At 38.1% G+C, this 72089-nt stretch overlaps 1 protein-coding gene across 4 annotated transcripts; it reads left to right on the top strand.

Moving 5' to 3' along the window:
- Nucleotides 1-27795: 27795 nt before the first annotated feature.
- On the top strand, nucleotides 27796-71859 carry SFSWAP (splicing factor SWAP). Of its 4 annotated transcripts, none has more exons than XM_068412764.1 (19): nucleotides 27796-28230; nucleotides 30700-30869; nucleotides 31398-31535; nucleotides 34172-34257; nucleotides 36897-37122; nucleotides 37584-37699; nucleotides 38562-38697; nucleotides 40198-40435; nucleotides 40764-40895; nucleotides 41255-41348; nucleotides 43662-43839; nucleotides 46411-46644; nucleotides 48135-48325; nucleotides 58466-58731; nucleotides 64760-64902; nucleotides 66240-66365; nucleotides 68313-68483; nucleotides 69077-69149; nucleotides 71443-71859. In XM_068412764.1, exons 1-19 carry the CDS (start codon nucleotides 27965-27967, stop codon nucleotides 71459-71461), a joined length of 3003 nt encoding a protein of 1000 aa, XP_068268865.1. In that variant the 5' UTR covers nucleotides 27796-27964; the 3' UTR covers nucleotides 71462-71859. The 4 variants fall into 4 exon arrangements, with proteins under 4 accessions (XP_068268865.1, XP_068268864.1, XP_068268866.1 ...); XM_068412763.1 differs by having other exon boundaries at nucleotides 64760-64915; XM_068412765.1 differs by lacking the exon at nucleotides 64760-64902 and having other exon boundaries at nucleotides 27800-28230.
- Nucleotides 71860-72089: the final 230 nt, after the last annotated feature.

The following is a 72089-nucleotide window of genomic DNA, read 5'->3' as shown; positions in this document are numbered from 1 at the left end:
ACCAGCCTGCGCAACCCAGAACAGCAGCATGCAGAAATACCAGCCTGGCACCCGAAAGCATCGCAGCGGTGTTAGCAGCCAGAAGCAGCAGCTGTTGTGCTACTGCTCTGAGCTAAGTCCTTCAGCATCTCTGTACCAGACCACACATCCTTCAGACAGGCAAGCACTAGGCTAGGAGGTAAGACTGAGTAAGGAGTGTTATGGGGTGGAAGCATCCCTGGACCTTCCCAGAGAAGAGTCATCAACCTGCTCAAACACCATCGTGGAGGGTGCAACTGCTGTCTAGATATTCCAGATAAATGTCACAGCAAATGCAGACAGCACACACATCAGTGTGAGCTAGTGTCTGGAGTTATTCCTACAAAATCTTAACTTTATATTGCCTAAACTAGCTAAAGTCTAGTTGGACCAGGTACATACATTACAGATGTTGCTGCAGTTTGATCAGTGCTCTGTAAGGTCAGAGCTGTGATGATTCAGATCAAAATAAGGACTAAGCGTTTCTAGTTTGGCTCTTAACTTACTCGGTTTAACAAAAGTCCTTAAGCTATTAAGCACGTGCTTGCAAGCCTAGTTTTGTAAGGGATTACAATTAGCTGATGGCATGTTTTTGTTCAGATGTGCTGCCATCTAAGAATAAATAGGGCAGAAGTGTAAAATAACTACTCATAAAAAAAAAAAATCCAGCCTAAACTTACTATTGGTGCTGTGCTGTCTCCAGTTACACAAGAGACTGCAGCATACCTTCAGCCCAAGGAATCCTTTGCTTTTTAAGTAGCATCTCATCTCATGATTTGAATGCAAGTTCGATGCCTTACAATATGCTCTTCACATGTCAGCAAGCAGCTGCTCTGCTGCTGTGACTCTAGAGACAGGGGAGGGAAGATTACTGATGGGTATGGTTATGAGATGAAAAGCATATTGTTTGGGTTCAGCAATAGTGAAAGACACATAGTGCTGTCATTTGTATACAACACTTTTTTCCATTTAACCATAATGGCAAAATGATAATTGCCTGGCTACAAATGTGTCCATTTAAAAAGGTATATACTGACAACCAGGGAGGAAAAAAAAATATTCCTCTCTGAAAATCAGAGACCAATTTGTCTAAATCGTACAGCCTTACTGAGGGTAACAAATCACTCTGCCCTCCCACAGAATCACAGAATCACACAGAATCACAGAATCACAGAATGTTAGGGATTGGAAGGGACCTCGAAAGATCATCTAGTCCAATCCCCCTGCCGGGGCAGGATTGCCTAGACCATATCACACAGGAACGCGTCCAGGCGGGTTTTGAATGTCTCCAGAGAAGGAGACTCCACAACCTCTCTGGGCAGCCTGTTCCAGTGTTCAGTCACCCTTACAGTAAAGAAGTTTTTCCTCAAATTTAAGTGGAACCTCCTGTGCTCCAGCTTGCACCCATTGCCCCTTGTCCTGTCAAGGGATGTCACTGAGAAGAGCCTGGCTCCATCCTCTTGACACTTGCCCTTTACATATTTATAAACATTAATGAGGTCACCCCTCAGTCTCCTCTTCTCTAAGCTAAAGACACCCAGCTCCCTCAGCCTCTCCTCATAAGGGAGATGTTCCACCCCCTTAATCATCTTCGTGGCTCTGCGCTGGACTCTCTCTAGCAGTTCCCTGTCCTTCTTGAACTGAGGGGCCCAGAACTGGACACAATACTCCAGATGCGGCCTCACCAGGGCAGAGTAGAGGGGGAGGAGAACCTCTCTCGACCTGCTAACCACACCCCTTCTAATACACCCCAGGATGCCATTGGCCTTCTTGGCCACAAGGGCACACTGCTGGCTCATGGTCATCCTGTTGTCCACTAGGACCCCCAGGTCCCTTTCCCCTACGCTGCTCTCCAACAGCTCTGTCCCCAACTTGTACTGGTACATGGGGTTGTTCTTGCCCAGATGCAGGACTCTACACTTGCCCTTGTTATATTTCATTAAATTTCTCCCCGCCCAACTCTCCAGCCTGTCCAGGTCTCTCTGAATGGCTGCGCAGCCTTCCGGCATCTCAGCCACTCCTCCCAGTTTTGTGTCATCAGCGAACTTGCTGACAGCGCACTCTAATCCCTCATCCAAGTCATTAATGAATATATTGAATAGAACTGGTCCCAGAACCGACCCTTGCGGAACTCCGCTAGACACAGACCTCCAACTGGACTCTGTCCCGCTGACCACTACTCTCTGGCTTCTTTCCTTCAGCCAGTTCACAATCCACCTCACTACCCGATCATCCAGACCACACTTCCTCAGTTTAGCTGCGAGGATGCTGTGGGAGACCGTGTCAAACGCTTTACTGAAATCGAGATAGACCACATCCACAGCTTTACCATCATCTATCCACCGGGTAACATCCTCATAAAAGGCTATCAAGTTGGTTGAGCAAGACTTCCCGTTGGTGAAGCCATGTTGACTGCCCCTAATGATCCCCCTATCCTTGATGTGCCTAGAGACAGCACCAAGAACAAGTTGCTCCATCACCTTTCCGGGGATGGAGGTGAGGCTGACCGGTCTATAGTTACCCGGGTCCTCCTTCCTGCCCTTTTTGAAGACTGGAGTGACATTCGCTTTCCTCCAGTCCTCAGGCACCTCTCCTGTTGCCCATGACTTAGCAAAGATGATGGAGAGTGGCCTAGCAATGACTTCCGCCAGCTCCCTCAGCACCCGCGGGTGCATCCCATCAGGGCCCATGGATTTATGGACATCCAGGTTGCTTAATTGGTCCCTGACCCAGCCCTCATCAACCAAGACAGATTCCTCCTCTATCCTGACTTCTTCTGAGGCCGCAGGGGTCCAGGGATCCTCAGGACAGCCTCCAACAGTATAGACAGAGGCAAAGAAGGCATTCAGTAACTCCGCCTTCTTTTTATCCTCTGTCTCCAGGACCCCCACCTCATTCATCAGTGGGCCTACATTGCCTCTAGTGTTGGCTTTACCTGCAATGTATTTGAAGAAGCCCTTTCTGTTGTCCTTGACCTCTCTTGCAAGGTTTAATTCCAAGGAGGCCTTAGCTTTCCTAGTTGCCTCCCTACATCCTCTGACAACAGACTTATATTCCTCCCAAGTGGTCAGCCCCTCCTTCCACGATCTGTACACCTTCTTCTTCCACTTGAGTTTGCCCAGCAGTTCCCTGTTCAACCATGCAGGTCTCCTGGTACCCTTCCTTGACTTCCTACCTGTTGGGATGCTCTGATCTTGAGCTCGGAAGAAGCAGTCCTTGAACGCTAACCAACTATCTTGGGCCCCCTTACCTTCTAGTACCCTGTCCCATGGGATTTCCCCTAGCAATTGCCTGAAAAGGCCAAAGTTGGCCCTCCTGAAGTTCAGGGTTGCGATTCTGCTAGCTATTCTGTTCCTGCCACATGAGATCCTGAACTCTACCATCTCATGGTCGCTACAACCAAGGCTGCCCTCAACCTTCACCTCTTCCACCAGACCCTCCTTGTTAGTGAGGATCAGATCCAGCAGCGCTCCTCGCCTAGTTGGCTCATCCACCATTTGCATCAGAAAGTTATCATCAATGCACTGGAGGAACCTCCTGGACTGAGGATGGCTGGCTGAGTAGGCCTCCCAGCAAATATCAGGGTAGTTGAAATCCCCCACAACCACCAGGCCCTGTAATTGAGAGACTGCTCTCAGCTGCCTGTAGAAGGCCTCATCACCCTCCTCATCCTGATCCGGTGGCCTGTAATAGACACCCACAACAGTATCACCCCTGCCAGCCTGCCCCTTAATTCGCACCCACAAACTCTCAACTCGCTCCTGATCTGTCTCTGGACAGAACTCAATACATTCTAGCTGCTCACTCACATAAAGAGCAACTCCACAACCTCTCCTTAGTGGCCTGTCTTTCCTGAACAGGACATAGCCATCCATGACCACATTCCAGTCATGTGAGGCGTCCCACCAAGTCTCTGTAATTGCCACTAGATCATAGCCCCCCGACCGAACACGGATTTCTAACTCCTCCTGCTTATTCCCCATGCTGCGTGCATTGGTGTACAGGCATTTCAGGGAGCGAGCTGGGCACACCGATTTCATCCCAGATTCACCCCCTGATTTCACCCCAGGGGGATGGGGGGCCTCCTGGTCTACCTCAACACTAGAGCATTGCCCCAGTGGTGCAAGCCCAGCTACCACCCCATCCCCCTTCGAATCTAGTTTAAAGCTCTCCGAATGAGCCCTGCTAATTCCTGTCCCAGAACCCTTTTGCCCCTACGACATAAACCTTTCCCATGTATCCCATGTACCTCCCCACTAAGCAGAGTTAGACAATACCGCTGTATAGGTAGGAGACTCCTACAATACAACTAAAGCACTTTCTGGAACTGATAACTCATGATAGCTGGTAAAATTACTTGCCATCCAAGTCTGGTTATTCTGTATGTTGTGCTAATGATGCTGTTTCCCATTGAATGGGATACTTGCGATGCACGTTAAGGATCTCAGATTACTTTTACCGATACTAGATCCATCAAGCCAAGTACTCCATGAAGAGATTTGTATAGAGGTATTCAACAGCTCATACAGTGACATTTAAGTTCATCATAATGTACAACTTCCTTCTAGCACAATCTATTTACTGACACTTTTAGCCGAGCTCAGACAAAACACTTGTAAAATAGCCCTTTGTTTGCCCCTCAAACTGCAGGGCAAAATGTTACTGCGGGTCTGCAATGTCATCTACAAACATCTAATGAGCATCTGAAGGGACAGGCATGGTCCTGATTCTGCTGCTTCTACGACTAGGCACTCCGCAACTTCAACTAGCTCTCGTGTTTTCTCGACTGCTCTTACTTTTTAAACTGCGGCTTTTAAAGTTACAGTCCTAGGAGGATACAGAAAGTAAGTCAACACTGCTGAGCTACAGCAGAGCAATATGAGCAGTTTATTATAATAGAAAACAGGCAAGTGAGAAGGAGTGTAGAGATATCACCTAATTAACAGCAGATGAAGGTATAAATCCAACTCACCTCTTTCGTATGCACAGGATGCAAGAAACAAACAGGTTTTTTGGGGGGAAAAAGGACTCCAGCTATAGGCATCATAATATTTATTTATTGATCTTGTCTTGCTATTTCTGTTCAGCTATTCTAAGAACAGCTATTCCAAGGATGTCATTCAAGTGGGTTGTTTTTCTTTTTTGACTCAGAGAAATTTATTTATGCTGCACTCAAATATTATGTCCTTCCTTTTGCTGTTGAAAATCACTCCATGTTTTGCCCAAGAGCAAGCTACAAAACCAAAGGGTAGCAAGAGAGGAAATTCACTTTACAGAAACAAAGAGGCAGAAGTTAATGCTACAGAACTTATGTGATTTTTTTTATGCCACTTTTCTGCATCTTTTTCATTTGAATACTATATATGGATGTGAACAGCTCAGCTGGAAATTACTCTGTGCATAATACAGGCACCGAAAAGTAAAGCAGATCTACCACTGACTCTGGGGGAGCTGTGAAGTTTAAGTGCCTTAATGAAATTTCAGTTTTGCTATATTTGTGTTAGTCTGTGGCACTCTATGTGCCTGTTCAATAGCTCTCCCCTCTGCAGCTAGTAATAGGCTTGGTACAAATCTAGCTAAATTGAGTTACTATAAGACAGGGAAATTAATAGTTTTAAAATTCAATTCATTTCTGTCGATATTTTAAGATTTAGCTGCCAAGTCTTAACATACTTGTTTCCTGAAAGCTTACAAGCAGAACAACCTGTATTGATTTGCAGTATTCACCCTCCATGTGACATCACTGACAGCTTCATTACATGGTATGTTAATTTTTTTTTCCATGTGGTCACCCTTAATGAAATTAAATGTACTTTGTATTTTCAAGCCATTTATTTGGAAGGAATTGTGACTGGATTGTCATCACATCAAGGTTACTTAACCTGTTATACAGTAGAAAGAAAAAAAACCTCAAGCACGTCTGAAAGAGAGGTCATCAACCGATGTTATTTAGAAAGCATATTACTCAAGCAATTTTTGTGAGATATTAAAGCGGTATTTTATTTGCAGTTCTATGCCATTCGAGTTATCCAGAGGTGCTTTGCATATCTATAGTCCACACACTCAGGACAACTCATTTCCTATTTGGAATCAGAATTCAGGTCCCACTTAAGTCAATGGGAATTTTGCCATCAAGTTTAATGAAATCAGCATTTGGTTCTTACTGGATATGACTCAGACAGCTTCGAACTACTCCAAAATACTGGCATGAATTGTCACCGACTTCAGCCCCTGTTGTAGAATTGCTAACACAATAATCAGGCTGGAGGTGTAAAAGCAGCAACAGAGAGACTACAATTGTGAAAGAGGGTCATAGTAGCACCGCACCATATAAATACTGTCATTCATGTTATGGTGTTAATCTGCATGAGTTTCCGGATTAATCCATCTTCTCTAGTTTAAGTCATTTAATGTGTAACCCACAGGCATAGAATAATATTTTGTTGCAGATAAACATGCTGCTATAATCAGCACATTTTCAGGCAATTCATACATAAGAAATGTCACTGTTATATGAATGTATAATGCATACAAAGAAACAGATTACACCTATCGCAAAGGCTTTTCTTTAAGATTACATAAAATTCTGTACCTCAACTGGTACTTCAAATAACGAAATCTTTTCCTGATCCACTGCATAAAACAATTATGCTAATTTCTACCAGTCCTCCGTTTCTCTGATGCTTATGACTGAGAGTTCAACATGATGATAATTTGGCTGATTGCGAGATTGTAAAAAGGGCACAAATAAAGCATCATGCCAAACAAAAAAATCTATAGCTAGTAAGTGATACAATGTTCATTAATAGCTGCTTCTTCCCAAAGGACCCCCACCAGCCAGCAGAAAATCTCTCGCTCTCGTTTCCAAGGAGTTGTGTGTGGTTGATTCAGACTCAAACTAACTTCCTCAGTTAATTATGTTTCACATAACTCAAGCATTTCAATGGTGATTATTTGCTAGCTAACCTCCTTCAGCTCATCCTCTTACAGGCATGGAATATTGACCAAACAAGCATTTATCATGTGTCTCCAACAAACATTATGCAAGGAAACCTAATAGATGTGTTGGCCTAAGCAGGAAGGCACACTGCAGTCCATGTGCAGTAATTTCCACCCACATACATCACATCTGTAAATGGGACTGAACTCAGTCCTCTGAAAAATTCATAGTGTTACTGTGAAAATTTCTTTAAACAAGTGTCTAGTGAAATTAGGACTTTGCATTGTTAAGGAGACTCTATCCTAACATGAATGTGTTTTTTACTGTCCAGCTGCCAATATTTCTAAATAAGCATCTCCTTTCCAGTCTCTTCTAGTACTGTTGGCATGAAGGCTTGTGTCTCATTTTCCATCTGATGGTTACTGAGGAGAAGAGGTTATAAAGGATGCTAAACTCCTCCTTCAAAGGGCTTCCAGAAATGGGAAGATACTGGTTTCTACAACGACCCTTTCTGAACTTCTGTTCATGCTGTTTGCATCTCTCTCCACTTCCTAGAAAAGCGCTGCTGTTACATGGCAGAGAGACATTAAAGTTGTCTCCAACACCAGCCAATTCTGTCATACAAGAAAAGCAGGAGAGAGAACGATCACATCACTAATAAAGAAAGCCATAGCAATGGTGGGATCTGTCAGAGTGCACTTGAGTATCAAGGAACTACAGGCACTTCCAGGGACCTAAGGCCCCTCCTCTTCCTTGCACAGACCAGACCCACCGGTCAGTGCAGATATGAATTTGGCCAAAGAGCTTTGCATGCTACAAGCAGTGCTCAGTAGCTTCCATTATTTTACTTATCTTGTAATCTGCACAATCTGCAATCTCCAGTTAGCACGGATACTTTTTTTTAAAAAAAATGCACAGGGCAGAAGTCCGTTACCTATGTTATAGAGTGTTCAGGATATAAATAATGACATCGATAACTGGCTCTGTTTAAGCCCTTAGCTTATCTAAGAGCAAAACTTCTGAATCAACCACAAAGATCAGCTCTCCTACACAACAAGCAGAAGACCAATGCAAAGCCTTTGATAGACAGCAGTCCTCACTTTGATGTGAATGGATGCAACTGATTCTCTCTTTTAATGATCACCGACATTCACAGAAAATCTGCTAATGACTTTTCACCTTGTCTACAAAAAACAACCATCCCTCCTAATTCCCCCTTCAGTTACCCAAGCAATTAGAATCTGCCTCTGCCAAAACCAGCCAAGTGGCATGTCCCCCAGCCTCCTCTCTAGTTACAAAGCCTCGTTAGCAATTACACCCGCAGCAGTTGGGGAATGGGAGAGAGGGAAGCAACACACATCAGTGACAACAAAAAAAATTATTCTGTCAGATGCCCACTATTTTTGTACACTGGCACCTTATAATAATAGCTGTATAATGAGGACACTAGTGGTTCTACCGTGCTGTTATTGAAACAGAACCAACTGTACTGTGAGTTCTCTAAGTAGTTTGAACAGATTATCAATGTCAAAATTGTTATCAACAGTCCCTCCTTTTTTTTCCCTTGCGTTTCCCAGCTTCCCCTGACAGGTCTCTTCTTGGCATGTAAGGTCTCTGGGACAATTTTCTTTCTTTGTTCTCTGCCCCTTCACACACATACTGTCAATTAAAGCAGTACAATTACAGAAAATCAATGGCATCTTTTCCACTCTATTCTATTTAGCAAAATAGAATAGAATTCCAAACTATTACTGGGGGAAGTCTCAAAAACTGCATATGAACTCCGGGTTGTTTAGATATTAGGACTGAATTAAAAGAAGAAGAGGGAGGGGGAAAAAAAGGATGTCACTGGTGATGTGCTGAAACTCCAAAACTGTTTAGAAAACATTTCAGATGGTAAATAAATAAAAATACAGATGTGAGTGCACTGCAAAAAAAGTCTCTGCTGAAACCCTGCAAAGCCGGAGGTATAAACTGAGAGAGCCTATAAAGCCAGTCTCATTCAGCCTCTTTATATATGTCCAGAAGCCACCATGCTGCACTGAGTGATAGAGGTAAAGCAAGACACGGTTACAAATAGCAGTGATGACACAAGTAGGTGAAGTCACCAGACTTATGACCTCCCAGTCCTTTGATTTAGTCACAGATTGTTACGCTTTTAGCTGCAATATGCAAGCATCTATACAGTTCCTTAGCAGTACAGACTAATGGAAGTGGGTATCTGTGCCTGTGTTCACGGCTAGAGAGATTGTGTATTATTCTGTCCCTCAGAAGAGCCTTGTAAACTCAGTCCTACAAATCACTGAGTTCAACGTGTGCCTCATTTTAAGTAAACTCGCAATAATGGCAAGCATGTCTGATGCTCACCCGTGTGTGTTGCAGGATGAAGGAGGAGAGTAAGGTGAGTAACTAGCTTTTAGATTTATTTGGTTTGGGAGTGTCTCAAAACTAGATAATTTAAAGAGAAAATAAGTAGGTTCTCAATAGATTTGCAAGGTTCACACCTGTTATTAGAAGCAGCATTTCCTTACTCAGCAGAGAACTCGTCTGCCCTTTGAAGATCAAGCAAAAAAATCTCTTCAGGCTCTGGTGTGTCTGTTCCTCCACTTGTGCGTTAAAAACAAAGCACAAAAATGAACTGATGGTTTTTCATTTCTTTCCCTAATTACCAATCACAGCAGCTGCTTGGTGGAAGAATAATGAGCTTCCTTTTTTTTTTTTTCTTTTTCCTCATTCGAGCAAAACCCTAGGCTTGTTTGGTGCATACTTTTCTGCTTTTTTCTTACAACATTACTACTTGCTGCTATCAAGAGCTGGTTTTGTTTTATTGTTTTAGCTAAGGACTCTAAGGCAATACAATAAATAGGAAATAATTGGATACATCTGTCCTGCATTTATTAGTTACTGCTGGCATACCTTAGAACAGGCCTTATGTCCTGGACCTCAGCGCTGTTAGGCTGGAAGTCGTACAGCATCTAGCTCTTTTGACCTGAAGACCTGCAGAGATGCTATTGCTCAGTACTGCAGTATATACTGCCTAAGGAACAGGAAGCCTCTAAGGCAGAAAACTATCCCATTAGACCTATCCCTGACTTACTGTCTAAGCAAAATAATGACTAGAATAATTAATGACTACTGGCGCAAGACTCAAGTGAATATGGCAATCTGTTGTTCACAACTAGCCGTCACTTACGTAGTATAAGTAATCTGCCTCTCAGCAAACGAGCTGGAGACCTCTTGACTCATAGGTGTTCCTAACAAGGAATTCGACTGGCACACAAAAAATCCAAGATACCACGGTTTGAAATAGGAATGATAACTAAGCCCAAGATTTATGTGAGAGAAGACACCCAGGTTCAGCCCTGCAGTCCAGCTTCTGACTAACCTTTCACTGCTTTAAAGGATCAGGCCAAAAGGATTGCAAAACACTTTTGGGTATAATTTAGCTTTGACTATGATCCAAGTTTTATTGCTCAGCTTCAGCTCACAGTTACATTAATACTTCCCATGGGCTTTCTTCAGAAAATTAGGTGTTTGACAGATTCTTAAACTTGGTAGCAACAGTGTAGCTCAGTTTCTTTTCCTGCTTGATGTGGAAGAAAATCTTAATGTTTTCTGTGCTTCTGACCCCAATTCAGTGTAACACACATGTTATATGTTAAAGTTTAGAAAAAGATTTTTTAAAATTCCTTTATAAAAAAAAAACCTTTATGCAAACTCCACTGAAGAACAGCTAGCTTTAAGCAGTCAAAAAATTTGATCCTGTGCTCAAAATACTGGACTAAGACTGAAAACCTGGAGCTGGCCCTCGGTTTTGCTGTACTCTTTGTGCATTGCAAAACACCATCTTCTGAACAAGGAAAATAAGAAAAGTCTCCTTTCTCCTGGCTAGGTCTTGCCCTGTTTCTGCAGAAAAATAACACTTTTCAGTTGGTGCATCACTAATAGTAAGTAGCTGGGAGTTACCCAAGATAATATCTTTGCCTTTTCGTATTTTCAGGGTACAATCAGATTTCTCTGTACAAAGCATCAGTACATTTTTTACAAGGACTTAATCCCCACAAGTTGTGCAGTATCAATGAAAAAAAACTTAAAAGAAATTATATGCTTCAGCTATTGGGAAATTAGGTTTTTACAGCAGACTACAGCACATTCGTACGTGGCTCAAACCAGACATTATTCCTACATGAAGAACAAAACAGTACATGACCAAAGATGCATCTGGTCATGCAGTAAGGCTGCTACTATCTATCACTTAAATAGATGAGAAAAGTTGCCAGTAAGCGCTGCCAACTGCTGCTTTAATAAACAATATTTCTCTCAACAGAAACCCAGCACCATGTGCTGATTTATAGTAAATGTGCCATTCTTTCTCTATGCTGTCAGCACTGAAGGCAATAACAAGCAGCTCAGACCACAAGAATACATTTTTATAAAAACAAAACAAAACAATGGGCGTTGGCACAGCACCTTATCTGCTATATATGAGCACAGAAGCATTTGGATTGCCCCAGTGGACACACTAAGATCCTTTGTTACAATTATGCTGTTGGTTTCTTGAGCACAGCTTTGAGAATGAAGATCAATAAATTGTCAGTGAATAGTGTTCAGTGATATATTTGACACCTTTGGATCTATGGACACGAAAGTCAAATGGAAGGCTGTGAAGAGGTAGCAGAAGTTGCACCCTGTTACAGAGGTGAGTCATACGAATACTCTGAATCAGCCTGAACATATACCCAGCAGAAGTTAAGGGTCGAGCAAATGCTCTAGTTCACAGATAAATCTGTAAAAATTCCTTATGTGTCTTCCCAATGCCTGCCATTCAATTACCACCACTCGTAAAGGGAAAAGGAGTCTCTAGAACAGTACGATCCCTCTTTGTCATTAACAGCTGATGCGGAAACATCCTGTTTTGGAGACTGAGTTAGCTTACACAAGTGTGAAGCTGCAATGTTCCTGGCTCCCATCATGTTCAAGATGTTTTCACAGTAGGTTTTAGCCTGGTAGCTGTACTAACACTATTTATGCATGGTGTGCAATATATACATTGCTCAGCCTCCCCAAAATGCTCTTCGATTACCTATTTCCACATACACATTGCTGTCCTGGGGCTCATCACAATTTTCTGTTCACATTTTACTCAAATTTAATGAAACATGCTCTTCATGCTGAATCGTGCATCTGCCTAATGCCACAACTCCTTAACTGCGTGCCCGGCCCCTCGGAGGCAGTCACGCTCCATCCTGAGCCAGCTACCCAGGTCTAATCAAATGGCTTTATGGAAAAGTATCACTCTTAGACCCAGTGCAATTATTTACATTTGACTAAAGCTTAACGCATATTTTGCTGAAGTTAATCTTCCAAAAAGATACTTAAGCTTAGTTCAAAGACATTTCAGGGCACAGAACTACGGATTTATTGCAGCAGTTGTGATGTATGTCTAATCTTTTTTAATTGGCGTATGTCTGGCTTCAGTTTCCATCTGCTGATTTTTACAAAAACAGTATTTAGGACCCAACACTTCTTTTCCCACAAAAATACTACTTCATTGTAATTGAACCCTCTCTCAATCTCTTTAATAAACACGTACGCTAAAAATTGAAAAGCTCAGCCCATTTCCAGTTACGCTTACAATCTTGGCTGTGCACATTTCCAAACCGTCCTCCTGCCCCAAATTGGAATTAAACAAAAACATTTTGTTTTGCTTTAATTTCCCTAAACAACAAGGTTTCAACTGGTGCTCAGAAGCATCCACTGCAATCTTCCAAAAGTTAACCTTGTGATTGGAGATGAAAGGGCACTAACTGGGAAGTGTCTCATTGATGAGATCCTGCCTAGAGCTGATGATAGTTATCTTTACAGATCATGACAGGGATGGTGCTGCTTGGCAGCATTTACTGCTCTGGCAGAACTGGTAGAAATTTCAGGGAAACCTTCAATTCTTTTGTATGCTTAAAACTGCCCAGAGACAAAAAGTAATTTCAAAATAACTACTGATTAGCCCACCCTTTTTCATTGACAAACAAGAGCACTTAAATCTATTTTGAAGAGAGATATTTCGTCCCCCAAATTCCCATGTAGAAAAGGGGGCAGAAGCCTACAGACCACCTGCCAGCCAGGGCCACTTTCAGCAATCTGGTATGCACCGAACACAAGCGCGTGTGAAGTCAGGTCTCAAGTCATAAGCAGCAGCTCTCAGCGGTGGGGCATGTAAACCCGCTTATGGCTTGAAGGTCTGTATTGTGGTCTTGTGATGAATCTCTGCGCAATGGCCAGTGCTTCCATAGCTAGCTGAGAGTAAAAAGGAGGCTTTTAGAAAGACAAGGAAGAATAATTTTCACATATTGCATTTAAAAGGAAGTATTCCTCAACAATAGAAGCTTTTCTCATCACATTGTCAAGAGAGAGGTTCTGCCTTTTTAGTTAAAGCTTTTATATTGCTCAAACACGAACAAGCATTTAATTACAGGACGTTTCTAAAATAACACGTTAAGGAGAAACTTAGATGAAATTCAGTTCTATTCATCCAAGATCAGAAGACACCACGACTGGCTAATAAACTACTACTTCTTCCTAGTTGGGAACTTTTATGTGGTGTTTTAAGATTTTTAAGCAGAAAATTGACTCTACAATATGCATACATTAAAGTACAATCATGAAAATATTTGCTATACAAATGTTAATTTGTTTGAAAACACAGTTGGTTCTGTCCTTAAATTTATATTTAACGGAAAGCACATCAAAGAATGAAGTAACTAATTACAGGGACACATGTTTGTTTGGGACCTACCCAAATAGCTAACACATCTGGGCAGAGAAACACAGGATCCTGTAAGTGAACAGTTAAATGCTATAAAGTTACTTTCCTGGTATTTTCTGTGCATTTCTTGGGTTGGTTTTTGTTTATTTGTTTGGGGCTTTTTGTCTGGTTTGGGGTTTTTTGTTTTCTTTTTTTTTTTTTTTAACTTTTGGTGCAATCCAAACCAATGTTTTCCATTACCTTAGAGAGCTGACCGATTGCACACAAGGTTTTTAAAACAGCTGCATGCTCCAGGGACAGAGAAGTTGGATCAAACTAGTGTTTTTTCTGCCCTCTTAAGCATCAATGATCAGCCAACAGTCAAGGCAGACTAATTTAACCCTCTAAGTTAGCAGCTTTCTCCACATCTGAAAAAGAAGCTGGTGATTTCAGAAGAAAAAGGTCTCTTAAATTTCTAGATATGTAAGGGCTGAAGAAGAGGATATAAAGAGCCTGCATAGCCCAGAAATCAAGCAGACTGCTCAAAACTCCACCACAAAAGAAAAACAATGGCAAGCTCTTACATACTTAACCTTCTGACACAGAGAATATGTTTCTTTAATAGCTTTCCTCCTTCTGCAGTAAAAGTTATGATCACGTCCTAGAAAGGTGAATGGGTGCTACTTAAAAGCTTTATTTTTTTAAACAGTTAAAAAGAAATCTAAGTAGTAACTGGTTCTTTGATACAGGGAAAACACTCCGCTAGCAGTATTTCCTTTATACTGAAGACTATAGTAACATTACCCTTTGTTACAGAAACTGCGGCTCTTACAAGAGTTTAATAACTTTCCCCTGGGAAACAAAGAAAGAAAGAAAGAGGAGGGGGGAAAAACCCTAATCTTCAATTTTGTCTAGGCCTTTCTTCTGAGACTATATGAGAAAAAAAAACATCTGGAGTCTTCTCTTATTGAAATTGACAGAATACTTTTCAGACCTAGGCTTTTGGCAAAGGCAGCTGAGGAGAAGGACTTATGCAACCAGATGTAATGTGGAAAGTTCTCAAAAAAGGACAACGGGTTGAATATTCCTTTTAAATGGTAGACTTCAGTAAACAAATTTGGCCCATTTTTTTGGCTTTCTGCGCTTAAATCGAAAGCAAAGCATATCTTTTCAATGGCCTTTTTGACCAAGGCTAAAATGAAGAAATACTGATGACTTCTGTAAATAATGCCACATAAAGTACTACTAAATTACAGCAGCATTTCTCGACATAGTGGTTTGAGGAAAAAAAAATTCTGTTAAAAGTTGGCAGCTACTATACACGGCTTCCCATTTTTCTCAAAATCCAGCCAAGTTTTCCTCCTCCCCATGCAGCGGATTAAAGCCATCATGCTAGAGAGCATGTGTTACCAAACACTTAGGAAGAAACAAACATTCTTAGGATTTCTATGCTAAACACCGAATAAAAACAGAGTATTTGTTTCACATGGGAAATGTAGCTAATCAATAGGAAAGTTTAAACTTTTTTTGTTTAGCTAATTACTGAGCAGTTTCCCAGTGAACTTTAAAAAGGACGAGGCATTGCATCCTGCTAAATACAGTGAAATTTTGAGAAGCTTCTTAAAGATTCAACCTTACAGGTCAGTTTTCAAATTCCGTATGCTTTTTCCTCTTCCCAAATAACTAACTTCTGCCCTTCTTTACTCAGGAAAGAGGAGTGAAAATCCCACAGTCCAAAGTGCGATGTATATATTAATTCAGTTTGGCTGCTAACAGGCCATTTGCCAAGAAGGCATAAATAAAGTCTCAGGAATATTGCAGCCTGCTGTCCAGACCAGCAGAACTTTCTGGGCACACAGCATGTGAAAAATAACATAGGACTAAATTATACTTTTGAACACATAGGAAACGATGATAGAGGATAATCCCTTTTCCTTAGTCTTAGAAGACAGATTTTTCCTTCTACCATCACCGCATTGAACATGAAAGCATCGGTGCCATTGATCTCATTAGGTTGTGCTGTTAGCTCTGAATGCTGTCCAGCATCAAATTATTCTGCAACAGATCTAAATGTGCAATATATTCCAATTACAAAACTTCAGTGAGCAGTTCAGTCCTTCTGACATCACTGAGCTCCACTGCCCTTTTCTTAAAGTCAGCCAAAAGGAGTATCATGGGGTTTATTTTCCCTTTAACCTGGAGCAGGGCATTGGCACATGGTAGAGGCTCACAGGATATTCAGGCAATTTTGCCAGTGGGTGCTTTTCAAAGATGTCTAACAGCAAGAATGGATGACTCCCACAGCAAAACATTTTACCATTTTCAAACACCACTGCCAAATTCTAGAAGTTGTGCTTCTTCTAAAACCTAAGGGTATTACTACCCAAGAAAAATTTTTAATACAAAAAAAAAAAAAACACATTGCCAAAACATGCCCCATGTCCCTATCTAAACTACTTTTCTGGTAACAAAGGTTTGGGCTGAAAATTTATGCAGGAGAGGAAAATTTCATCCCCAACATTTAAAGCTTGATAGCGTTAGAGTTTTCAAAGCTGAAAATTATTTTTCAGGAGAAATTTTTAATCAGCCTTAAAAGAAGAGCTATGAGGCCAATTTAAAACTTTTTTATTGTTTTGGAATTTTGGTCAGATCTTAAGTTATTTACACTCATATTGTACTCAGGCTTCTTTCAGCAATACCTCAATAACATCAGAGATTTTTGCCTAAGGAAGGAGCCAGGTAAAAATGCCAGAATAATGGCATAGAAAATAATTAAACCCCACGCTGAAGTCTCACACTAAGTAGTCACACTTTGCTGGTTCAATACACTGAATCATTTGGGAATTTTATTTTTATTTATTGTGAGTGGGCCTCATTACATCTGAGTGAGGTATGGGAGCAAGTGGGTTGTACTGGATTTCTAGAAGAACAACACAAAGACCAGCAAAGGAAAGATGTATTTTAAGACTTTTTTTTTTTTTTTGGTCAATAAACTGCTTATAAAGAAAGACTAAGATCAGATGCAATGTGGAACTGATGTTGGAGGGGGAATGAAAAGATTATAATTTTCAGTGTCTTGTGAGATGATCAGGTCTCAAAGAAAGAATAAACTCACCAGACTTCAAAAGGGGTTAGAGCAGATTATCACACATGAGAAAGGCACAGAGCAGAGTCATTTCTGGCATTACATTTCTGGCAGCCTGAATTTTAAGACTCATAATAGAAAAAAGTCTTCCTTTGGGATAACAAATCCTATTTTTTTGCTGAGCATAAACCTTTGAAAAACACTAATAAAATTACCAATAAAAACAACAAAAAAGTGAACTTTGGGGAAGTTACATCAAGAACAGGTTGTTGTGGGCAAAAAGGAAAGTGCTTCTTCACTAGCCTGCCATGACAGAAGTGTCCCAGGAGAAAGTCAGACTTAAACAATCCTGCTCAGAGTATGCATGTGGGAAAGGTTTGTGTGGTCAGATCCTGTCTAATGGCAAAACTCTGTGCAGTGGTTTCTTAGATAAAGTATTTCTGCAGAAAACTACCCATTTGAGGATACAACAGTATTTGCTTCTTGCATTTCTGAAACACTGTGTTAGACTTTCTTAAGCTTCTTATTGCAGTAACAGTGCCCATGGAAAACAACAAGGAAAACAACTCCAAGTGAGTATTTCTGACATGGTTGAAAGTCTGAGTTTCTTTTAATAAGCACTGTTTCTTTTTCCAAACAAACCAGCAGTAACTAGGTAGGAACAAGACAGTCACCTATAGATTTTTTGTAGTTGTGAGGACTAACACTGCAAACAAAGCACTCCATTCCTACAACACATTCCAAAATCACACTCATATTTTGCAGATACAATTAGGTCGATAATTAATTAATGTAACATGATCCAGAAACAAGTCTTATAAAGACAGCAGGTTGTCAGGAGTCACCCAGATAATAAACAACCAAGAAAGCAACAAGTGACTGTGCTCTGCTGCAGTGCAAAGATGATCCCATTCTGTCTCTGTTAAATCATGTAGCTTTTTCAAGCACAGTAAATTTGGGTTCCTTCAGCTTTGCTAAGAAAACGCTAGGTGTGACAGCATTAAGGTCTTTTTCCTGTGTAAGTTCACCAGTGTCTGAGCTCAAAATGCAGATTTTACCTTTGGAGCAGTTCTAGGATTTCTCTAATCCTGACATCCTGTTTACACAAATTAACATAAACTTACATTTGAGACATCTACTCCACTGTCAAAGTTCTTCCACAAAGGCTTTCAAACCATTTTAGTCAGCCCCTGTGTTTTAAAAGAAAATATTTTCTAAGTCTTCAGCTTTATGTTTGCATCTTGCTTAAAGTTTGCATCTAGTAGTTCTGTGCTGTGCCTGGTTCATGCCTCTAACCCTCAGTTCGATGATCAAGACCATCAGATGTTCATTTAGCTCAAACTCGGTCTGTTCCCTAGTCTCCACACTCAAACAGAAGTTCAGAGATCAATTTTCACAAGTCAAACACAGGCGATTATTAATACAGTGTAATCCCTGAGAGCCTTCCTCTAGCATCCCTTGTCAAGGCCCTTTAAATCTGCTCTGAGATAATGAGACAAGACCAGAAATTCAAGGAAGTAAGTGTTCTTTATTCTCCGGTTGCTAGCAAGGCAGTCACACACCCTCATATATATGCAGGTACACACCCATACATGCTATTTAAAATTAAAAGCTTTTCATTGATCCACTTCTTGGCAGAAGAGTACAAATGTGATTCACATAGCTGTATTATTGTCTGTCTTGCTCAATGAAATACCACTAGTCTTTTGAAGATTGTTATCTCGTCTGCTAGCAAGCGTGAGTTCCCAGGAAATGCAACAGGGAAAGACTGACAAACTGCACTGAAAAGATGGAAAAAAATGAGGACCCTTCAGCAGTGGCAGCTTCTTGTATGACATGTAATTTAAGAAGCCTTGATAATAAAGAGCAATGCAACCCAAGCCAAAATGCTGGAGAACACGTGGAACGGTGCTACAGAGGAAAACTTAAAAATGAACAAAATCCACATTTTGATTTTATAGCAGCACAGTCCCCACTATCTATCCATCACTGCCTGCATCCTTAAAGGAGAGACAGACTCTCTTGAAATTATTGGGATCATGTATTCCTCACACTGAGTACATGTCAGTGGAAGAGATGCGTGGATTCACAGTATCATTCAGATTAGAAGGGACCTCAGGAGGTCAATAGTCCAACCTCCTGTTCGAAGCAGGGTTGCTATGAAGTCAGACCAGGTTACTCAAGGCTTAAGCCAAGTCCTTGGTCTGGGTATTGTATGCCTTTCAGATTTTTTCATCCGAAGATACTTCCCCTTCCAGAAACTGAATTTATGGAAACTGCAGGAAGTGAAGCTTGAAGAAATCAACTTGTTTGTAAAGTGCCCTGGAAAATAAGAAGCTTGCTATGAAAATCAACCCTGAGCCTCAGGGGGGAGTTCATTACTCCAGATTTTAGGGATCATTGTGTGTGGCTGATTTTGTTTTTCCTTGCTTTTATCATTAGGACAAAGATATAAAGTAGTTTCACAATATTGTTAATTACGCACATAATACACTTTCTCATTTCTGTTTGCATGTTATTGTTGTCCATCCTAACTTGAGTTCCCATCACCAAAATATTGCTGCTTATGCCACAAATTAGATCACTAAGACATTAATTCTATTTCCCAAGACATATCAAACATCTATACGATGTTATTGCTTTCTTTTCCAGCTGTCTGGTCCAATATTTCAAATCCTTAAGTTCTTAAACGGAAGCCACCAAGGTATTGAACATAAATTACTTCTACTGGAAGGAACTTCAGGAATGACTGACTGCTGAGCAGCACTTATTTCCTTTCCATGTTAACACATTTCGATGTGCACTCCTTCAGCCTGACACCTATTAACAGGAGAATATACAACAGAGATTGTGCAGATCAGAACAGAAGCAATACAATGATAATTATAGAGTCTTTCTGCCTCAGGTCCATAGCAGTAGAAATCCTTGGGTCTACTAAAGAAGTTAACACAAAGCAATCTTTAACACACATACTGCTTGTAAAGTTTTTCTTTGACCCATTAGATTATTCAACAACCACAATGCCAGTATAATCGAGTTATTCTGAGATATGATTTAATGTCTTCAGCACAAGTGTACTCCCATACAAAATGTGAATGAATAAAGATTTAGGATTGCAAACAGCAGCAAGCCAAGAAGAAAACATTACTAATAGTCTCATCCTACAACTGGATCAAGCGCGGGCACACAGACATGTCTGAGCAGCTGTACTGATACACAGATCACTTTGGCTGTGTAGAAGGCAGATACTGGACTGAGATCTTTGTCTTTAAAGTTTTCCTATATTATAAAGCCTAGCCTACAAAAATAAGAAAAACATCACAAGGCTTGGATTGCTTGTATGCTGAGACTTCAGCTTATCATACTGATCAATATTGTCTCCTTACTGTGTGTGCTTTCCTTTTATGTCAAAACTGCACACAGTATGGCGATGGCAAATATGCCTTGTCTGTGTGTCTTTATTAATCACAGCAGATTTTATTAATTTACCCAGCACTATGAAGCATTTGTTTTGGCTTCTCCTTGTACAGGCAAGTTGTATTAACTGAAATGTCTTATGCAGTTCAGACTTCCAAGCTAAGAAAACCCTAGCTATTGCATTAGACAGAAAGGCATCTTTATGAAGCATCAAGAGATCTTGAAGCAGTTTGCTTCCAGATTTGGTAGCTCAGGTTTTTCCCCTCAGACCAATAATGTTCTGAGCCTTGCACATAGAGTATGTATTGTGAAAAGCAGCATCAAAACAGAAAGAAGCTGTGAAATTGGCATCAATGGAGGAAGACAGCACAACAGGCACAGCTCTGAACAAAAGTCAATGAATTTTAGAATAATAAATTCTAATATAGGATGTCTCTTTCATCACTTAATTAGCATTTTCTACTCAAATGTGTCTCAGATTGAAGTGTTTGGAATAAATCATTAGATCCAAGTACACGCCTTTAAGTACAGGTATCTTTTCCAACTTCATCCACCTTCAGAAATGGATGTTACCTCAATCATATACAGCAGAAGCTAAAGTATTTAAGCACACTTCAATGAACAGTGGCAGTGAGCTTTTTTTTTCTGTTTTGGATTTGAGCCTTAGTTATTGCCATTATGGAAACACTAACAATTTATACCCAGCACATCCACCATGAAGGGACAACAGCTCCACTGGCTTCCCATGTCCCTCACTTGATCCCAGCCAATGTCCGAATTGGAAACATGAGAGTTTTGCAAGGGATGATGGCAAATTGAACCAGAGAAAAAACATATGAAGAAAGTGGCAAATTACATATGGCTTTACACTGACTGATTTGAAGGCGCAGTGTGTAACACACTCCTAAAGCATCAGCTGTTGAGTATAAAACACTTGACACTGCTGAGACATTTGGAAGCCAAACATCGAGCACTAAAAGAGAAACTTAAGGGGTTTTCATCCCAGAAAATTGGAAGCCTTAGAGGGAATAATTAATTGGATTTGATTACTCAAACTGGCAATATCAATATGAAGGCACTTCAGCCTTCTTATTTGGCATCTCTATGAATCATGTAGCCTTACAGAAGATAGTGTTGCTGGAGGTCTTTGCACAATTGTCAACTTCAAGATGCAGAGAGCCATAAGCAACAGCATGCAGTCTGTTGTTCCACTGTGCCATCTGGCACTGGGTTAATGTGTCTATCAGTGACTGCTTTCACACTCCTGACAAGCTATTCCTCAGCTCTATAACTGATAGGTCAATTGTAGTTTGCTTTGATTTGTAAGCTGTCTACCCAAAAGTTACCATTTTTAAAAAACTGACTCAAAGAAAAGCTTATTTCAGAAGCGTTTTTCAAATGTTTTAGACAAATTTCGCTGCTGTAATATCTACTTTAAAAGCATGTATGAAATATCATGGTTACAGCAGTTGCTTATCGAGGACCTCACACAAACAAACTTTTACTCCTAAGTCTATATGATTAAATCTTTTCATGCACACTATCAAGGGCTTGATAGCAATATTTCTGCCTACAGGCTTGTTACGCAAACTGTCCGTGTACCAGTTGTTCTTGCCATCCAGGCAGACTCCAGCAGCAATTCTGAATGTAAACCTTTCAGAAGACAACTTCTCTCCTCTTCACTCACACACAAAGGTGCAGAGATGTTGATTTCCATTTGACAACATTACATCAACATTACAGCTCAACCTAGTCAAACTTCAATTTTCCATCAAACCTAAGCAAATCGTAATTGTATTCACAGCTCACATCCTACAATATAGACTGAATGTTCTGCTTTCCGTTATGGATCAACAAAACCCTTAGTGACGTGAATGGCAGTCTAGCAAGCAGATGACTCGCTGCACAGATGGATTAATAGACTTAAGAAATTGCTATTTGTGAACATTCACAGGAATTAGAAAGTAATTGTGAGGCAAACAACAACTAAAAAAAAATCAAACTAAAAGATAGTAAAGCATACTCCAATCTGTTCACAAACAGTATCACAGAATCACAGAATCACAGAATCACAGAATGTTAGGGATTGGAAGGGACCTCGAAAGATCGTCTAGTCCAATCCCCCTGCCGGAGCAGGATTGCCTAGACCATATCACACAGGAACGCGTCCAGGCGGGTTTTGAATGTCTCCAGAGAAGGAGACTCCACAACCTCTCTGGGCAGCCTGTTCCAGTGTTCGGTCACCCTCACCGTAAAGAAGTTTTTCCTCATATTTATGTGGAACCTCCTGTGTTCCAGCTTGCACCCATTGCCCCTTGTCCTGTCAAGGGATGTCACTGAGAAGAGCCTGGCTCCATCCTCATGACACTTGCCCTTTACATATTTATAAACATTAATGAGGTCACTCCTCAGTCTCCTCTTCTCTAAGCTAAAGAGACCCAGCTCCCTCAGCCTCTCCTCATAAGGGAGATGTTCCACCCCCTTAATCATCTTCGTGGCTCTGCGCTGGACTCTCTCTAGCAGTTCCCTGTCCTTCTTGAACTGTATGCCAACAAAGCAAGGAAGAATAATTTTTGGTGGTTTATTTTATCTTTTTACACATTCCCGTGTCTCTTCTTATGGATTAAAGGAACAAAGGAACGAAGTTATTGACATTCAAATACCAGCATTGAAAACAAAACAAGATCACCACCCAGAATAGCCCCTGCCATGGGAGACTTAAGAGCTCCTTTGATGTCTCCTACCTATGAAACTGTTCAACATGTTATCTTGAATGACTAATCTTTGGTAAAACATTTAAAAATTAAATGCAAATAAAATTAAAATCTTCAAAAAATACTCTGTAGAACGAAAGATCACAGAACATTAAAGAAGCTAATAAACAATACAAACTGCTGCTGCTTCACCTTTTTCTCTAGGAATGAGTAGTAGGCCACCTAGCCCAAATCTTTAGTAATTATTTCCATACAGGAGTGCAGTGCTGATTTCTCTAAAGCATATAGGAGGGCCAGGAGTGCTTTAGTATCATTTGAGAGAGAAGCCTTAAAAAAGCAGTGGTTGCTGAAGAACAACATTTACTTCATTTTCAAAAAAAAATGAATTGTCAGAGCCATGAAGTTTGCAAGTAAGCCTTTCCCAAGCTTCTGTGTTCATGTTATCATATAAAATGACAGCCATTAATAATCTGTATTTCCTTGTTGTTATTAGTAATAAATATGCCCTCATAATCCATTAAAGTTAATGAATCTGTCTTAGGTTCTTTAAGCATGCTACTATTATAAATAAATAACAGTGGCTCTAATACAGGGTTACACAAGGGCAGACTTTGACCTTTTGATATCTGTATATTCCCAGTGATGGAACATGCCAAAAAAAAAAAAAAAGGCAGAAAGCATTTATTTATTTGTGTATCTTCAGGCAGCAGATCAATGATCATCAAGGCTTAGTTAGGAATGCTATCACGCTGTTAGACAAATGGTACTGCTCATAGAAAGAATAAGTTTATTTTCTGTATGCAGTAAACCTGCTCAGATATGACCTTCTCTTTCTTTTGCAGAGAGGCTTCCTCTTAATAGCTAAGAGGAGATCAAATACAATTGGCCAGACTGTAACACAGGGTGGGTTGCTTAGTTGCATGAAGAATTTAATGTAAAACCTCCCTGCCATAAGACAGATACACTACCAACTTTGAAGGTTGCTCTTAAACACATCAGTGCTGTCTACAAAGTAGCAGTTCATTTTTATTACAAGACAGAACATTATTTAAAAAACAAAACCAAAACAATGTAAGTTACTATCCAGTGATGCTATGCTTTGCAAACAAAACCACAACACGTTCCTTATGGAACTTATGTCATGGGTTTCCACAGTAACAACAAAAGCACATCTATGATGAAAGCTGAATTTAAAGAATTTGGTTAGTTATAAACTGATTATATTTTAAGACTATTTCATTTTCCCTACAAATCTTTTGTTCAGTAACAGAAATTCCTTGTTGCACACTTTAAGTCAAAATGTATCATACACAAGCACTTTTTGGGGGAAAAATTGTAAGAAAACAAAGCTACTGCTACAAGAGAATTCAGGAGCAAACCCAACATTGATAGTTAGTGCTACTCATAAGCTTTAATTTACCTTTTCCAAGCACACAGTAATAAAACACCTTATAAAATACAACAGTAAAGATGGTTTTGAATAAAGAAAAGAGAAAGCAAAGGGAAGGAAAAAGGGACAAGCTTTGTGTACTGTTTTCTGTTTATGTTTAAGTGTATCTTTGCTTCTTACAACCACCCTCAAGAAAGGAATCCTCTAGCCTGAAGACAGTAACCAAATACATTAGTCACAGAAATTGGCAGGCTGTGAAATACACACACGCACAAAACCCCAACACAAAGGAAAAAAACCCTACCGAGGGATACATGGCATATCTGTGTAACATGCCAGAATAAGAAAGGCGGTCAATAGACAAAACCACTGTGCTAAAAAGAAGAGAGGGGGTTTCACATCAGTTTTTTAAGAGAGAGGTAAATAGAATCTTTATACAACTCATACAAGAGGTAAGTAACTCTCTGGATATAAAGTGAGCAACTATGCTATGAATTACAGCAAGCTTATAATTAAAAAGAGCTGGAAATCCTTAAGCACTGCTCTGCACCCAGTCATTAATGCAGCCAGTTACATATCGCAGTCATTAACATACCCATAAATTGTTTACCTAGCTGCTGTTATACAGCAATTCTGTATTTAAAATGTGATTCCAATTCAATTTGATTGGAATTACCTCATGTTTTACATGTGGATGCTACAGTAATGGCACAAGTAACAAAATCTGCCCAAAAAGTCATGATAATTTAGGGAATATCTTCTTTAAGAGAATAATTATGTACAATTTCAGCGTTCAAGGAAACCTCCCATGTTCTGTGCATCCTTCCCTAAAGAATACGGCAGCTTTTTTGTTACAAGACACCACTGAGATAGAATGAAGAAGTCTGACGGCAGCACGGGTTCATGTCAAGTTCCATAATGAACAAATGATGACCAAGAAAAAAAAAAGCTTAGATCTTGGCTCCAGCCTGACTAAGCAGAGCATTTTCTACAAAAATAGCAAACCTACTTGAATAGTTCAAGAGTGCCGATGTCAATATTAATACAGCGATATGCAAGCTTTCTATTTTTACTATAAAAAACATTGTGCTCGTGTTGATCAACAAAATCCTTTAAGGTAGCTCTCTCATATACAGTTTTGTCTCCTTATAACCAATATAGAAGACTACAAGCCTGTTCTTTGAACTTATACCAAATCCCATTCCCAAATTATAGCTTCTTAGTTACTGAAAAATTGCATGTGTTTCTGTATGGAACTGCTTACCCATCTTATGCTTTGCTTTCTGCAGGGTCTCTAATTCCCAAGCTTCAGGTTTCATATCTCCTGTGTGCTTGGAATAACATTTGGGTTTCATTTTGTCCCCTTTCTCAGAAATATACATGTGGTTCCCCTTTTTCATTTCTTTACATTATTTTCAAACCACCAAACTAACACAAATTAGTTTTTGAAGTCTTACCCCCTCCTGTTCTTAATAATTCAGTGGGAACATTATCAACACCTGGTGCTTTATTGTTCCTGGGTGTTCTGGTCACCTCTTAGTTCTGCTGCAAATGGCTCAGCTGGCTGGAAAATTGCTGTTTTTTCGCTTTTATTCATTTCACCATTAAAGAGATCATTAAAATACTCCCTCCATCTTTCTGTAATTGCATTCTTTGTAACTAAGATTTCCATTTTTGTCCTTTATCTGACTCATGCACAGTTCATGTCCTTATCTCAAATACTGCTATCCCAGTAAAATGATCTGAAGTTCTCTTATCACACTGCCACTTCAACTGCACAGAGCCATTTTTGTGCCATAATATCTTTTTGCTGAATTATTTGCATTACCACAAGATTTACGGAAGTCACAAAATCCTCGCCAAGTATCAATGTTCAATTGCTTTCTTATACTCCCCAACAAAAACTGTTCATTTTTTTTTTGGAGTTCTTTCTATTGTTTTCTCTGCTCTTTTCTTTACTCCAGATGTTTCCTAGATGGTATAAAATTGTTGCACAACGTTCAAGTGTGTTCCCACCTGTCTCCTTGGTGTTCAGGTCTGTATTTTGTTTCTCAAAGGTGAGTGTTACACTTAGAAGTTCTCTCTTCATTAAAACAACTCAGTCATTATTTTTATAAAACGGTAAGATATGTCTGAAGCATCTACCTTTAGCAGATCTGTTCACTGGTAGCTTTGAAGTATCAGATAATTACTGGTAACTTCCACATATTCATTGTGAGGGATACAAATGTTAACTTTAGTAGATTTTTAACCGTCTTTTCTAGGACATGGAATGGCAGGTGGAACTGTATATGCATCACAATTACCTAAAAGCATCATTATAATGTTTACTCAGATTCTGTAGTTCACTTTGAGGTACTGTGGAAACCCCATGTATTATTTTCAATTTAATGATTCCAGATGAATAGAGATGCATCCAAGGACGTTTCTAGATTCCTCCTTCAGTAAGTTTACATGGCAGCAGGTATTTCTAAATGCTGACAGAAGCTATCCATCTCTTTTCCAGTGCTTGTGCATTGCTTTTCTCACACTGTTTTACGTGTTTCATTCCTTTGTGTACAATGATGCCAGTAGGTTGGTCACACAGGAAAACCCCAGCAGCTCTGCCTGTATTCACGGGCATCCAGAATCTCTCAGAACAAAGGCTATGGATTAACTCCTACTGTGAACTGCAAAACATGGCATGCTTCATTACAAAGTTTTATTGTAACATATGCAAAACAACACGTTCCTTCATACTTCTTGAAGAGTGACAAAAATAATAATCCTGAGGCAATCAATGTTGAAAATTTTGGCGTAGATTACATAATTTTAGCAAAAATAGTCTAACTTCTCAATTTTTTTGAAAAATCTTCCTCAGCGCCACAGCCTTTCCCCTTCCTGCTTTGACTCCCAGGCCCACCTTCCCCTTGAACTTCCCATTCGCGGCCTGAGGTGACTCCCCGCTTTCTGCTACACCTCAGCGGTATGCCAGACACCGCACACGCGGCTCCCTGCCCCACGTAGAGCCTCCGCGACCTCCCTTCTTCTCTTTTTAAACTTTGTGTGCGCATTTCAGCTGAGATGTACCACAAAACCGTCCAAACTCCCCGCCCCAGCCAGCCGCAGGGTCGCGGCAGGACCCGAACAGCTCCCCTCAGGCACGCGCCGTGCCTCAGACGAGCCGCGCGCCCTTCCCGCCCAGCGCCTCAGACAAGCCGCGCGCCCCTCCCGCCCAGCGCGCGCCTCAGCGGAGCCGCCCGCCCCTCCCCTCCCCGCCCCGCCCCTCCCGCCCTGGCGCCCCCCCCGCTCCTCCCCCTCCCTCTGTTCGCACTTTCGTCACGGCCGCGGCATCACAGTCCTCGTCTGGCAGCCTGCCACTGTCGCCGGACTCCGCGCTGCCCCGACGGTGGCGCGGAGTCTCGCCGCGTTGCTCCGCGTTTTCCTTCTTTTTCACACTCGGGCTGCCAAAACCAGCGCGAATCGGCGTCTTGCCGGAAGCCCGCTGAGCCGCCGCTCCGCCAGCGGAAGCGGAATAGTCACCATTTTGTTTCGGGTGATGGCGACTGTGGTGCTCTGGAGCTGGGGAGTTTAGTGCGGGCCCGGCCTTCTGGGGGACTCGCTTCTCGGACAGTCGTTGTTACTGCGAGTTTCCTCCTCCTCGCTGCATCCCCTGGTGATGTACGGAGGGGTCGGAGGTTCTCGACGGACTGCAGAAGAAGCAGGCCCGCCGCCCCTAATGTTGTTGTCAGGAGGGGGAGCGGTCCCCGGGCCCCCCGGAGGAGGTGGAGGAGGAGGAGGAGGTGGAGGTGGGAGTAGCCGTGTGGAGCTGCTGGTGTTCGGCTATGCCTGCAAGCTGTTTCGAGATGATGAGAAGGCTCAGTACCAGGAGCAGGGGCGACACCTTATTCCTTGGATGGGAGACCCCAAGATCATGATCGATAGGTCGGTGTAACACAACCCCCAGACTCTGCTGTGACATCTCCTGTTATAGCCTCTTTCTGTTTCCCCCCCCTCCTTATGCTGTGGGCAACTGAGGGTGGGGGATGAGCAAAGGGCTCACACTGGCAGACGTGTGGGGATCTTCTTCACTGGCAGAGTGGGAGGGCAGCTCCTCCTGGTAGAGTGCTTTGAGTGCTGGTTTTGTAACGCTTCAGGTCCGTCCCCCCAGCAGCGGGAACTTGGGGTTCCCCACTCCAGCAGTGCTGGGAGGTTCCCCTCCTTCTGGCAGTCTGTGCGTTGGATCTTTCTGCTCCACTTATTAGGGTAGGATTTACAGAATGGAGCAGAGAGTGAGTATATTCAGTTCCTTTTCAATGCAAACCACAAACATCATCTTTTCTCACTTGGAAACCAAGGGAGCCTTATTGCATGGGAATACTTACTAGGCACTTTATATATTCTCTAAGCGTGAAGGGTGCAGTGTGGGGAGCGGAAAGGTATTTATCCACCTTAGGGAAAATGGGGTTTTCTTACTTCTCCTACGTAATCGGGCTGCAGGCTGTTGCTGGCATACCCCAAAAGCAATTCTTGGCCTATTTACATTTTCCTAGTGCCATGATTCACTGTATTAGGTAGAATGGCTTTGGTTTTGGATGCTTGCTTTTCAAATTTTATGTCAGACGTGGCTTTTTTTGGTTGTTTTGCAGTAGGCACAGGTTGATGGGCAGAGAGAATGATAGAATCTGTTTTCTGGTCTCTTAAGTTGTTTCAGAAGTGCAGGGTGGGATTTAGAAATAAATTTGTTCAGAATGAATTTTCTGAATATTTTCTTGGAGAGAGGGAAAATGGGAGGTCAGGTTGTGTATATTTGAGTGGAGCACTGGAAGTACAATTTAAGAGTTGTGGCTGACCCTGAAAACCTCAGTTGGAAAGATGGAAGGATTTTGGTTTGAAAAGGATCACATGACATACTATAGATATTTGTTCCCTCAATTTCATCATTATTTTGCTGCTATACATGATTTTTCTTGTTTTGATTTAGCAACTGTATTTGGCTTGGGAAAAAAGCAGTAAGGGAAGGTCTTTTCATTTCCTTCCATAAGACTGGAATAAAAAGAAATGCCCTTGTACTATTTTGGGGTTTATGCCATCAATGATTTTTATGATTGAAATTAATTTGTTAAATTGGAAAAAACATGAAGGCATGAAAAAACAACCATAAATGTTTATAGCCATGTTTAATTTCTGACATGTGTGAGAATGGAAGTGTTATGATGCACACTTCTAACCCAGATCACTTTTGTGACAGATTTCGTTAGTAGGTAGGGGCCATTTTTGTGGTCCTGTGCAACAGTAACCCAATTTACAGTCATTACAGAAATTGTTGGGAGCGAAAGCTAAGTATGTGCATGTATGTACGTATGATACTGAAAAATCCAAATAACTTACATTTGTAAGTTAAGGTAGCTTGCACTTACTAATCTTATAAACTCCTTTGGAAGCTTAGATTCTTTTTATCTCCAGCAGCAGGAAGTCTTCATTTTCTCCTTTTTGAGAAAAGCACATTGCTATGAGAAGACATGGGTTGAAGTTTGCCTGTGGACAGAGCTTGATTAACCAGACCTACATGTTTCATTAACTTTTTGCTATAAGAGTATTTACTTTCTTTGTTTTTGGTCTAGCAAGTTGGCACAAGTCAAGAGTTGTGTGTGGGAAGACACCTCAGCGGAGTCGAGTTTACTGTCGTTTTACTTTTCAATCAGTTTCTCTTACTGATGCATAAACGTTATCCCAATGCAGTGCTTTTCCTGCAAATAAAATTGTTTCTGCTTAGTAAAAAGGAACTGTACGCCATTGATCTTTGCCATTTTTACGGTGAACCTCCTTAAATTGCATGTATATGTTACTGTTCCTATGTATGTGTGTCTCTCTATCACATAACCCAGAACTTATTTCCTCAGCCAAATGGCTAGGGGCCGAGCCTAGCCATGATTTTACCTCCAATGGACGCAAGTTTCTATGATGAAGATATCTCCTGAGAGTTCGGGACTAGCAGAAAGAAGCGAGGAAATTTCGACCGTTTGGTTCTTACGGATAGGTATTTATGTATTCGGGTTTGTGTGAATGTAAACTATTTGACTTTCCAGAAAAACGTATTATGCAAGTGACATTGATTGGTTGGTTGAAGCACGTACGGTAAGAGCTGTTAAGGAAATGGATCCCACTTAAACTATTAAAAGGGTACCTTTGCCTTTAATTGTAATAATTTATTAGTTTCTATGAGAGGAATTTAGACTATTAAACAAATTTTCGATAGTTGGTGACAAATGATTAGCAAAATTAAACGTAACTTCTAAAAGGAAATATGCTTTAACATATAAGTATCTTTTTTTCATTTTTAATGGGTAAGTATTTAGTCGCATAAACCTAAGCCCTAAGTTTTTTGCATTGACCAGCTGTTTCATCTTGCAGGTACGATGGGCGTGGTCACCTGCATGACCTTTCTGAATATGATGCTGAATATTCCACGTGGAACAGAGATTATCAATTGTCTGAAGAAGAAGCTAGAATAGAAGCCCTCTGTGATGAAGAGAGGTATTTAGCCTTGCATACGGACTTGCTTGAGGAGGAGGCGAGGCAAGGTATTGCTCAAGGAAACTTCCTGAGTTTAGCACATGTTTAAATAAATAATGATGAAATTAAATTTACTCCTAATTTTATACTCTTTTTCTGATGTTATCTTGACAGTACCCAGTGGATTCGAAAAACGGGAGTCTTTGCGTATGTGAGAGGACCTCAGGATAGTTTAAATATAGATCCACACAGAAATTGCCCAGATTCTGAGGGCAGCCTGGGATTTCAGACCCAAACAAACCCAAAATAAACACATTCTGCTTCTTTTTTAGTGTTGTATAAATGACATTCTGTGCTCTGGTATGCATAATTACATTAGAATGTTTTAATCCGCAGCCTTTATCTCTTCAGGAAGAAATAAATGGTTAGCATATGTACATGCTGTGTTTTTCTATTCAGTTTTTAATAACAGTTCAAATGATTAGGTGAAAACTTCTCATTTAAAAACTAAAGTAAGAAATATTACTTTTTCTTTTTTTTTAACAAATTAGCTTTTAAATATGTTCTAATGGTTGTTAATTGCATTTTTGTTCAAGAGGAGGAATATAAAAGACTGAGTGAAGCTTTGGCAGAGGATGGTACCTATCATGCAGTGGGATTCCGTTATGGCAGTGATTATTATGACCCTTCAGAACCCACTGAGGAGGAGGAGCATCAGCCTGCAAAACAAAGAGGTAAGGGGTGAAAAAAGCAAGGGTTAATTTAGAGGAAGAACATAGCACCTCTGTGTCTCTCACTTCCAGTTGAAGGTTGAAAATATGTGTTTCATTAAAATGCAAGTAAAAAATCTCAAAGCATTTCAGCAAAGTCTTTATCGAACTGTGTTACTGAGTTTTTGCAAACTTAGCTCTTGATGTGCTTAAATGTTTTCCTGCCATGGCACAGTCAATACTACAGTAGTCAGGATAGGAAATTTAATTTTGCTGTCTTGCAGATTCCTGTTCAGAGAAAACTAGTAGTTCATCACATAGCTGTCTGTTAACATTATGTTTCTTGGTCAAGAAGGAAAAGATCATTACGAACAAAGAATAGTAATTGACAAGAATTTATATTTTTTAAGTTTAGATTTTGTCATCTTAATAAATGAGTCTGTCTTCAATGTAGCATGCCCCTCTCTGTGATCTTAAAAAATGCAGAATTCAGGTTCTCATGTTCCCCCCTTCAATTGTGATAACTTTGCATTTTAACATGAAGTCTTAAGGAAGCTTTCAAGTGTTACTGAACTATGTCTTAGTAAAGTTAGGATTGTTTACAGTTGAGTTGTCTAACTACATACTAGTGATTACCGTGGTATGAGATCTGCTTTTTTTTACCAAGGTGTGTGCTACCATGCAGGATCATTTTAGGTGCTAAGGCTTATTACGTGTTTTTTGCGGCTGTGTGTGAGAGGTGGTGTCAGGGCAGTGTCCATGCTGCTTGCATTCTACCAAGGGTTTCTTCTGTAATCTTCAGTACTTATGCTGAATTGCATTGTCTTTTCTGGCGTTTATTTAATTTGTTTTATTCCCATTTGTCTGGTAGATTCCATAACGAAATAGTTTCTAAGTTCTCTTTACATACAGTTTTTGAGTGTTTCTTGTCATAGGGGTGTTTTTTATGTCATGTGGATCTGTGTATATATAGGGATAAGCCTACTTAAAAGTTGGGGATGATAGAGAGGAACATGTTTGTAGTTTGGCTCCCCCATCTTTACTGTATAGAGATTAAAAAGGTGAATGCCCCCTCTCTATTGGGCACTAAAAAGGGAATCTGCTGAACCTTATAGGGTGTCTGTATTGTAAGGAGACCTTTGCAAAACTGTGCGAAATGTGCCATAATGTTACAGAATCTACCTTTGATCAGATGTGTAAGGAATAAATAAAAATTCCAGTTTCATTTGGTGAGAAAGCTGTTTTGAGTTCAAGTTGTATCTGGGGTGCTCCACATTATTTTTCTTTCCTAGAATGATGAGATATCTAGAATAATGTATTTCAGCCTTAGTGAAGTCATTTTTAGGAATAATGCTAAAATGTGACGATTTAGTCATTGGCAAAGAGAGACATAACTACCCAGTCTTCCAAAAAGTTACTATTTAGTTAATTTGATGCAGCATAGAAGTGTCATGCTAAGCTATTACAAAATCTTGTGGTGTAATGTGAGAATTCTCAGTGCTGCTGATGAGAAGTAGAGATCCTTACAGCAGGTCACTGGAACATTATCTCAGTTATGAGCTTTCTTACCAAACTCTTCTCTTCTAGAAAATTTTTAGTAATGATGGATAACAAAGGGGCGTTTTCTGGTAGTACTTGGGGAAAAAGTACTTGGGGCAAAAGTGAGATAGAAACGTTGGCATTGTGTTTTGCTGTAGTTGAATTGTACAGACTTTTAATAGAATTCTATATGGTAACAATTTCCAATAATACAGGACTATAAATTCATTTTTTATAAGTCACAGTACAGTAAAATCCAGTATTGGAAGATGCAGATAACAGTAATGTGAATTACAGGCTGTAGTTCTGTGAACACTTCAAGTGTTAGCTGGAGCTGCTGCCAGAAGAACCAGTCCTATTCTGCTTTGTCCGGTGCTTTGTCCTCCTTTCCTTGATGCTAAAATTTCGGTGTGCCTTTGTGGAGTTAAACTATTTGAGTTCATTTTTTTGAAAAAAAAAAACCTGCCAAACAGCAGCAAAAAAATTAACACTCGCATGGGTAAGAGCTTGTATGCAGTAATTGCTGTGACATCTCATGCATGATTAGGCTGTTTTGCTGTCTGTGTCCGTAGTTCCCATAGTCAGGTTTTCATGCAGTTTGTGCTATCTGATTTGTTAGGATGAAACTGGAATACGTTTTCTCTTAAAGCTAGTGGAATAGATAATACTAAAAGTTACTTTAAAAACTAAACTTTCCATTTCAATTATTGTAAAATTTGTAAAGCAAAATATTTTCAGAGGAACGTTTCTGGTTCCCCTTAATTTTGCGTGGGTTTTCATGTAAAAACAAAAGGTAATATTTATGAAAATGAATGTTTTCTATTTGATTTGACACTTGTTTGTCTTCAGCACTGTATTCAGGGCTAAGGTTTATAGGGTTTTGTTCTTCCTAATACCTCTATTAAGACATAATTTATACAATCTTAAATAAACTGCGCATAACATCAGGGAGAGGAACCGTTTTTAAATGTCTTCAGTGCAAATGCTGGTTATGGCTTCATTTGAGAAATTCCTTGATTGCACATCCTTTTAGATATACCTTATTTTAATAATTTTTTGTTAACATTTGGGTACTTTGACATGTTTTATCCTATAGTATTTTATTCTGTCATTTCTTGTAGAAACAGCTCAGACAGAAAACATAGAAGAAAATGAAGAACCTTTTGTTGCCCCTCCGGGACTGAACGTACCTTCTGATGTGGAACTGGTATGTGTGTACATTTAACGCAGCCTACATTTCTGTCAATTTTCAAGGAGTTTATCATGATTTACTGATTTCCCCCCCCCCCCCCCATTAACTTTAGTGTGGTACATTTTAAATGATTCTAAAATAATAGCTTAATTTCAAATGTTCTTTCTTGAATTCTTGTGTTTTATCAACTCTCTTGAATCTTCCTTTTCACACTGAAATTATTGCAGTGCTTACGCTAAGTGCATTTAGTATCACTTGTGATATTATTTTAGATAATGTAGAAAAAAGGAGTTGTCTTGGAATGGATACTTGCTGAGATGTCAAGGTTGACATTCCAAATGGAAAGGACCATTAAACCAACATATTGCTGCTGTTCAAGATTTTTTTCTGGATTCTTTTTAATTGAGTCCCAGTCTGAAGGGGGGAGGAAGTGATCAAATATAAAGGCTGTGTTTAAGACTAGCCTATTCAAGGAGAAAAGCAAGAGTTTATTTTTAGCAATTTCTGGAGTAACTTGAAAGTATTAGCATATAGGAGTGCTTTCCTTCATGTGGTGTTACCAGAATTTGCTACATAGTAAACTGTAAACTTAATTGCAGCTTATGTATTTTTCCTGAAGGGAGCTGAACAGTCGCCTGCTTGAGTACAGTTGTAACCATGAGGATATTCAATTTATTTCAAGTTTCATAAAAGATCCTGGGAAGTCAGATAATATTCTTTCTCCATGATCATACCATGGTCATGAAAGTGTTAATTTATATTTGATCTGCCTTCTCAACCTGACAACCTTGGCCAGTAAAGATTCAAAGCACTCTATTAGAATAACTAATAGTGAACACAGTATTTCTGTAGGAGCGTTTTTCTACTTCATTAGCTTTTAATTGAAAATTTTTATCCTGTTCTGTATTTTGTGTGATATAAGAGCTATTTAACAAATCTAATGTGCAACTTTACTTGTTCTAATTTTACTTCCTCTACTTTTCTTTACAATCTTATAATACATTTTGTTAGTGAGTATTTACAAACACAGACAGCACTTAAGTCATTGGAGTATTTTTCAGAAGGGTTTTTTCTCTGCTCTGGCAAGTACTTTTTCAGAAGTTTTAGCAGTTCTCAGTTTAGTGTTTTTATTAAATGTAATAACAAACTAGAATATGTCTATGATATCTGCATCTCTGCCATTTGTTTTTCACTTTGTAAAGTGTTGTAGATCAGTGGTATTAGTAATTGTAGAAGCCAATTAAAAGCACATTAATACTCATAGTGCCTGTTTTCCAGAGCTTATAGTGGTGTCAGTTTCAAATACAAGACCAGACAGTAATTTCAGATACGTTCTTTTTTGAACTTCCTTGCTAATTTGCAGCTTTGTTTATGAATCTCTGGGCCTTAAGTGTTTTGTATTTCTGTGTAAGAACCACAGAAGTAGAGAATCTTGATGTATGATTAAATCATGAAACTGGCTACGCACAGTATCAGTTTGTTGAGAACTTCATGGCATCTAATTAAAATAATCTTTGGTAGTGTTTTAGAGGGACAAGTAAAACGTGGAATAAATTATTATTTTCCATATTGAATGTGTTCTAGTAAAGGATCCAGTCAGCCAAAAACTGTGCTGTTTGATCGCGTTCAGACTTTTTTCCCTAAATAGAGCACCACTGTCTTGTGTGCTTCCAATCTTCTGAAAAAGATTTTCTGAGGTTTGCAACATACTTCTGTATCTGGACCAATAAAAATGCAAAGCTAAAACAAACCGTTAATGTGACATTTCAGTCTTTATAGGCACATGAAGTATGTGTTTCTGCAGTTCATTGAGCACAAGACAAAACCGAGCTATCTGCATATGAAATTAAAGACAGTGAATGGTGAAGTTCGTTCATTCTTTAGCTGTATTTTTGTTCTTTTTCACTTCTTGGGATTGATACGGCAGTGCTCGTTACGTGGGATTTCAGCAGTGGAAATAGATGGATGCTGCTTAACTTTATTAATTTTCTTTTTTCTTTTATTGCTGAGGTGTTTAATGACTCTTTAAGGGAATGTGACAGCACATAGGAATTGCAATTCATATGTTGATCTTAAGATACAACACATTACTTCCAAGCAAATGCATAGTAACAAGCTTTTCTAGTTAGGGAAGAATAGTTGCGCATTCAGTGATAACAGAATAAAGAACAGCTGTTGGGAAGTAGATCATACAAGTTGAGTCTTCAGAGCACCGTGAGTTATTGTAAGTTAGGGCCACTTTAAGTTGTCACTGCTGTGTCAAGGAACACATCTGTCTTCTGTCCTGTGCCAGCAGAAGTGTCTGTATGGCTGTGGAATGTACCTAGCTTAAAAGAATTTTTTCACTACATCAGACTCAACCAGGACTTGTTCCCCTCTTCAGTTTGGCGTGCAATGGCAAAAACAGTTGTGCTGATAGAAGGCGGGAATCTTGCAAAAGGAAATGAATGAGCAGCTAGGGGAGATTGGGACTGTTTTTGTCTTTTTAGTGCTGATATGCTTTCACTAGTTGGAAGTAGTTATGAAACTGAGTGGCTAGAGAAAGCTGAGAAGAGGGGCAGGGAACTACTGGTCTTTCTAACTCCTTTTGGAGTTCTAACACACTTTAAAAGCTGCTTATGAAAATACAAATATATGTCGTTTTACTCCCACAGCCACCAACAGCAAAAATGCATGCTATTATAGAACGAACTGCAAACTTTGTCTGCAAGCAGGGAGCACAGTTTGAGATTATGCTAAAAGCCAAGCAAGCACGCAACTCCCAGTTTGACTTCTTGCGATTTGATCACTACCTCAATCCCTACTACAAATTCATTCAGAAGGCTATGAAAGAGGGACGATACGCTGCTCCTTCTGAAAATAAAGCGGATGAGAAAAAACGTAAGTTGTTGCTTGTCAAATGGATGGCCTCAGGATGTGAATCATTGAAATATCTCCTAGTCTCTTTTGGTGAAATAGCCACATCTTTTTGGTGTATTGCAATGGCAATGCTTTTATCCTGCAGCCGAGATTGATGTGATGATTCAAAATTTTGCATAAATTGGAGGAGGTTTTTAAAAGAAAAGATTGTTTTGGGAAACTTTCAGATACAAGAGCTTCTGTGATCTTCAAGCTTTTAGAAACACTTGTATAGCTCTAGTCCAATGGAAAGTTGGTCTGTGCACTTAGGTTTTAGTTTTATTGATGGCTAGCAATATCTTCTTGTATTTATGTTTTTGTGAATAAGCAGACTTATGAAAACAGTAATTTCTTAAGAATGCGTGCTTGGCCTATACCATCTTTCTTTCCCAATACAAATCCATAGCAAACCTAAATAAAATTCAGACATTGCTTTTATTTAGACTCGAGAGTCAAATCTGAAGAAGAAGACGATGATGACGATGATGATGATGGAAATTATCTGCATCCGAGTCTGTTTGCATCTAAAAAATGCAATAGGCTTGAAGAGCTCGTGAAGGTACTTGACCTTATTAAAATTACTTTCTACCTTGCAAAACATCTGATTCATGGGAACAAAAATTCTAATATGCAGGTGTTAAGATCTTTTATTAACAAAGATTTTTTTTTTTTTTTCCCCAGACTCTGTCTTAGCAATTTAAGTCTGTTTTGGTAAACTTTCAAGTTACCTTTTTTCTAGTACATAAATTGTTATTTTTCCATTTGTAAGGAATTCTATTTCTATTTTTGGTGCCCTCTGGTATTGAGGGCATCAATCAAGGATTTGTCCCACAGAACCTGTATTGAAGCTGAGAAGATTAAGATACTTAATGCCTTCTGTATATAAGCTGAGAGAGTGTGTTTTCTTTTTAGATTTTAGTAGGTAAAATGTTGACGTGAAATAATAGCTTCAGTGAATAATATTTAAGCAGAATGTACTACACGTAAATTTTGCTTGATGTGTTAGTTATTTTCTGTGTTTGATCAGTGATGGAATAATGGGAATGACAGATGATTGTATACATTTGAGGCTTTCAGAGGAATGACAGTGGTGCTGTCTGATATTTGGACAAGTCAGGTTCTGTGTCTTATCCCTGCCGTGGCAGTAAAGGAGTAAGAGTAATAAAAAAAGTGGGTATGTCATGGATTTCTGTTCACATTAAATTAAAGTATTTTTTGTTTTGTTCTGTTTTCCACTAATTTTCAGAAAAAAAGTTGATTCTGAATTGAGAGGTACAAAGCAGTAAACTTCAGTGTTTTGACAACATTATTGATGTCTGTTAACTTAGATAAATTTGCTTTTCAAATTAGGTTGATGCTACCATACTTTAAATATGTACTTCAAACTTTAATCTTTTTTTCTATTCTCAAAATTTTTTCAGCCTTTGAAGGTAGTAGACCCTGATCATCCACTTGCAGCACTGGTGCGCAAAGCGCAATCAGATAATAACTCGTCTACACCACAGTCAACAGATGGGGCAGCTGTACAGACATCACAAGCAGAATATTCTTCTGATTGTAAGTGCATTGTGATTAGGCAGCTGCTGGTGTGTCTTGATGAATTGTATCTTGATGAATTGATGCTGGTGGGAAGAAAATACTTTAGCTTCATACTTGATAATTTGTAACTGATATTTATTCTTTTTCGGTCTTCTGAATCTTTGAAGGTACAGTCTTCCACTGAGTATCTGTCGAAGTGTTAGCTGTTTAGGAAAAACAGAAGAGGTGTGGAGGGGGTGGGCAGGTGGGAGGCCAAGTCTTCAGTCTTTGAGTATGGTTAGCACAATACTCTTAAGGTTTTTTGATAACTTCCATCAATTTCTATTAATGAAGCATAATGAATGCCTTCACTGTTAAGTATAAAACTGTCCTATAAAGTAATTCATGAGATTCCCATTTAAGAAAGCTTACTATATTGAGCAAAATGCAGATGGTAAATCTACCTTGAACAGTTTTGTTGGAGTGACTAACACTAAGAAAAATATGCAAAAATAAAATCATGTAAATTGAAGGATCCCACTGATCCCACTTGTTTTACAGTCAATTCCTATAATTTTTCATTATTTTACCTTTTATTCTGTGCACTGGTGCAATGTTATATGTAGAAAATAAAATTCAGGATTATGCAAGATTCAAAGTTAAAAATTGATCTTTTAAATTATATTTCTCATTACAATATCTGAGAGGGAGTACTAACTTTTTAAGTTCCATAGCTGCAGAGGGCATTCTTTAATAAAGGAGTAGATATTCTATTTTATTTTTTTCTCAAAAGAACAACAAAAGCAATGATATGCTTAAATTATAAGCAAGCAATATGGAAAGCTGTGTGCTCAACTGCTTTTTCTGTGCCTGATATTGAAATACCAAGACTTTATCCTATCTCCAATGTATTATTAAATCTTTAATCTTAGATTTTTCTTGAACCATTTCAGATAAAAGTATACACTGTCCTGTCTATAACCTCTTTTAAGAATCAATTTTGCTATGGAATTTTTAGCAGCATTATCTTAACTTCTCTGGATGTGTCTGGTTTCCATTATCTTTGAAGCTGCTTAATGCAGTCCTTGTATAAAGCTCCTGCAAATTTTATAAATCCTGATACTTGAAAAGGTGAATTCAAACTTTATTGGGTTTATGTGTCTCTAATTCTTTTCAAATTTCAGAATTCTGAAAGTCCTTAATTCCTTAAATATAGAAATGGAACTTACCCTTTCATTTATGGGACTTACCATTTGACACTACTAAAATTTATATTGCAGCCTTCATTACAGTAGGGTTTCATGATATTATAAATTTGTAGGTAATGAGTGGTACTTCCCGTACATTCTGATACCCTGATACATATGTCCCCTTTTTCCTTTGTGTTTTTTTTTATTTTAACACAAGAAATTAGGTACCATTTATTAGTTTGTTGTGTGAATCTGGGTTTTCAGTGTGTTTATATTGATGCAATAATTTTTTTTAATTGGGTGTTTTTCTTCTAATTAGAACATTGTTCTTAAATATGTCTTTTTATAGCAACTGTGGCAGCCATGTATTATAGTTACTATATGCTACCTGATGGCACCTATTGCCTCGCGCCTCCACCTCCAGGAATAGATGTTGCCACCTACTACAATGCGTTGCCTGCAGGGGTGACTGTATCAAGCACTACAGGGGTAGCAACAGTACCTCCACCCCCTGGTACTACACCTCCACCTCCCCCAGACACAACCGATAGCAACAGTGGGTTGACTTCTACCACAACATCTACAAGGTACCACATATAGATTTGGTTGTTGGTTGGAGGGGTCTCTTTCCTGCACTTCAATATGAAGTATTTAGTAAGAGTTCTATTACTGGTGATTCCTCTGTAACATTCGCCAGCGTTTATACAGCTTTGAGTACCTCCACTTTGGTCTTGATATTGTACATGGTTATTGTTGCTCAGTTACTATGGAGTTTTTGCATGATGAAAAAAGTTATTTTAACTGCATAATGAACCCAGAGAGCAAACCTCTATGTAGTGTTGTTTTTGTTAAAGCAAAAGGCTGAAAGATATTTCTGTTCTATTTATAAAAATGATGTACTTTTGATGTTTTCAGCACAATTGCTCCAGTGGTTGCCATTATACCTCCACCCCCAGATATTCAACCTGTTATTGATAAGCTAGCTGAGTATGTTGCTAGGAATGGCATAAAATTTGAAACCAGTGTTCGTGCCAAGAATGATCTCAGGTAAGAGAAAACATTTTTTTTAAATTCTATTTTAAAAGTTGAGGTTTTCATTTTTAAATATATTGCCAGGACATGTGGGTCTCAAGAAGAGAAGTACTATCATTTTTTTCAATTGAAATTCAGGAACCTACTTAAAGGTAATGCCAAAGTATTATTGCCTAAATCCTCAGAACAACCAACCTAACAAAAATGTCTCTAGACATGCTCTGAATATGTATCCTCTGGAAACTTAAGCATAAGTTACAGTGCTTCCAAACATCAAATAGTGTTCCATTTGCTAGAGAAAATTAGATGGGAAAGGATTGTTGACATTTACTATGTTCATGTGCTTTTTCACATATTCAGTTTTCTTTTAACAGGTTTGAGTTCCTGCAACCGTGGCACCAGTATAATGCTTATTATGAATTTAAAAAACAGTATTTCCTTCAAAAAGAGAGCAGTGACAACTGTCAGGTACAGATGTGTTTGTATGTACATATATTAAAAATGCAAGTGAGAAAAGGACTTACTTATCTGTTGTGTTACCATGAGACATTTTAAAAATGGAAGACTAAATTATGGAGAAATTGTTCAGCAAAGGATGTGAATGCGGTTTTTTTGGTTGCTTTTTAGTTTTGTGTAGCATTTAAATAAGGATATGTGAGGTGGTGTGATATTTAGTTCTTGCTTCTTAGTATGAGCAGCCACTCAGTGTGGTTGTAATACAAAATGGCAAGCTAAAAATCTTTCAGCTTTCTGTACAAGGGAATATATGTCTTTTGGAGGTTTAGAGCTTTGTAGGGTTGGGATTAGTGTTCTGTTGTCAGGAAGGTTCGGTATAGCTTTTTAACAACCTTCTTGTATGCCTCATGGTTCTTTCTAGAACAGTAGCACAGTAGCTAGACTGCTTTTCTGACGTGCTTTTTTCTGAGGGAGGTTTTGTTAAAGAGAGTCCTGTCATGATTGACTGAAACAGTGTTGGAGCTTCAAAATCTCACATCAGTTTCCTGCTTGCTTTGCTGCTTCTAGTCCGTGTTATTAGAAGATGATACCCAGACTTGGCATCCTTGTTTTTAAGTATTCTCATGTTAGCTAATCTCATTAGATTGTTCTATTACTGAAAAGAAAATCGCAAAAGTATCAGAAATACATTATCTGATGTTAACTTTTCATGGGAAAGAGCTATTTTTTTTTTAGGCCCTATGTCATTTGTCATCTCAAGGCTTAGATTGGGGAGCCTTAAACTGAAGAAGGTAGGCCTGTGGGTAAACTCCTCAAAATCACTTTGTGGAAAATGAAGAAATTCAATACTAGTTGCTGTTTGAAACAGTTGTGTCTAATATTTTGTTTTAATAGTGAAAAATGTTTTGAAAACACTGTTTTTAAAGATAAGCTGTCGTAAATATGATCTTATTCAGTTGATAAATTACATGCAAAATTGTCCTGTACCACAATGCTGATTGTTATTCTAGAATTTCTTATTTGCAAACCACTGGGTTGAATTCATAGTTACATAATTAATAAGAATTTGTTAACATTTATTTTGGGGGGAAATTGTACACTAGCCAAAGTGTAATAATAAAGGATTAATTTTAAGTGTTCAAAGGAGTGCGGCTAAGAAGCAAGCAGAAACTTGTTTAAGTCCCTTGAGGTCATGTGTAGCAATGCATATTTTCTTACTGCATGGTTTTGTAGATAGTGCCATTCTCTTTAATTTTTTAGAATAATGATTTCAATATTGTCTTTATGTTTTAGTAATGTACATATAGGGAACTAATGCAACTGATTGTTCTCCTTTTGGCCATTAAAGTTAATAAGAAATTCTACTGCGGGCTTCAGTAAACACAGGATGAAGTCCTTGATTTCCTTGTGTTTTTCCCCTTCGAGGATTTTCAGAAATTAGTTCTGTTGGTCAGGGAATGGCTGCAGGGAGCAATGAAAGGATCTCTTCAATACCTAGTATTTCAACATTAAGTATACTTAACAGCAGCTGGTGGAAAGCAACCAATTTATTGAGAGGCTCATTTAAATGTTAAATTACTTAATGCCTTAGCCTGACTCACCATGTAAATATTTTTAATGTTCTACAAAATCCTTCTTAAAATTTTTATACTGTGAGTTTAGAGGTTGTCTTGAATGATTCAGTCATGTAATAGTAGAACCAGTAATCCCTTATTCTTTTGGAAATCTCAGCACATCTGTACTGTATCAGTTTAATGCTACCAAAAACATTGATAGGCCCAGTGTTCTTCAGCAAAATGTTGGAACAAATCAAACATGTTAACCTGTGTCGATCCCTGTAAAACTTGATTTTGTAAAGAAGGTATCATGCAATTGTACATTAGGAAAAAATATCATAAACTTTCATTCTGTCACTGTGAGTTAACTTTAATGGATTTTGTCATGGACCCTGGAGATCAGGACCTAAAAGAATATACTTTGGAAAAAAAGTATATGCTTTTAGGGTTTAATTTTAAAAGCATAATTTTTAAAACAGTTGATGGCAAAAGTGTACCAGCTGAAGAACATTTTCTTCAATGTAAAAGAACAACACATTTTTACTGTAGGTCTGTAGTTTTTGCAGCCTGTGGGTTTACATGAAGCAGTGCATTATTTATAAGAAGCAGACTTTTGGTCATGAGTGCTTATTGATGTAAGATTAGCTGTTATGTGATTAGATGATAGTGTGATTTTTGAAAAGGCTGGCAAAATTGCAGCTCCACAGACACTGCATTAGTTCTTTAATGAACTACCCAGTTAGTAAACTTGCACATTTCTTTTGAAAAGGGAGTATCTTCATCTGAAGATGGTCCAAGAGATACTGCTGGTGATACACCAAGTGAGACTCAGTTTGCAGATGAACATGCACCTGAAGATACATCTGAGCCAAGTGCTAAGGGAGTTCCAGGAACTAAAAAGGATGTTCCTCCTTCTAAAACTGTCAGTGACGGTAAATTGGTGAAAGGTATGTTAGCATGATTTGTTGGGCATGAAAATATTTGTTAGCATATACTTGAGAAAAAAAAAAAAGGTGAGGGGGCAGGCAGGGGGAAGTAGGGAAAATAATGTCATCATGCAGAAAATATTTTCACTGGAAGCATCACAAAGGACTGAAATAAGTAATTTGCTTTCATATTTCTTTCTTATCAGACTGTCAGGTATTTATGGTCTGACAGAATAAATCGTTTTATTTCAGTTTTGTGCAAACTCGAAGGCTTTCATCAGTGACCCCAGTAGAATCTTATTTTTGTTGTTTTAAACTTGACAGTTACAAGCTCTGCAAGAAAGATGTTATTCCTTCTGAATAAAAGCAGTATTCTTATTTGAAACCATACATATGGAGGAAGTACGCTAGGCTTATTACTCAGTTGCTCAGTCTTCTTATGTTGGATGTTAGTCATACTGGAAAAAAAAAAAAAGACCCTTTTCATGTATAAGTGGAATCTTTTTCCTCTTGCAGTCATAGCAGCAGAGGGACAAAATGGGAGGATCTCTTGGAAGCCAGTCAAAGTCAGCTAACACACTATTAGTGTCCTGAGTTTGAGAAGCGATTCTTTATACCTGCCAACTGATTTCCTGGCCTATAGGGAAAAGATATCTTAAAATTTCTTCTTTTCAGTAAAAACTAGAAACTTAAATCTTTTAGCTAGAACTGAAAGCCACTGAAAAAATTGAAACAGGAAGAACACTCTTGACCTGTGTTCCTGTGGATGGGTACTGCCTTCCTGCCACTTCAGTGGCTTTCTTAATTGGTGATAAGTTTATCTACTCCCCGTGGTCCCTTGGAATTCTTCTCTCTTCCTACTCCTCACTGGCATTTCTTTCCCTTCATGGAGTGCAAGCTCCAAGCTCTTTGTCATGGTTGTCTGGCTGTTCATACTTTGCAGTTTCTTCTCTGGGCAGGTTGAGTAGCTTCCCCAGAGAAGGAGCAATCTTCCCTTAATAAGGATTAAAACAATGTAATATACAACAGAAAGTGATATCATTTTTTGTTGTTGTGTTATTAATAAATAGCAAACTGGAGCCTGTGCTTTAATAATAATAATCTGCTCAAGTTTGGGTGATGGAATGTAACCAGTGAGTCGTTTCATGACAATCCTATTCCTATAAACTTATTTTCATTTCCTCTAATATGGTACAAATCCCACTTTTTTGTAACCTAAATACAGTACTTGGCTGCAAGACAGACATAACATCCGTACTAGATTTTTCTTCTGCCTCTGAGGGAGTAAAATCCCATTTTAGGATTTGTTTTGTTGTATGAAAATGTTGGAAAATCACTATTATAATCTCTTCTCTTGAATTTCTTGATTTCTTTATTTCTGAGCCTGTTTCCTTACCCCAGAATTACAAGATGCAAAGCTGATATTTTATAAACCTTAGTATGTAATTTAATTATCATATTTAAATTTCCCTAATTGAAATCTTACAGGATATATATGCAAAAGGCGTCTTGAGAAAGATAAATATTGCAGCAGACCGTATGGTAGTAAGTTGTTTTGCTTGAGATGTGTGAGAAATTCCATTCTTTATTCCTAGAAGTTGCATTTTGAATAAATGGTCTGGAGATTAATTCTGTATTTTTTTCAGAAAATGGTTCTCAAAAAACTTTCCAAGGAAAATTCTGTGAGGCAAAAGGATTAGTTCAGACTTAAATATAGTTATATATTAGCTATGCTTAATATTTTTTGAAGATCCATTAATACAACCTAGCTTGAAATGATCCACAATTTCCTTTTTATTGTGGTATTCCATGTTTTTTACAGGCATTCTTTTTCGGTTGAATGTGCTGGCATGAATGTGTTGTGCTGTCCTTTTGTGTTGGAGTAGTAGGTGCTACTTGAATAGTTGACCACCAGTCTTGCTCCAGCAAGACATACGAAGACATTTGGGGAGAAGTACTTAGCTTTTGCATTATCTCCTGTAATGAAATGTTGTTAACTCCCCAAAGTAATTAATTTTCCTGTAAATGGAAATAAGTCTTTAAATACTGTTCTGTGAGCCTGCCAAATACTACTGTTGTACAAACCATCGATTTAGTGTGAAGGAAACATAAGGGACCACATGATAATGTAGTGTGTCAGATAGGAGCCTGAGTACAGAGCGTTTTCATTTTAAGCCTGGAAGAGTAGATTGTCCATTTAGGAAAAGAAGAAGTACTGAAACAAAAATTTATTTGGACAGAATGTGAAATTATTTATCTTGTCTCAGGAAACGTAATACCTGGGATGGTTTAGAGTACCTTTCTTTCCCTGCTGCTAATGAAGTATTAGAAAAAGACTTTGAGATAGATCTTTACAGGGCAAATGAAGTTTCCAACGTTTGTTTAAAAAAAAAAAAAAAAAAAAAGAAAAAAAAAAAAGAAAAAAAAAAGATTGTGTTGTCCGTTTCCCCAAAATAATTAGAATAATGTAAGGATGATACAAGTTTCTTTTTTTGTGGTGTAGTCTGCATGAGTAATGGATAAAGTGAAGAAATGCAACCTGCTTTCTACTGTAGTCTAATCATGTGTAAAATCTTACCCATTCATTCACAGCATCATTTGCTCCAATAAGCTTTGCAATCAAGGCCAAAGAAAATGACCTTCTTCCTTTGGAGAAAAACCGTGTTAAATTAGATGATGACAGTGATGAGGAGGAAGAAGAGGGCAAGGAAGGCCAAGAGACTGCTAATAGCGCTTCAAACCATACTACAGCTGTCGCTGCTCCTTGTACTGCTGCTGAAGAGAAAAAACCTCAGCTTTCACAGGAGGAGTTGGAAGCTAAACAAGGTATCCCATGTTACACTGAAAACAAAGTGAAAGATTGAGTCCTTCAGGCAAACTATAAAACTGTCATGTGAACAAGTGTGGCAATTTAGGTATTTTGAATCTTCACTATGTCATGTTAACAGGAATCGGAATTCTTTTCCCACAGTTTCCTGCTTGTTGTTAAGAATGAAATCTTCATTGGTTGCTCAGCTAAAATCAAACTTGTAACACACTGGAGCTGTGTACTTTGCCCGAATGCATGATCTTTCTGAATTTTATTTTGTTTTTCCATTACAGCCTCCGAGTAAAACATTAAGCTTCTAGTTTCCAGATTGCATTAACAGAGCCCAGAAAAAGGCATGTGGGCTTCTCATTTTCTTCAGAGAACAATGAAATGCTTCAAGCTGTTTTTCAGTTATCTAGCACTCCCATATAGACTGATATCACCTTGTTGATGTTTTGTTACTCTTATAATGCAATGCCATTAAGACTTTCTATGGGGTTTTCCTGTTACTGTGTTTATGTATGTAAGGGCAGAAGGGTATGCTGTGTGAATTTGAATGAAATGATCTTTTAAAGGGATCAAATTTCCCCTATTCCTCCCTAAGGCTGTTTCACAGCCGAGAGTGTATAAAGTGGAGATGCTGTCAGTGTTTACAAGCTTAAAAACTTAATATTTCTCTTACAACTATGAGTATGCCACAAGAATTTAATTTTTCATTTTCAAAATGGTTTTCTTTTGCTCCTAAGTAGCAGTTATTTTGTAAACTTCAGTAGCACAAAGTATGCTATGGTGATACATGTTTAAAGAAAATATGAAATATTTTGTGTGATAATAAAAATGAAGTGTAAAACATGTTTGGAAAAAGTTGTGTGTTGGAAAAGCTGTAAAACTGAAAATAAAAACAGTTGTCTTGTACACGCACAGAACACAAAAGTAGAAGTGTAAGGTTAGACAAAATATCCATTAAGTGCATAGATAAATAAACTGGCTTATTCTTTTTCTGTAATTGCATAACAATAACTGTTGGTTGTAACAATAGTGAAACAGTTTCTGAAAGTTTCTGGAGCAGCCCTTTGTGTAAACATTTTAAGATTTATGTAAATAGGGCTGGAAAATGTAAGGTAAAGACCAGATCTGTGGAAAGAGCAAAATGGAGAGTTTGCATCGCTTGAACAAGTACAAGAACAAGCTTCTGAATTTACTGTACAACTTTTTTAGACAGCTTTTGTAAATATAAAAGCAAAAGTATCCTGAATTTTCAGGATTGGATTTTCATGTCACTTTCTTGAAGCTTAAAAATTTTTACTTCACCTTTTTGCTTTTCATCAAGTAAATTATGTATGTGAATTAAGATGCCTGGAATTTCATAATTTCAAGTTGATATGCCCATATTATGTCTTTGAATGGATGTATTAGAAAAGTTTGAGAATGTTTGGAGAGGATGTTTGGTTGTTTGTATTGGGGTTCCCCAAGCGTGACTCACTCTATGCTTAATTGTTTTTTTTAGCAAAGCAGAAACTAGAGGATAAATTAGCAGCTGCAGCAAGAGAGAAGCTTGCACAGGCCTCCAAAGAATCAAAAGAAAAGCAGCTACAAGCAGAGCGCAAAAGGAAAGCTGCACTGTTCTTGCAGACCCTGAAAAACCCCCTGGCAGAGGCAGAAACTGAGAAGATTGAAGACAGTTCCTTCAATAATGAGGTAAGCAGGAAATAAATTTCTCTTTACTGTAAAGCTAGCAGAAAACTTATGTATAGAATGTTAATTTGACAGTATGTTATGAAGTTGACTGAAGAGATGGAAGCTTTTCTAGATGGGGAGAAATTTGAATTTTAAATACTGTTAATCTTTTTCAGTCATCTTACGTACTTCTCTCATCTGTCATTAAAGAACTGGTAGAGAAATATGATGCGTAATTCAGAGATCAGTTAGCCAGTTACAAAAAGGAAAATGAGCTTGCAAGTCCGTGAATTGGAACGCTTATCTTTCGAGAGTATGTGGATATCTGTTGTGATACTTAAGTATTTAATGTGTATTTTGATGTGAGTAGACATCTTCCAAGTCCAGAAACGATTCATAGGCAACTGAGTTTACTTTAAGACTTATTTTGCATCTGTTCTGCTGGGTTTTGTTGTTTGAGTTTTGGTAATTTGGCATGAAACTGAGATGAATAGTTAGTGAACTGATCTATGTGATTTAAGGTTTATAGCTGGGACATCCTTAATCAAGAAAACAAATACATAGGTGGGAGAAAACTAGGCTATATAATAGTCGCTCTTCATAATCTTTGTGCCAGTTGAGTATTTCACGTAGACTCCTTAAAAGCTTACGAGATGTTTTTCTCTGTCTTCTAGGCCCAAGTTTAGTATGGGAGTTATAAAAGTTTTTGGGTTATTCTAAGAATACGATTTTTAAAATAAAGCTAAATTTACAGATAGTGGCACAAAATTCAAACAAATACATGTATGCATGTTGTTCACTGGGCATAGTCAATGAACAGTCAAAACAAAAAAACTCACAGTGAAATAATTGAGGAGGCTAATTATTTTGCTAGCTGTCTTCCAGAGAACTGGAAATAGACACACTGCCTGTGCCTACTTGATCATGAAATGACCTAATCCATTGGGTTTGTTCAGCAGAACCTCTTATTTTGGAGAGTAGAAGCAAGTACCTTTCTGTAGCAAATCAATTTGGAGTATTAGTATTCTTACACTTCTTTCAAAGAACAATTTTTCATAGTTGTGTAAGAAATTCAAACCCTCTGCTTCTTTCTAGAAAACTACTAGGAAATAGCCGTGTGGCAGAGGCAGGCTGCTTTCCATCTTCTGCCTTGTTATGCTCTTGTCCATTTGCACCCATTTTCACTGTCTGGATAGTCAAGCACAATAGATAATACTAGAGTAAGGTCAGTTTGAGGGCTTTCAGAAGCTCTGTTTTGAGTAGGTCGTCGTGATATGGCACTCTTAGGCCAAATCTAAGAGTAACCTGGATATCGATGATGACTACTTATTAGGTTTTAGGAACACAGTAAAATTGCTAGCAAGTTCCCTTGCCATTTGGCTGTTTGGAATACTGTTTCCAAAGGAAATTAAAAGCTAATTTCTCATAGCTGTACATTGGATTACTAGAATTTATCACAAAGAGAGAAAAAGAGGACTTATCATGCAGAAGCAACTACTACTCGGTTAGTTGGCATTACCTTCTGCAGCGAACAGAACTATTACTAGTCAGTCTGTTTATGAGTAGTTATAATAAAAATAACCTTTTTGGGTAGGGCCTCTAGAAATCAGTTTTATAAGACTTAGAATTTTTGAGTAGGCAAGGTTAAGGAGGAATCTTGGGCCAAAAGACTTTAGTAATGAAACTTCACTAATGAAATATAAAAGCAAACTCTAAAAACCTGTATTCATCAAAGCCACACATTTGCTTTTTTTCCTACTAATAAACAGAAAATGTTGTTTAAAATAGCTACGTAATAATATGCTTCACATAAACCCTTTCTGATTTCAATAAAATAACTACAATTTTATAAGTCTAAATGAGGGATTTGAATTTATTAGATAGGAAAATCCTTCAAGTATTGATTTGTTCATGCATTGTAGCACTGTCCTGAAGCTTAACTCTGCTGCCAAAACCTGCAGATGGAGAGAAATGTTCTCTATCGAAGAGTCACTTTCCCATTTACATTGTATGTTTTCCATTTAAGTTCCTAATTGCTTAACTTCATCCACAGAGGAGAACAGGCTATTTTCCTGCTTGGTTTCTGTTCTTTCTTTTTTCTTCTCCCCTTGTTCCAGCTTTTTCACTGAGCTACTCTCTCTTTCCGCCAGTATAGTGCTTGTCCTAGCTTAAGAAGTGATGATTTTAGTTCCAGGAGTGTCACTCATGTTTATTCAGCCTAAGCACCACATCCAGTGTGATCTGATGCATACTTGCTAAAAGATGGGGGAGTCTGTGTTTCCTGCACCTGTACGGACACCTCCAACAAGTCCAGACAGTCTCTTTTATTAATGGAAGAAAAACTGTCAAAATCCATTTTCAACAGTAACCTTAGACTTACGTGTTCACAGCAATAGCTGTAAACAGCTGTGGGGGAAAAGTAGGAATGGGATTTGGTGTAGACTGTGTAGTGTCCTGAAACTTAACCTAAATGGGGCTGGAAGTTTATGCAGCTTGGGGTATTGTTGCAGAATCCTTCACAAGCCAGACTGAAATTCCTATATTTGTCTGTATATGCTGCAGTCAGACCTTCCATTCACATTGCAAATACCAATACTGTTGGGAAGTAGAACCTCAGTTTCCTGGTTTTGGAATTATATTGCTTCCAGAAAAGCCAGTAAGTCACTCTTGGTTGCACTAATCAAGCAAAACTTTGTCTCTGGATACTGATAGAAAGTTTCAGATACTGATTGTGACAGACTGGTTACAAGAATGAATGACATGGCTTTCTGTTTTTTCCTTTCCCACAGAAAGAATTCCAGTACCTAACAAGTAATTCATTGCCCAGTTCTTGATTTTTCCAAATAAATCATGGATTACACCTTAAAATGCTTTCAAGAGAACAGGCAATTGAAAGAGACATACCCGCAGTTTAGGTGATCCATATCAGAATAAAGTAGCAGATATGTGAATTGAGCGTGGTCATATCCCAAAAGAGATCCTGTTTGGGATTCTCATTGCTACTGCTAACAAATTCTCCCTGACTGGCACAAATGTTCAGTACTTTTTTCCAGTTATATATTGAAGAGTGAATGCAAAGAGACAATGACAGTGCAAAAACTCCCCAGACCTGCAGTTCTGCTCTCCTTCTCAAGGGGATTTGTCAAGGACGTAGATATTTCTAAGCTAAGGTTCTTTTGATATTTTTCTTTAAGAGAAACGTGTCTGAAAAAATGGAGTGATGACTGAGATGTATAATAAAGCATGAAGAGGAGTTGAGAATGTCCATGGGAGATGCATAATTCCCATGAGATTGCCCTTGCCTAATAACTGTATAAAAACTAGTAATGCTGTTTATGTGTATACACAGTGTACATTTGTGCTGAAAACCTGCTTATCACACTGTGTAGAAATGCATTAAATGAGTAAAGCTTTCTTGACCTCTGTCAGATTTTCCTGATACCTAGTACTTCTTGAAAGAAATGCTGGTACTGAGTATACGTTATACCTTTGAACAAAATTGATTCAACTAACTGTATGTAAAGAATAGTCGATACCACAGAATATAGTGCTTTTAAGCTTTTTTGACTTCAGCTGAATCTTAAAAATAGTCAGATCTACTTTTTCCATAGCTGAATTATTTCCTTTATATGGTTTCCTGTTTTTTCTTAAAGTAAAATCAAGCAAGAGGAACAAAAAGCTGAAAAATGAGCTTGAGCAACGAAGCAGCACAGCTTTTCACAAATGGCTCCTCACCATTCTTGCATGCATTACAGCAGTACAGTTATGCATAATATTTCCTCGAACCAGTACTTGTGAGACACATCGTTTAGCTCAGTTTCCAAAACTGATCAGCTTCCAGTAACGCCATAGCTAGTGAAGTCTTTGCCCTGTTTCAGGACATGGGTAAACAGTAGCTGGGTGGCATCTCACTACTTGTGTTTACATGTGTAATTCACATAGACGCTTTTGTAACAAGAAAATGGTGCCAACTGGCACATCTGTCAGGTAGCATCAGTAAAGAGAAGTTGCAATCATTCTGCAATGAACATAAGTTCTTTGTCCTATGACAGCCAACAACCTGTAGTTTTAACAACTGCAGTTCTTTTAGATATGCAGAGCTGAAGTATGCCAGGTTATCTGGAGTGCTGCATTGAAGTGCTTTTTTATTTTTAAACAAATAAAATAAGGTGTTTCATAATCTGAAATGCAAACCTTATTCCAAAATTACTAAAATTAATTTAAATTTTAAAAATTAAGGTGACATTTATGTATAAGTAGAATAAAGGCTAGTTATGAACATTCCTATTTACCAAAACCTGAATTAAGTAGATTAGACATTGGGAGAGCTCCCGTTAAGATGGTATTGTTAGTTTGGTTTACTTTTTTTTTTTTTTTTTTTTACCCAGCTTACTAAAGCAAACATGCTGGCTGTTGGCACAAGTTGAATTCTGAATACAGGAGTCACCCTTGGTAGCAGGCCTTGGTATGGTACACTTGGTGTACATCTGTAACATTTTTGGCACCTTTTTCAGGGGTTAAAATGTTGATTGTCTGCAAATGTGCCAGTTCAAAACTTTTGATTATCCCTAACCCTGTGCATCTGAGCAGTGTTTTTGTTAGATGCATCTGGGAGCAAAAGGTTGAAAAAGAGAAAGGAAAAGAATCTGTTATGGAGCTGTGGTTCTCCATCTGTGTGCAGCCAAGCCTCACAAAAGAAAACTGACATGGTCCGGTGTCTTGCTGGTAACTACTTGCTTAATGTTTTTATTAACAGTGGTTGATAATGGTAGCAGGTTATAGAGTCTTGCAGAGGGAAAATCCAAGCTGCCAAATCATTGCTTCCAGCAAAAAGTTTTGGTAGATATAATTTGTGTAGGTAAAGTCCCCTCCCTGCTGTCCCTGTCGAAGAAAGGCCTGCAGACCTGCATTCTTTGTCAAAGAAATTGATCGTAAGTGACCATTAAAGTAATTTAATTGATAAAGTGCCTCCCAGAATCTACTGATGCTGGTAATACCAGACAAAAATAGGAGAAGGGGCCAGCACTGGTGGCTGGCTAGACAAGGCACAGTGTATTTAACTTCTTCAAAGAAGTTGCTTGATGTAGTGACAGGTGTTCTGCAAGTGTGGTACAGTCCAGTTTTGTCTACAGGGCATGATTTAACTGATAGTGTGTCTGATGGGTTTCTAATATGGATTATTCTGCTAATCTCTCGTATTTTATCGTACGTCAGAAATTCTTTAGGGGTGGTAGTACTTTGATATGCATGTAAAGGACAGTTGCTTATACCCAAACTGTTACCTGTATAAACCTTAGTATCCAATTTAAACAAGGAGAGAAATCCACAATCATAATGCTGCAAAAACAGAGAAGCACATGATTTCAAAGTAATGCTATTCTAATGGCTTGTCCCAAATGTCAGCTGCCATTGTGCCTCTGAATATAAAGATTCTATAGCACAAAGAAAAACTTAAGTTCTTTTGGCTCTTTCATCTTCCCTGTTTTGAAGCCCTATTTTATTGTTTGTTTCTTTAGATGGCTTGTCCTTATTTTGTCCTATATGTAACAACTATTTTTTTTTTCTGTGGAAAGTAGTCTGTTTATGAGTGAAATAGAAGTGTGCCATGTTTAAAAATGAGATGCTATTCAAGTTTTGCCAAGCATAACAGGGTTATCAACAACTGTAGATAGTGTACATCTTTCACACTTACTGCTGTGGTTGATCCTACTTTTCTTAGCAATAGACTGTCAATACTACTGCATGCCTCTTTGGAATAATAATGTATAACATAATTTTATGTTTGCATATTTTCTTAATGTTAATTTGTGAGCAAAATGTGATTGTCTAATGAAAACCATTCAATAAGTATTTAAAGAAAAATTCTTTAGAATATTTCAGGGCCATTAATTTCTTACTTTACTTTTTTTTTCCAGAATATCAGTATCTATATCTTCTGTTAAGCATGGAAGGGGGGTGTTTGTTTGTAAATTTCTCTTACTTTGCTGTTTCAAAAGGACAGATAAAAACGTAAACCAAAATGTCACATACTAATGTGGCATTTGGGGTGTGGATAGCTTGCTGGCATTTGGAACTTTTTTTATTGCAAGAACCCTACTATCAAAAACGACATGAGAGTTGTAATTCCTCATACTGTAAATATTTAATTAATATTTAATAGGGGAAAAAAGGTAAATATCAGGAACTGCCATCTTAATTAAGATAGGTGAGGGAGCTAAGAATGTTCTATGCCTTGATTTTTAGTCTTCAAAGTACTCAAGATACAAAGGCATATTGATCCATACAGCAAACAGATTCATAGCCACTAATTTCTTTACAGTTGACACTTCAAAATTGAGAATGCAAAATTCTGTTTTTGAAGAACTTATCACAGTCAGTGTACTGTTAATAGCTGTGTTTCAGTGCAGCAGCTAAGCCCTGATGAAACTGTTGAGTCTTTGAGTATTTAATTTGTTCTGTAGGAACTCATTCTATGGGAAATGTTTTTATCACTTCTATTTAATCATTTTGGGCCAATTTATTGGGGCTAGGACTGAGAAACTCTTCTAAAAGCAGTAACTGCTCACTTTGATGCACAGAGCAATCATACATTTCCATTGCTAGTAGACAGTTGCTTATTAATTCTCAGTCAGAATACTTCACCATAAGCTTTGGGGAACCTGCAGGAAAAAAAGGTACAGTGGTAGAAAAGAATCTGGAGTATTTTCAGAAGTAAAAGAATTGTTGATTAACTCTTCACAGTTCAGACATTCTTCACTCTTTCCAATTTTGATCTAACATAGGATTCAAATTACCGCAAAATTCAGCTGTTCAGAAGAGAAGAATTATTAGCAAGTTGTAAAAGTGTTAGTAACATTATTGATAATGTTCTTCACCAGTTGATTTTATTTGTACCAGGAGCAATGCGAGTGTTTTGTTCTGTTGCAATAAGCACCTTTTGGTTCACTTCTAATATTGGCTTTGTGTATTGGATTAAGTAGTGTAACTCCAGAATAACTAATATGTGTTTTCGTTTTAGGAATACTGCAAATATGCAAATATCTTGTAATGAACTGATGTGCTCGTTTCTGTTCTTATATAGCTATAAATTCTTCCTGATACAGATCTCTTTCCTAACCCATTCCTGCTAAACAAGGGTTGTTGAATCATCTTTGTTTTCCAAAAATGTATCTCTGAAACATTTTTTTATACCAAGTGTTCACTGTAGCAAGTGTTATTTTAGTTAAATTTGCTTCAGTCATGCAAATAAAATGCTGAAGAACAACTCAACTCTGCCAGTGAAATTGTCTGACACTGTAGCATTTAATACGGGCCAAAAAAATGTGCTGTTACCCAAAATGGACAAAGAAGTGAGATTCAGTGAATGCTATCTGAATTTTTGCAGTGTAACTTCTTAGAAGAGCTCTCAGAAAATTTAAATCACTCATCCCTTGAGATGCATAATAGAATTCATCAGGTAACCAGTTTGTTGCCATGCTTTACAAAACTGTGTTCTACTGGCTTGCAGATTTTCAGAGCCTGATCAGTCAAACAGATTATTTCTGCCTTTTGGAAATGCATAATAATCTCCCAGAATCTGTGCTTGCTTTGGTTCCCACACCCCCCCCCTACCCCCACCACCTTGCAGTCGTGCCTCCAATTTTAGTTCCCATTACCCTAGTTTGCCTGGATCAGCTTTCACTAGTAAAAATATAAACCACTGACAGCTGCTTCTATTTGCCAGACACTAAGACCGGTGTATTTTTTTTCCAAGTATTTTTATTCAGCAGCATTATTTATACACTTAGAAATTTTCTTTGTGGCCTGCCAACTTGCTGACCTTAAGTTCTTTCATTGAGCTCTGTGTTCTGCTCTGATGGTGAATCAGGTCATTTTGCTGGTGATTTTTTTTCTTGAAGGCAAACAGAGTTGCCACTGAGGGAATCGGCACATTTGTTCACAGTTGATCATGCTGTTGTGACCTGACAACTGTCACCTGAGCTCCTGGTCACAGTGGTGTGTTGTGTAGGTTTGGATGGGTAGGTGACTTCTCCCTGTGCGTTAGCTGTTGTCTTGCACTCCAGAACCTACATATTCACCTGGGAGCAGCTTGAGTTACTTCTGTGTGGCTTTCCAAGCATGGTTCATCAGTAACCTGAAGCAGTGGTTTCTGAATCTACAGCCAGCCAGCCTGCAGCTGTGCTTTTCTCAGAGGTATCTGGACAGTGCCGTCAGTCTTTAGCGTAAGCATCTTGAAAGTCAAGGAGAGCCCGTGGTTTCAGCATCCGATGCTTTTGGTGGATGCATAGGGGTGCTTAACATTGTGGCATTCTTTGTTCTGATTGCTGAGAGAATCTCTACGTGTGAGCTAGAAGTAAATGCGTCATTCATTTATTAACTGCCTTTTTGGCAGTGGTATGATAGCTTGTGTTTTATATGGCCAAATGAATTTGGGCGCTGAAAACCATTGGTTTTTTCTTCCCTTTCTTGTTTTCCTCTTAACTCTACTTTGCCTACAGCTATTTCATTTCAAGCTATTAGAGGTGTCTACTTCAAGGCAAACTGGTCTATTACATATTCAGTAGTGTTCAAAGTGGAGACTAAGATACTGTATAAAGAGATGAATAACATTGTCAAGGAACAAAAGTCAGCTGTGGTGGTCTCTTGGGAAACTCTAAAGTTGAGAAGAGGTGTCTGCAATTACACGTGGATTGTGAAGTTAGTGAAATGGGAAATGGGCCTCTGGTAAACCAGTCACTCAAATGGTCATGCTAGAAAATGTTTATAATCCTTGAAGCAAACTACTTTAGTACTGCTTTATTGCTACTTTTGTAAATATTGTGATAGCAGTTATCAGTTAAAGCTGAGAAAAGTGTCATGGTTCTCTGTCTTGAAGCAAAGATGGATTTCCCATTATTCAAATGTGGTCAAATATTGCTTTGGTATGTTTGCAGTAGGAGAAGGGTAAAAAGAAAGGAAAAGATCACCTGTTTCTAAGTTGGTTATTTCAGATTTTAATGTATCACTTTTTATTCCGATCACAGTAAGCATCCTTGTATCAAACAGTGAATGTGTGAGACCAGGTGGAGCAGAAATTTTGACAGAGGGAAACTGATTTCTCCAGTTGCCTTGAAATGGCAGCTGGGGGAGTGACAGGCTTTGAAATGAGGAGCATATCTATAGTACCTGACTTGAATTGTTCTAAACAAGGTATTGAGCAGAATTCTCTCAGGTACAAGCTGATAATTTGAAAATTTGTTGGAGTATGGTATGTTTTGCTTAACCGACTGCAGTGAGAATTTCTCACTGAGGATGAGTTGTGCATGGACCTGTTCTGTCTTTGAGATTAATCATTTTTGTGATCTTCCCAAGCCTTTACATGCAAAACATTTATTTTGCAAAGTACAGAAATAATTTGTATTGACACTAAATTCGTTTTGCTGTTTTCCTTGAGGTTATAATCTAAACACCATAGTTCAGGGATGAAAGTGACACTAAAACTTCACTTTGAATGTCAGTAGATCCTGATTTTATTTTCAGGTTTATCCTTTTTTAAATAAAAGGGATAAACAGATGAAAAGATATCTGATAGTACCCATTTTTTAGAACACATTTGTTCTAAAAAGTAAAGATGAAAACTTCAGAACTATGTCCTAGTTAAGCTGTCAGTCTTAGCATGCATATCCCAACTTGCATATGTATCTTTGGGGAACTGTATAAGCCTCCATTAAATACTACTAGATGCATGTTTTTGAAGACGTCAGCACATTTTACAAAATACTGATGCAGCACTGTGAGGTATTAAAACATTCATGGGAGGTTAGATTGTTAGTGATTTAACAACTGCTTTCTTAAGATGCGTGTATTTCTCACACACTTTCATGAGTCAAAAAAAGTAAGGTGATTGTTAGTTATACTTTTCCTTGCTGTTGTACTCGTTACCCGGCATTTCTGCAAAAATACTATATTGTGTATTGGCAAGACTACTGAGCAGGATATCTTAAGTTTCTTTGCCAGAACGTCCATCTATGTGTCATGCACAGGAGTAGATGTAGCCCTCTGTTTAGTATAAAACACTAGAGCTGCTTATGTGTTTTCCACACTTAGAGGACTTTCTCAAAATAAAAATTTGCTTGCAACTTTGAAAACTGAACACTGTTCTTTGTTTACCTTTGATTTCAGAGCGTCAATAGTATACCATGTCCTGTGACTGCAGTTAGAACTTTACCTACCGTAGAAGTTAAACAAGCAGAAAGGCCTTCAAGCAAAAGCAAAGATCCTCCTAGGGATGAAGAAAAAGAAAAGAAAAGAAAAAAACACAAGAAAAGATCTCGGACAAGATCTCGATCACCATTCAAGTATCATTCATCATCTAAGTCCAGATCTAGATCACATTCAAAAGCAAAGCACTCACTTCCCACTGCCTATAGAACTGTCAGGCATTCAAGGTGGGTTTGGAAACCAAACATACTCTTTAGAGTTCTGTGTGGGCTAACACTTAAAACATTTTTGCACTTCTTCCATTATATAAGCATCTTCATACGCCTTACAAAGAGTATACTCACCTTGAGGACGGCAAATAAGTATCATCAGCTGTGGAAGGTCTTTGAAAATAGTTTTAATGAAATAATGAATCATTAATTTTTAATTACATAGTGCAAAATTTGTACCAGTAAATGCTTTTTCACTCCGATCTGTGAAATACCTGGCGACAATATGTAGGAATGTGATTGTAGCAGGAAGAGAACTGGCTAATAAGTCTGTGGCTGTTGCTGGAGTAAAGTAACCAGACAATATTAAGATAAGAAATAGAGGTAGAGAACTGAGTGATTGAACAGCAGAGCTCAGAAGGAAAGCAAGCAGTTGGGTAGCATGTAAAAAAATATGATGGGTGAATGGCAGGAGAGATATGACAGGAATCCAAGAAGGGTGGAAACAGCGTTGGTGAATAGAAGAATGTAGCCCAGTGCAGTTAACTCTTATATTTAATTATTAATGAGATTAAATTCACTATATTAATTATCCAGCTATAAGAGGATATATATTGTGTTATATTAATACTGTTAATTACATCTAAGACATTTTGGTCTAGGCATCTTTAAAGTTTACTGTCTGTAAAATTTGTCATAACTAAATGCCCTGCCACGTAGCAGTTATTGTGGTCAGTAGGAAGGGCTTATTCTTGAAGTTGCATTCTCTGGATCGTGCTACAGGACAGTGTTCAAGTAACTTGTAGTTCAAAGGAATTGTGCATATAAATACTACTACAGCTATATGTTTACTTGATGCATGCGAAATCATACATTCCTTTATCTTTGTGGCCATTCCTATGACATATGCTTCTTCCTGAAAACCAGCTTCTAGCCCTTTACGGCGGTGTGACGAAACTTCTCATATTTAACTTGTGCATTTTTTTGTTTGTTTAACAAAGTGTCTGACTACGCTAATGTGAGTAAGTGTTGACACGTTACAACTTTTTATTTTATACTAGATTTTTAAGGTTAAATACAATACTTTGCTGAAGACATCTCTGCTATTCAAGATGCAAGGAATTAAATGAACATAACTTGGGCTGAAACGATCAGCCTGACATGCTCTTTATTTGACTGCCTTTGACAACGGGTGGTCATGATGCTCTGTGTTATAAGGCACATTGCAAAATACTGTGTGCCATTCCTTTTCTGTGCTTACCAGCATGTAAAGGGAATGATGCTGAATGAAGCTTTCGTTGTTTAAGAAGTGAATGCAAGTCTTCTCAGAGTTAAGGATATCTTGGGGAAAAGCCTCCTCAGGTGAATCACTCATCTCTTCAACTCCCTGTCAAGCATGTCTTCACTTGAAACTCCCATGTCACTTCATCCAAACTATGTTGCATATATTTATCCATGATTTTACTGATATTTGGTAAAACCAAGGAGAAACATCATAGTAATGCTAAAAAAAATTTAAATCATCCTCTGTGGTACCTTGAAAAGGACGAAGAGTCATCTGAGAAGATCCTTACCAGTACTTGGGTATGCTGCTCAATAGGATAAAGATAATCCTGCATGTTGCATGAATTTGCATCAGGCATTAACTAGATAAATGGTAACTTGCAAGTTCAGTTTGATACATGCTAAGATATGTCTTCAGTGACTTCAGGGAGATAAGATATCTGGTCCTTCACAGAGGCTTGAATACTTCCACCAACTGGTCTACATTTGGTTCTGCTGATAAAAAGACAAAAAACTGAAGTCTACTGAAGTCTCCCACAGACATAGTGGATAGTCTCATTATGTTTTGGTTGGGTTTTTTTTTTTTTTTGGTGGCCATAGTCCAACTGGTGGAAAAATTACACAAAAATCACCAAGAATAGTTAATCTACTGGAAGTAATCTTTGTGTGCCATCTTGAGTGTGCCTCCCGGCACGAATCAAATAACAGACACATAAAAGCCTTAACATCATGAATCAACACAGCACCTGATTAAACCTGGTTGGATATTTCCTAGGTCAGCTGTTGAATTCTACAACCTGAGAAGTCCAATAAGCTTGATGCTGGCTAGCTGAATTTTAAAATTGTTTCAGAACAACTGCACCACATCTTGCACTGGAAACATTTTGTACAGTTTAAAACTTGACAGAAGTTAGAGCTGAATGAGAAAGGGCTTTCCATTCAACCTGTCTTTCTGTTCTGCGAATACCAGTTTAAACAAAGGCCTCTGGAGGGTTTCTCTCACATTCAGAAACCCGTTGTTTCTGGCAGCTTAAGGCAGTATCATCGGTGCTGAGTGGGTGTCTCTTCCCTCTGAGCTTTTTGCAGGCCGTATGAAATGCTTTTAGTGGCAATTATATCAGGTGGGAGACCTATCTATAGCATTTCCAAGACCGTGGCTAAATCTAAACTTCTTCCCAAGTACCTCTTGTAATTCATCTGTAATGAATACCTTTCTCCTGTATCTGATATTTAAAATAGTGACTGTATTGGTTTACTTCAATGTAGTCAGTAAAGATAAGCAAGTCTTATGCAGGATGCATCAAGTGTCTCCTCATCTGGAAGATGATGTTGTTCTGTTTGGCCTCAGCTAGAGTACTCTGTCCAGTTTTGTGCATCCTTTAGAAGGATAACAGAGAGACTAGAAAGCTTTTCACAGTGTCTCAGTGGTAAAGGTAGTTAATACAGCTTGTGAACGCTCCATTGTGGGAAATTTCTGCATCAGGAATTATAGTTAGAAGAATATTGAATGGTCTTATTTCTTGAAGTCTTTTCTAACCCTACCTTTCTAATTAGGGGCCATGTGGTGTGACATTGTACAAGAAATGGTGATGACTGAAGTTTTGCTTTATTGAAGGTGTTTGCTACACCTTAACATACTCACTGTATTTCCAAATTTAAAGCTCTTGCTCCTGAAACCAGGAAATTTGTAGAGTAATCGAAAGTGGGAGGCTGATTCATAACCCAGTCAGATACTGATGTGTTTTGTCCCTCAGATGTTTAGGCAGAAATAATGCCTTGTCTTAGTAATTGCCAAAAATGGCAAGTGTTGTAGCCTAGGCTGTTTTTCTTTATTTGTTTATATATTTAGTGTTGATTCAGAGAAAATTATTTCCATGCATTTTCTTGTCTCTTTCAAAACATGGCACCTTTCACATCTCTCTGCTCTTCAGTTTTCTCAGTTCTTCACCTAGAACAATATTTTTTTCCTAGAGTCCCAAAACATTGGATGTTAGAGCTTACTGCTGAATGAATGGTTATGTAGAGAGTCATACCCTCCTGGGATAAAGTGTAAACTATTTGTACAGGTTAATGTGTTCATCTTTTATTAAGTGGATGGCGCTTAGAGGTAGTCTTCATTGTGTGGACATTGATGCTAAATTATACTGGAACATCCCTATTTTGAGTAACTGTGCTTTGGTTGAATGTCTCAGTCTAATATTGTATGTTTGAGATTTTGTTGCCTTATTTTATTCCTTTGAAAAAGGTATATTCTAACCTACAAATCTCAATATAAAGTGATTATTGATGCTTTTATTTTACCTCAAGAGTGAACTGAAAAAAGCTGGAATTTTCCCTTTCTGTAGTAATTACTGCTCCAGTTCCTGTTAATCAAATACTTAAGAAAAAGATCTTGTTTGCTATTCTAAATAAACAAGCTTTCATAATTTTCTTAGAGAGTAGCTTATTAGGTTTGAAGTATCTGCACAGTGAAAGTAAGTATTTTGGATTTGAAGTTATTTAAACTATTATATTTGAGAGCCAAGAGAGGAGCTATGCTTATTTCATATTTTTTCATAATTTATTTCATAATTTGTCATTAGACTATATTGCATTCATATGACAATGAATTGTAATCTCTAAATTGTAATAATGACCACTCAACACATGCCCTGTCTTAAAGCCTTAGATTTTGTGAGGTTTCCATGTAGACATTACTTGAGCTTCTATGTAAAAACACTTTGAGTAGTTACTATTTCATGGTATAAGTTGTTCTAAAAAGTAAGATTAAAAATCACCTTTACCATATAATTTACTGTGACAAGGTAATAGGGAATGAGATATGGGAAGTGAAGTTAAACATAGCAATTTGCAGTAACTTTCTTTGCTCTTTATTCTGGTGATGTTCAGTATACTTTTCAAACTCTTCCTTTTTGGTTTGTGTATCTTAATTTTTTTTTTTTCCAAAATGCTTATTTTGCTTAGAAATCCTGCAGATGAACTTTGCAATACACTTCTCTCTATACCATTTTATATCACTTGTTTATCATTTATTTTTGCATCGTTAGAGGTCTAGAGGCTCTGCTTCATTTAAAAAAAGTCTTTGGTGGTAAGATACAATTTTTGTACTGTTGCATTTTTTTTTTATATTTTCTAATGCATCTTCAGCATTAAAGTTGAAAAATTCTGTTCAAGTAACATGAAGTTGATTCAAAGCATGTTTTGGGTACTCATTTTTCTGGGTAGCACAACCAAACCTGTTTTACAGAAACAAGTTTAAAAAATTGTAGCTACGTAAGGAACCCAGATATATTGGCTTAATTGTGGCATGTGGTGTGCCACATTATCTGTATAAATGCATGTTTTTTTCTGGAACAAAATTTCTATACCAAAATGAGTCCCGTGAAGCTCCTGGTATTGTACGGTTTTAATTCTAGACCAATGTGACAGATTAAAGTTAAACAAAAGTCATGGAAACAGAAAACCATGTCCCAAAGTGCTGTAAGGTCTTGCAGCGTGGATTGCTTTGGAGCTGTTAGTCCCAAAGAGATAATTAGTTATTACAAATAAGTACTTAATGTCAAAGATAGGGCACACTTGTTAAATCTGTCTTGGAAAACAAACAACCTTTCGGTCATAGGTAGTAAACACTTCATCAGTGTCTTTTTTTCCAATCGACTTCAAAGCACCATAAAAAAGTCTGATGTGAAATGTACCTGACAGTGGTGCTCTTCAAAGAAGTGTAGGCTGTCAGTCACTGGAGGTTTCAGTGTGCTGCTCTAGCTGAGAAGTTAGGCTTCACAGATGGTTGGCTGTAAGTGTAAATAATGACGATGTTCATCTGAATCTCTGTTTTCTACCAATATATCTTTGTAGTTCATGATCTAAGCTAATGATGTATGTGTGAGTGTGGTTTGTGTGTGTGTTGGAGAGGAGAGGAAGGGAAGCAGGGGCACTCGTTACATACTGAATGATTTAGTGATTTGGTTAGATGAAATGTGGATGTCATTTTGAACTAGAGTAGAAATGGAAAGTCTAAACTTCTCTTTGATTTTGATAATTTTTCTTTATACTGTCTAGTAATAGAATAGTATAAAGCCACATAATTTATCCAGTCAATGGGTTATAAACAGTAATTAGTAGTGGCATACTTTATTAACAGGCTACTTTTCGATAGGTTTGGCTAGAGTACACCTGTGTGTGTGACTCACCTGTGTGAGACTTCTTGCTTCAATGTTAGGAATTTAAGAGACTTGGAAGTAGCTGTTCTTTGTAAAAAAAGGTTGTTACGGGTTTTTTTTTCTCCTTCCGAACTGATTTTCTTATTGCTGAGGCAGTGTCTATTCATGTGGCTTTAATTCCCATTTTGTAATGAGACATGCCAAGCTTTGTAACCCTTAGAACTTTTGGAACCCCACTAAACACAAGTGATATTGACTTTAAAGCAATGAAGTGCCTTTTGAAATAACAGTCTAATGAAAGTAATAATTAATGTATTGCAGTAAAACTGTTAAGCTGTTTTTAATTGTTTGATGCTGATGGCCAAAGTTCTTAACATTTGATGATTGGAAGAATGTTGTAGAACCACAAATGTCAGTTCATAAAAATTAAGCTAATGCCTTTTTCTTTCTGATTGTTTGGACTTTTTTTAGGCTGGTCCATATAGGCATGTTTCTCTATGGTTCAGCTTTTGGTTAAGGGACTGTGCCTTTTCAGGATTCTAGTTAATACCAAAACTAGCACATTTTATTCTGAATGTGAAGTGTGTGCCTCCGTATCACAGACTCACAGCATCCACAGGGACACTGAGCATGGAGCCGAGTCTGAGCAGCTCATCAGTGGCAGCAGCAACAAAGCGGGAAAATTATCAGGCAACTTCGACAACGAAAAGATTTGACTGCTGGAGCTCTTTTGAGGGAAATCCTGGTAAAATGTTAAGGTGTCTGACTGACCCCAAACTTTATAATCTGTTGGTTTTTTTCCTTTTTTAATCCTTCTGAATGGCCTGGTAAAGATCAGATTTCTAAGTGACAAAGCAGATAATTTGCAACACAACTGCCATTGTGATTACTTTTTTTCATTTTCAGTTGATCTCTTTTGTTGTAGGTATAAGAGAAATGGCTCAGGAGTGTGTGTGTGTATATATATTATATACATGGTGTGAGTCTGCAGAAGATCAGTGATTTCACAAATGGCTTGTCTTTTAGTCACTGCAAATTAGGTATTTCCGAGAACATGAATGTTTGGTATACATCAAATGACATACCTATAGTAAATAAATAAGAAAGACTTTAAAATAGATAAGCAAATAGAAGTAAAATTATTAGAACTATATATTTTAGTGAGAACAAAACTAACTGGTACTATCAGGAATTTTGGGTGGATGTGGGGTTTGTTTTTTTTCTTTCTTTTTTCCAAGCTGGGTCCCTGAATTGCCCCCTTCTCCATCTTCCCCCCTCCCCTCCGTCAGGACTTATTCCATTTATTTTATTGTTAAGAAATACTCGGGTTTTACTTGCACATCCACTTAATTCCAAATCATAGAGAAAAAGAGTTAAGCTCCTAAGTTGATCTCTGATCTTAACTGGGCATGCTTTCTTGTTTCCCCTCTTGATCTCTTTCTCTCTCTCTCTCTCTCTCTCTCACTTTTCTAGGAAAAATATCTCGAGTCGAAGTGCTAGTGCCAAACAATGCCGATCATGGGTTGTTGGTCACTTGCACAGGTGAAAATATTGGCTGTGCTAGAATTATTCTGCAGCATCAGGGACAAAATTTCCTGGACTTGTCAGTATTGGAGATGCACTGAAAACAAAAACTTGTATTTATCTCTGTGATGCAGCAGTTCTAAAAACATACCACTAATTTGAGAAGACAAGGCAATCCCAGGCTTTGAGCTGAACTGGACTGCTGCATACCAATGTTAGTAAACTCTGTTGCCCCAAAAGGTGACTGGACTAAAGTAAAACTTTCCCACCTGCTAATACAGAATTTGACATTAGCACACAATAACAAAAAATAATTGCTTCCCCACCACCACCACTGGGAGTGAAAATCAATGGATAACTACATCCTAAATGTCTTGGATGGGCAAGAAATTTTTACGCAGATGACAAGTCTTGGAGATTAAAATACCCCATGTTGGTATAAAATAGGCATTTGAAAAGTGTTATATTTGCATTTGGTGACAGCACAATTCCACTGAAATAAAAGTAATGAAATAAGTAACAAAAAGCAAACTTTTGGATGTTTTTTTCCCTGCTCAGGTCACGATCAAGGTCACCTAGGAGAAGGGCTCACACACCAGAAAGGCGGAGAGATGAAAGAAGTGTTCCAACAGCTTATCGCATTAGTAATAGTCCTGGAAATAGTAGGAAACGCCCGCGTTCCAAGTAAGTATACCTGGTCCTGGAAAAGGTCATGTCCTGGGATCATAAGAGACTTTAAACATTGCCTGATGTGTTGTATGATCCCTAGGTAGAACTTACGTTTTTTATGTTCTGGAGCTTTATTTTAATAGACAAATACTTCTGTGGCGAAGAAGAAAAAAATAGAAGCACTCGTTCTGCTTCCCCCATTCTTGTATATGTTTGAACACTGAGTGTACAACCAAATCAATGAACACTAATACGCTGCTACCTCGTAGCTGTGAGAGTTCAGATTTTATTTGGACGTTCGTATTTCCTTCTTGTTGGGTCATTTTCTCATGCTCTGCCTGTGCAAGGTATATGACCTCTGCACAGAGGTCAGTTAGTGGTATTATGTTATTCCTGCTGGTATTGTTTGACATCTCATTGTATCTGCACAAATAAGGGGAAACTCCAGTTTAGCAAATGGTGTGCTTGACATTTAGCAATTATTTTACTGGCAGAGTGGAATGTGAAGTATGAATCAAGAGATGCCTTTTTTGAGAGCACTTTGCATATCGTCTCTCTGAACCTATTGTAATCAAAATGGCATACCAACCATTATTTTAGCTCACCACTTGCAGAAGAAAAACATCTGCAAAGTGTGTGCCCAGAAGGCTTTGAAATGTTTTGTGTCTCTAATGTTTTGTGGCATGTTGTGTCTTCAAAACGCAAGGAACTGAAAATTTTTCATGTTTGCATGTGTACACCTAAAGTGTACACAAAACCCAGCACACTGAAGTTACTAAACTGAGCATACAGAATACAGACACAAGAATTTTTTTACAGCCCTGTGCTATTTTTAATGCAGTGTTGGTGTGTCTGCTGCTTGACCATTTAGCATTTTAAGCTATAAATTATTTTTAGAGTTACACCACTCCAAGAGGTAAATTATGATGACAATTTTGAAGCAAATTAGATTCCTCTTTAAACAATGGCTCAGAGTTTTACAGTGTGTTAAGATGTTCTAGAAGCTTCAACAACATTCTTCTGAATAGACTTATTGCAGTGCATGCTAGAGAGAGATGCCTACAATGAGGTATTGCCTAATCCTAATTAAGGCATTACTCTAGTAATTCTAATTACAGTAGTATCAATACAGGTATGTAAATCATACAGACATGAATTCATAACCGTGTATAAAGATTTTGGTAGTTCCATCTCTAGTATATTACTAATTGCATTCTCTTTGAGCTTAATATTGCATATGAGGAGGCTACCTCTGTTTTCCCACTCTGTCAATAATGAACACATCAGCTACCCCTAAGTCCTTTGTTCCAGCTCTCATAGTGACAGACATTTGTGTATGTAATTTCCAAGTCATAAATGGTTTGCACTTAAAACATGTTGTTAGGTCTAGGTTTGTTTGAGTGGCATTCAGGAGCTTGTTTATAATTTGGAGCCCGTGGTTTATTGCATTATAGATTGGATCGCAAGGAAAGGAGTAATTTCTTTTAAAAACCAAACAAACAAACCATGGATTTGCCTTGTAGATCTTTTGTATAGCTATGGTTCCATGGTTTGCTCATTTATGAGCTAGGAAAATTGTAAGGGATAGAAACTTTTACATTTCTCATTATATTCCAAGTGTCTGATGTTTGGGAAGAAACTTCCCTCTGTTCTGCAGATCTCCAATGAAAAACTTTTCATTGTCATCCTTCAAACTATCAAATACTGGCCAGTAATTTCTGTGTACACACTAAGCAGCATTCCAAGTGAGAACCTTGGGTACTAGCAGTTGCCTAATGCCTGAAAGTGTCTTGCACAACCATAGAAATGCAATATTGAGGTAAGACTGATGCTTGCTGAATGCATGAGAAATATCCTGTGGAAGAGGGCTACGTAAGCTTTTAGAAATGTGAAAAGTAACTTCAACTGAGCTAGTGTAATATTGCTTTAAATATCCTTCAATAAAATATTTTCTTCTTGTAGAAGTCCCCATGAAAAGAAGAAGAAGAGGCGGTCTAGATCACGTACTAAGTCCAAAGCTAGATCTCCTTCACCATCCATGTCACCAGGCAAACCATCCACACACAAAAATTCTGTACATTCAACTAGTGTCTCTCCTGTGGAGAGCAGGGAATCCAGCCAGGAACGCTCCAGGTAATGTACTCTTTTACTGTAATACTGCAGTGCTGATGTCTCTTGACTGTGAGTGTGTCTTTTGAGCTAACTTGTTAGGTGAAGAGCTCTATGTGTGTGTGTAACGTGTGCATATTAAAAGTAGAAGACACTGGGAGGACAGCTCTATGTCCATCAGTCTAATGAAGTCGTTGGATCTCTGTTGCCTACTGGAGTAAACATTTTGACATACTTGTACAGTGAAACTGGTGCAGAAAATTCTGCAACCTAATCCTAGGTTAGAAATTGGAAATTCTCACTAAATGGGATGATTCTTTGAAGTAGAATTTTAATAGAGTGGTTTGAATTGTGATGTGTGTGCAAGATTCATAATTAAATTATTTCTACAGAATATAGAACTGTCCTGTTAAAAATTCCTAGACTGCTGTTCAGATTTCTCTGTATCAGTTGTACGAGTGACTCTTCTGACTGTGACTTATCATGGCTTCTAGTTGAATGCGAGAACTGTTGACTTATGAGAGACTTGTACGATAAAACCCAAAATCATGATGGTGAGTGAAATGCATTTTTAAAACATTTACTATGAATTTCTAATTCTAATTCTACTTTTTTAGGGGAGTTTCTCAGGAAAAAGATGGCCAAATCTCTTCAGCAATTGTGTCTTCAGTGCAGAGTAAAATCACTCAGGTACAAATAAACAAATTCAGATTGTGACCATCATATCGTTTTCTTCCCTTACTACCTTGTACAATTCTGAGCTTTGCATATGATGTAGAGACATGTTCATTGTCATTCTTAATCTGTTTGCTTCCGAGAAAAACAATTTTGTTGCTTCTCTAGCTACTGTCCTTTCAATTTTAATCAAGCCTCTAAAGATCAAGCTAAATTTGTTGTGCTGCAATATATCCACTGTTAAGATATGGAAGTCCACATCATGCTACCAGTACCCCAGTTACCAATAGCAGGTATTACTGAGAGCCCATCTTACCGTATAGTGCTCTTAACAAGTTTTGTGGAAGAAAGAAGGAAGGAGAAATACCTTGGCAAAGGCTAAGTTTGTAGTGTTGGCAGTAGAGGAAAAATATGTCCTCTTGCAAACTGAAACAAGTGTATGCTTTGCATAAAGCAGTATCTTCAACTCACTTATCTTACCTTTGTTACTGTTCATGTCTCTGAACTATTGTTGTTACGATTTTGTTGATAAATTCAAGTTTGCTGTGAATTACGGCACATCAGGTATGTGCCTTTATAGGCTGTGCAATAATCTAAATGCATTCAGCTTCCCTAATGCAGTTTTGAGATACCCAACCTCTGTCAGAATAATTCCATTCCTTTTTTTAAAAGCTACTGCATGATACCACTCTCTATATTTTTTTTATTCCACTCATCCCCTTAAAGTCTTCATACGTATTTAACTTTCTTTCAATTGAATATGCCAAGTGTAGAGGAGGAAAGCTCTTAATTATGCTTTGGAAAATTTACAATATAAAATCAGGGTTGCTTTTTATATTCTCAATTTTTTCAATGGATAGATTATTCTTTCAATAAATTAATATTGTTCAAAAGTTTAATTCCGCTAGTGAAATAGTGTTAGTTGGGAATTAATACTAGTAGACTGGTACCTTACATACAGATCATATTTGATCTGTTTTTGATGAGAAACCAAATACAAGAATGTTCAGGAAAATAGAAAATAGCAAGTATAGGCACCAGAGAAAGAAGGAAGGAATGCTAACGCCATAGCACTTCTTAGGCTGCCAAACAAATGCATGGAAATTCCTGGTATGAGAAATGAGATATGAACTACATCGTGGTCTTCAAAGTAGAGTAAACATCTCACCCTTTAAAAACATACACCCTTCAGACAAAGGGAATTGGTTCATGTGTTTCTTGGGTTAAATATTACTTATGGCATAGCATTTGCTAGTTTAATATTAGTCTGCTTGCCTGAAGTGCAGCTGTAAGAGGAGGAAAGATTACTATATTAAAATACAGTTCTTAATTACTATTTGCAAAAAGGAAAAAGGAGGAACAAAACTTTTGTGAATCTGCAAAATGTTTCCCAACATAGATTAGTTTAGCATCTTTTTATCTTTAAGGGCCCAAAGAAATGTAATTTACCTAATTATTAGTAAGATTATTTTGCTGCCAATGTGCTGGCTGACCCTGACCGATTCAGTATCTTTTCTCACTCAAATCCTTCCATCTGTAAAGTGGAATAATGATGTTGAATTCCCCTGTGAAGTGTTTTGAAAGCTTCAGATGAAAAATGCTTTAAAAGAACTAAGGTTTTTAATTCATTTATATTGCATTTGTGAAGAAACGTTGTAAGTAACTTTAATTCATTACTGATACACTTTATTTTGTGATCATTTTTTGCAACCCAATTATTCTATGCCATTTACATGATATTTCATGATATTTCATAATGCTGTTCCCACTGGATGCTCAGACAAGAGTATCCAGTATTTGGTTTCACAGCAGTCTTAATGTTTCAGTCACTCTGTCATATGTGAAAATGCTGCTGCTATGTAAATTTTTGGTTCAGGTTTACAAAGCAAACAAGTAGTAATAGAGTAATTGTTAGCACACTCTTCTTACTTTCTTTCTTCTTCCTTTTTCTTTTTTCAGTGGTTAATAGTTGTGTATTCATTACACCTTTTGTGAAGATACGGTCATAGTTTCTTTCCCTTTCAGTTGATGCGATTTCTGTGTTTTGTTGTATATAAACTGCTCTAAATATTTATGCAGAGGACTTTGTAGCATTGTAACTTTGTAGTAAAAACAGACTTCAGTTTCTGTCATAGGAACTTTCTCCAAATTATTTCACTCATTTAGCCTAGGGACTGTTAGTATCCAATGATCACGAATCTAAGTATTCTATGTGACTGGAGCATAACCGAACCTTTTCATGCAGGTTTTTGCAATCACATGTTTAAAGCCCACACACGTCTGATCATTTTCCTTTTCTTTTCTACAGGATCTTATGGCCAAAGTGAGAGCAATGCTTGCAGCTTCCAAAAACATACAAACGAGTGCCTCCTGAGACCTGTTGGGCCGACTGTCAAGAAATTGTGTGAAAAAGAACAATATAAAAAAAAACTGCCTCATCTCAAATGTACAGCTGAGCTTAGCTCACTTGGTTCACAACTCGTCTAATATTACCAGAACTCGAGGAGCTAAAACTTATCTTTCTGTACAGAAGTGTCTCCTTAAATTACATTAAACTTTTTCAGCCGGAATATCTTTGGAAAGTTTTTGGTTTTTGTAAATTGATTTTTTGACTAATTCTTCAGTAACATTTTATGATCAGCAGTCTATATGTGTATATTTGTAAATACCATGTTTCTGTGAAAGAAGTATTACACAATAATAAAGAAGGAAACATCTTTCATTAGCTAGAGTTTTTGTGGAGTCCTTAATTGTTTGTGGTTGACTTCTGTTACAAATTAATTTTCTTTTTCTTTAGTACTTTCTGCTTTTTAAAGTAACAACTGTATAGCCTGCCTGACTACCTTAAGCTGAGAAATACTTTTTATCTTCCTTTGTGCACAGAACAATCTAAGAAGAAAGCTTGTTTGCTTGGGTGTTAGTAGTGGACAGTTTTTGGACAAGGAACATGATTTT

This window comes from Nyctibius grandis, chromosome 14, assembly GCF_013368605.1.
Source record: "Nyctibius grandis isolate bNycGra1 chromosome 14, bNycGra1.pri, whole genome shotgun sequence".
NCBI classification, from domain to species: Eukaryota; Metazoa; Chordata; class Aves; order Nyctibiiformes; family Nyctibiidae; genus Nyctibius; species Nyctibius grandis.
The sequence above is the reverse complement of the archived record's forward strand: the minus strand, read 5'-3'. Positions and strand labels throughout refer to the sequence as shown.

Bases quoted from the DNA above. Each gene is read 5' to 3' on its own strand.
- SFSWAP (XM_068412763.1), top strand. From the start codon at position 27,965: ATGTACGGAGGGGTCGGAGGTTCTCGACGGACTGCAGAAGAAGCAGGC. The intron at 41,349-43,661 runs GTACAGATGTGT...TCTTTTGAAAAG, and splicing joins AGAGCAGTGACAACTGTCAG to GGAGTATCTTCATCTGAAGA. The intron at 68,484-69,076 runs GTAATGTACTCT...CTACTTTTTTAG, and splicing joins TCCAGCCAGGAACGCTCCAG to GGGAGTTTCTCAGGAAAAAG.